This window comes from Dermacentor variabilis, chromosome 9 (genome assembly GCF_050947875.1).
Source record: "Dermacentor variabilis isolate Ectoservices chromosome 9, ASM5094787v1, whole genome shotgun sequence".
NCBI lineage: Eukaryota > Metazoa > Arthropoda > Arachnida > Ixodida > Ixodidae > Dermacentor > Dermacentor variabilis.
Genome location: NC_134576.1, coordinates 112,917,704 through 112,989,448, shown reverse-complemented (window position 1 = coordinate 112,989,448; position 71,745 = coordinate 112,917,704). Strand labels below are relative to the sequence as shown.

The window sequence follows — 71,745 nt, the reverse complement described above, 5'->3', positions numbered from 1 at the left end:
GCGTTGGTTCTGCTAAATATTTCAATTTCGGATCGGTCCCCGTACCTAGCTTCTAAATGAATGGAAAATTGCTCGTGCCGTACTGCAGGCCGCAGTTCTCGATTCCAGCCAGTTCCAGGGTACGGTGACATTGAGGTCTTCGTGCAACTCCTGCTACATGTAGACCGCGTAGGCCGATAGTTTGTGGCGTGATGTAGAATGTGCGCCTGAATTCATGCATGTGGGATGACGGAGAGTGCAATCAAAGTTTAGCCTCCTCGCTCTTTAAGCAGCTTTCTTTTTTGTTTACATTTGGGTGTGAAGAAGGCTTACGATTACACGTTAGCAACTCTGTGTCGACGTGTTCTAAAATTGCGGAGAAATATTAAAGTTCCGGTATGAGGAATGGCTTTTCAGCTTTCCGGGCATGATGCTCAGCGGTTCGCACTCGTTGCTTTTAATTATTGGAATTTCTCCAAGATTTCAAGGGCATTCACTGGTTTTTTTTTTTCAGTGCTTGTGCAATTGGAGTGTAGTAGGAATCAGCCGTAATGCAAGCGCCTCCTATCCGTACATTTAGAACAGCATAATAACCTTGACAATCATTTTAGGATCACGCATGTACGTACAGCTTCGTGTCGTTCCATGGAGTCTTCTATTCCCAATTTGGTGGAGGCGCACTCGGTTCCTTGAAACAGTACGTTCGTTAGCATCTGCAGATAAGTGTGCAGAACGAGACTTTACGAACAAGGTTATGCAGACTCGATGAACATGACTGCAACGCTACGTTACGAGAAGAGCTTTAAGTCGGGGGCTAAATACATCGAAACGGAGAAATCGCTTTACTCGGCTGGCACTGCACCGAACTCGATGAAGATTACCAAATTTCTGAAAGAAGATTAATACGTAATGATTGTAGGAAGCGTATTCATTATTTAAATCTTTAAGTTTTACGAGTTTCGTTGAAAATTCCAGAATTAAAAAAAAAATCTTCTTGATGAAGTTGCAACCGTGCAACGCAGCCATGAAAAAAGCGATATATAAATTCTGTAAACTGTGTCTAGGAATACACCTAGCGCGGAAGAATGTGCTGTATTACGCACCATTCTAAAAGATGGCACTAATTTGTGAGTGAGGCATTTGCAAAACCCATTCAAACTTTCTAATAATTTTACATAAGGTGCCAATTCATAAATAAATTTTTCGGATTGAGATCTTCAAACACCTGTAATTTAAAAGTGCTTCGATATCAGTATGTGGTGCAGAGATACAGTTTAGAAATTCTTCCTAGAGTCTAAGAAATGTGCAATTTTCTCTGAAATACTACAAATTTCATTCCAGTTGTCCGGTGGTTGTCTCGTAAAACAGTCTTGCGTTATACACGCATTTGAATTGGGGAAAAAAATCGTAGTTGGGCCCGGAGCCAAAGTATCCGCTGATACAGCAATTACGTTCATATTTATAAGCATTTAGAATGTGCTTCTGGTCGCCTGTTTGAAGATTGATGTGCTGTGCTTCTGAAAGACCATTCTGAGAGCATCCTGGCGTACATTTATGTGTTCATTTAATTGTTAGGTACCCTATCCCGGTGTTCGTTCGAGCTGCCCTGGCCATTACCGTCACTGATCTAAATTTGCTGTCTCCTACAACTAGCCGCAAAATTTTTCTATTCCAGTTTTGATGCTATGCGGTAACAATTACGCAGGGAACTTGATGGCAAAGTCTACGGACAAATATTTTAAAACGGGTGCTAATTTTGGAATTTGTATTAAGCAAGCATCCCCCTGGTAAAGAAGTGGGCATGCCTTGCGCAATAATTAGCGTCAACGCGGCAATAGAAATGTCTTCCTTAAGGTGTACTGAAATGTTAAATCTCTAATTTATTTTAAGCATTCTTATCATTAACGACTATGGTAAAACTTAGGACGTCCACTTGGGCGAATGTTTCTGCCGAGTGTACGCCCATGTTTTTGCCGAGCCTGTATTTAGTTAGCATATTTTTTTTCAGAACTTGCCTAAAAACTTCCGCAAACTTTTTGGTGAATTGAGACACATGCACAAAATGCATCGAACGAGAAGAATCAGAGTACAAAAAAAATGAACATTTTCACCTTTTTAATCAGTGGCGGTTGGTCTCTTCCTAGGTTCACGAAGCACTGCCAAGCCGTCTTTAGCACATCGAGAGACTTTTGCTCCACTTCGTCACTTTTCGCACGTTCGTGAATACCTCCTTTCAGCCATTCAATCACATCGTCCGCTGCAACCCGTTGAACAATTCAGGGTGAGCCATATACGTAACAGAAGCGAGAACTGCACACATTCTAGCAGGATCTGCTGAAACGAGAATAACGCCGGCATAACCGTAGTACGACGAGCAGGCCTCTATAGCCATTAATAAAGAAAGTCGATCCGACTAGCATGAGTAGTTTTTCATTGTATGCTAACTGATTAGGTCTGACGTAATAATTCTGCGGAAACCCACAAGGTCGAGAGAAGTACTTATTAAAGGGAAAATTAGACATCCACCCAAACGTATTTAAGTGCTACATGGAGTAGCACTCTATGTGATATACAGCGTTTCCGGCTGAGCTGCTGCCTTCAGCGCGAATATTTCACTACTTCTCCGAGTAGTATGTAGAATGAGTTGCCTCGACGAATCTAAGCCACATTAAGTAAAGGACCACGTAGCTATTAAGAGGGCCGAGATAAGAGTAATTTTTTAAATTAAAGCTTGCCCTGCAGCGTAGTTGTTTGTTTAAACATAATTGTGGAGGCACCCACCTTGGCAGAATTTATTTATTTATTAACGAATTTATTTTTCATGGACCGACGTCTGTAGCTGTCTGCTCAATAAATTTATTGACTGCGTATGTCTCCACCCATCCGTCGAGGTGCGCATCATCTGGATTCCTGAGGGCCAAATTCACAAAGGCTATTGATTCGTAAGTGCTTGCTTCTTTTTTTTTTTTGCTATTGGCTGGTCACTCTTGCTAAATAATACGTCCAGCATAACGACAGCCGGATATTTCGTGTTACGAAGAATCAGTGGCGTACACGCGTTTTGCGAATACGGGCTCTAGGATATTCCCTCTGTCCCTGACAATTAGCGTGAAGACACGCTCATTCAGGAAGTCGCCCAACCGGGCACCAGGAGAGGCCGACTTTAACGCCCGTGGCGGCGTCCCCCTAAGCGGACCCTTAGGCGCACCACCGACAAACCCATCTGCCACTGCCCCTCTCCCCACCCCCCTCCCCTTTGAAAGCCACCCTGCAGCTGTCGCGTGGCGTCAACTCCACTACTCATTCATTTCGCCTGCCCTGACACGCTTCAACTGTTTCAGTCCGGTACGGTACACATCTGCCCATTCCTCCTGCGGTGACCTCTCCACTCTTTACTGCGCTTTCGAGACGTGTCCTAAATCCTCCACACCCACCTCCTATCCCCTTGCCTGTCCATTCTGCCTGGAAGGCGACGCTGTCCAACTTTGACTTCGAAGCCCCAACGCCGGGCTCAGGACATCTCACGTCTAACAGAATTTCTGGACTAAGGACTCGATCCTCCCACTGAGCAATTCCATGCTACCGCTCTTCAATTAGTTTTTTCTCTCTTTCTGTATTTAGGTCACCTTGATTACATTCGCACATCCGCGGTCTACTATGAATGCGTAGAAGTGACAGGAGCAGTATTCGAGTATCCTTCAACTTTAATGCTATTCGCCGCGATAAAGCAGGAATAATACTATACGGTTAGTTGACTCATTAATTTTTGATGTGTCAGATAAAGGTTAAGGACATGCCAGGAAAATGCTCTTACCACCTTCAGCTGTCACGATGTAGAAGGCGCAACAGATTAAGAACACAGTCAAAGTCCGTGACGTTGTCTTTTCCATGGGGTGATTGTTGGCCTATGTAAAGGGAATGGAAAGTTAAGCTAAAGATTCATTTCATCTTCTGTCGATGCTTTTCCTTCACTTCAACACATTGATGACAAAGAGAGAGAGAGAAATAGTCTATGATACCAAGAAATTTATCAGGACAACTGTCCCGTTGGCTAATCTGCGCCACGGCGAAGCGGTAAAGGGTAGAAAAGACAAGAGAGCAAACTAAGATGCGAGAAGAGGTAGTCCGCGCTCATCCTAAGAGAATACACTTTTAAATGTAGTAGAAACATAAATTACTTCGACCTTACGTTGTGCGCTTGATATGGGTTTCAGCTCACCGTGGTTCGTTTTTAAATACTCAGTGGCTATGGTGTTGGGCTGCTGAGGACGAGGTCGCGGGATGGAATCCCGGCCGCGGCGGCCGCATTACGATGGGGGCGAAATGCGAAAACACCCGTGTACTTAGATTTAGGGGCACGTTAAAGAACCCCAGGTGGTCAAAATTTCCGGAGTCCTCCACCACGGCGTGCCTCATAATCGGAAAGTGGTTTTGGCACGTAAAACCCCATAATTTCATTTCATTTTTTAATGAAATGACCGACACGCTTGCACTTACATCTCTAAATAACCCAGTTATGTCTGTTCTGCCAGCTTCTGTTGATATCACTGCGGCTAGATTTAGAAAATTTTCTTGTTTAAGATGCTGCTCAAAACAAACGGACCAAATAACATAATTTAACCGTTTGCTTTTCCCTTGGGAACATCAATGGCGGACCACACGTAAATTTGAAATCCCCCTCACAGAATTACGCGGCCGTATTTCACATTAAATATATTTTTACACAATTTCAGTGTGGCACTGTCACCTTTATGCCATATCTGCAAGGAAATTGATACTACTGATCATGTTTATTAATCTGTTATCGATTTAATTTCCAGAGGAAAAGAATGTAGTTTGAAATTCCATTTCGAAAATTAGGCATTGCTGTAAACACTGAAAATAATCTTCGAGGCGTCCGAAAGAACGTATGCAGTTCCTTTGTAACGCAAAGTAAATAAATGTTTTACTTATTGATTTATGAATCAATGCTCCGCGAAATACTAATTCGAAGCTGATAAAAATTCATCACCTTCAAATTTTCCATTGTTTCGTAAAGCACACGTTTTCCTCTACAAAAATGCAGCTAATATTAGTTTGCCTACTTTAATTCCATGTAAAATTTCAACTTTACCCGGGCATATGCTTTTTCTCTAAAGTTTTCTCTCCTGCAAGCCATTTAACCGCCGGCTTCTTGGTCAAATAACCGCAGTGGATACGTTCCACAATATAGCAAGCAAGCAAAGCAAAGCAAAAGCAAAAGCAAAGCAAAAGGAAAAAGAAAGCAAGACAAAATTGGGGCCAAAGCAAGGCAAAAGCAATAGGACAATGAAGGTAGAAGCTAAACAAAACAAAAGGAAAACTAAAAGATAGAACTCAGCGGTACCTGTAAATTTTCACACCCTTGCATGCAGTCCCTACGTTTTCAGAAAACACCAGTTTATTCAAACCAATCCTGGATGAGAGTTAAGGTGACATTGCACTGCAGCAGTGCTTCGCATCATCTCAGTGATTCCGATTTCACGATCATTATTATCATCATCAGCATCATCATCATAATCATCAACAGTTCGCCCGGTCCATTGAAAGACGAACGTCCCTTACAATGATGTTGAATTACCCCTGTGTTGCGCCTGTTGGCTCCATATAATGCTTGCAAATTTCCTAATTTCCTCACACCACCCAACTCTGTCATCCTCGACTGCACATGACTTCTCGGCATCCTTTATGTAATTCTAACAAAAGAACTAGAACATCGGCTACCACAATTTGCTCTATGATCAACTCCGTTTTTTTTCCCGGTCTCTTAATGTTACACCTGTCATTTTCCATTTAATCATTTAGTCATTTCAACCAACCTATCATTTAATCTTATTCTTTAGCCTCCAGACCTCTGCCCTTATGTTAGAATCGCTAGAATTCAATCACTGTACTCTTTCTTTTTTTCAAGTATAGCGTTAAGTTGCCGGTCATGACTTATTTATACCGTCCGTATGCTTTCCGAGACATTTTTTATCCTTCTGTAATTTTTTTCTGTTGAACAGTGCACCCTGTGAGCAATTGGTCACGATAAACATATTAATTTCAATACTGTTAGCCTGTAATAATACGTCTTCACCCTCACCTACTGGTTGCCCACCATGGTCTGGTAGGAATTTGCAAGCGCTGGTATTCATAGCTAGATCAACATATAGTTTACATGTTATGAACAAATGGAGTCTGGTCGCAGCGGAGATAAGGGCAAAGGCAAGGCAGAACGTGAACATGGCGTCTTACCTAACGCCGCTGCGAGCCTTGCAGAAAAGATGCTGGCGAGCTGATCTACCCTAACAGCGTGCCACAAGCGCTGCATTGCGGTGCAGGCCACCCACCGGCATTTATGTCTCTGACAAGATCATACATCATACCTTGCCCGGAAATTTTCTCCTTTATTCACGATTGCCTATGGCTGTCGGCGCAGTTGCCGATTGCATTATGACAGGAGAGCCTTCTTCGTCTTGCCGCTGAAACGACGGCATTGTTATTTTCTTTACGGTGGGAGACTTATAAGTAGCCAGCATAAATCATTTACTCGCGAAACTTATTCCTTCGTAATACATTGTAGGCCTGGACGAGGAAATGACCGGAGCAATTAAACCGCAATTCATTCACTGTGGCAGGACAAGGACTTTGCTTCTTTTTTTTTTTCTTTGACTGCGCAGATTGCCTCATGTGTGAGAAGAGTCCCACAAATTTACGTTATAACGCCGACCAGTAGAATGAGAGGCTGGGAAACTTGGTACAGTCTATACGAATTGGTAATGTGCGGTGCGGCTCAACCATAACCATGGCCGTAGTAACAAGGCTTGGCAGGATATTTTAGTCAACCACATATGAGTAGTGACGCTAGGTCAAGTCTCAGCCATTCGTTACACCACCTAACTCTTTGCCGTCCTCTACTGCCCTTTTCTTCTCTTGGTAACTATTGCGAAACTTGCTTCGTAAAGGCTGGCTGGGCCAGTAGCAATAGACCGCAACGTAACAGAATTGCCCGCCTAAAGAATAGCTACTCTTTATAGCCTGTTTCTACCCTCCGCCGTAGCTTAGCGGCTATTGAGTTTTCCTGCTGAGCTCGACGTCGCGCGTCCAATCCCTGGCCTTTGGTAACAATTTGATGCAATAATGCAACAATGTAAAATGTAACAATGCTCGTGTTATTATAGTTAGTTTCGCGGTAAAGAACCCCGACTGGTCTAAATTATTTGGGCGTTTCCCACTATGGCGTGCCTCGTAATCAGAGTGTGGTTCTGGCACGTAACACCTCGGAATTTATTCGTTATAACGGGTAATAAATTTTGAAATTTTCGCCGATATCTCTCTTTACACAATCAGAACTTTCACATATCATCAATGCGCAATCTGCGCCCAAGGACGCTGTGGCTGGCAGGGTCTGAAAGAGAAAGCAAAGACTTCACTGAGTTGCGGTGGAAGAAGGAACCGCATGATTGAAGGCCGAGTAAGCGGATCATAAATTTAGCCGAGTTATAAGCCGTAAGAACATCGATTCGCACCGATATGCACTACTTTCTTTTTGTAGTTTCCTTTGTTTTTCACGCAACCTTTCTTCAGACTCGCCTGTCAAAGACGTAAATGTTCAGCCTATCCTGGTGGATTTCTGAGTGAGGCTCAAATTAGCGGCTTAAGAACTGTGCTCGAAATTTTATATCGATTGTTCATTGAAGTAGTGTCAATATGCTTATTTACATGAAATGTCGCAATAAAACTTAATTTAAAGATGAAGCACTTCCACGAGAATTGCAGTTTCTTTTCGGGGTATTATATTTAGCGTAGCGAGTTTAATACCTCCGAAAATTCTAAGCATGAGAGAGTTGAAGAATAATTTACATAATAGCATTTTAATACTCTTAAGCAAGGTTTCTTTTGTTGTAGATAGCTATACGAACCAATCACTATTTATTAGGTACAGCACAGCTTCGGTACACAAGTATCCCCCATGGATGAAAATCAAAGGAAACAAATTTAATTTCCTTTCTTGACATGGGACAGTGCCTGGTCATTACAGGGTGAATAAGACACTGCCGAAATTTTCATTTAGTGAAAGTGGTGCTAGTAGCATAGTCTTTCACCATGACAGCTACGTTTGGGCCACTGCTGGGTGGGGCAGGCGCGCAGTCCCGAAATACTATGGCCCTCTCGTCCCAATCCAGAACAAGTTCATCGTTTTTAATATGTTCACGAGCGATCGCCTCCAAGGATTTCAGGAAATCACCTGCTCCACATAAAAAAGACAACAATACTGAACTTACCGCTGTGCACTGTTTAGAGCATACTCCCCGCTCCCAAAATAAATACATCCATATATATATATATATATATACTTCAGGAGCCTGTACATATTACCTGAAGTTTGACGACCCAGAGCCGTTCGCACAGACCTCCCTGCAACCTGTGCACTATCTTCGTAGACCACACCACGCTATATGTGAGTGTAGCAGTGGCGTTCCCTGCACAGGACGCAAGATGGCCACCTTACCAGAATTGTTAGCAGATTAAAGCTTACCAAACCCGAAGGCTACGTTGAAAGACTGAAGGTAAGAGCAGCACTCTTGCCTTGTACGGTGCATAATTGTCACAGGAAAAATGCGAAGACCTCTTCCTGCAACGACGCCAACAGTTTTTTTTTACACCGCTTGACGCAACTTTTGATACGATCTCACTTTGACGTGAGACCAATTTTAAAACGCTGAAATTTGTGCACGATGTCTCTCTCAATACATATTTTAATCCTACGAATTTCATCTTTATGGCACCTTGTATCTCGCTAAGAAAAAACGTTCTCTTCCTTTGGAAAGCAGCGCAAGTTAGATAACTTCTCACTACGTCTACATAGCGCCCAAGGTGTTTTAACACCGGAGCTGCTGAAGCTTTTGGTTCCGCCGTGGAGCATTGTCTGAAAACACAGCCCAGCTGTACGCGGCCTCGCGTTGCCTAGCAACCACCTGCGAGAGCACCGAGCCCCCAAACCTTCTCGCAACCCGCGCGCTGTTACGTTTCGCCTACGACGCGCGGTTTAGCCGGCGCGACTGCAACAAAGCGGCAGACATTTTGGCCCGTTCGGCGTCGCCGCTACGCTCCCCGCCAAGCGCGTCCAGGCATGTTCCGATGCCACGTGTCTTCATGTGCGTGTGTGAGTGTATGTGCCATTGTGCCCGACCGGCGGCGATACGACAGCAGGGGTCACCTTCTCCTCCCAGCCATTGTGCCCGACCGGAGGCGATACGACAGTAGGAGTTACCTTCTCCTCCCAGCCATTGTGCCCGACCGGAGGCGATACGACAGTAGGGGTTACCTTCTCCTCCCAGCCATTGTGCCCGACCGGAGGCGATACGACAGTAGGAGTCACCTTCTCCTCCCAGTCTTTGTGCCCGACCGGCGGCGCTACGACAGTATGCGTCACCTTATCCCATTGTACAATCACGTGCTCGTCTATTGAGGGGTTCCTTCTTGCCCTCAACTGCGAGAGTATAAAAACAGCTGCCCCCGGACGCCAAAAGGAGGGCTCCGATTTCTTCTGTTGAGTAAAGTGCTCTCCCGTCTCTCTACTTCGGTCAACCTGACCGCCAACTCTTTGCGATGTTAAAATAAACAAGTTGTTTTGTTGTTACGAGTCGACTCATGCTTTGCCGGGACCTTCGGATGCTTCCAGTTGTACCCCAGGCCGCCAGGCCAACGCTACCCTTGGGGCTTGCGACCCAGGTGCAACCACGGGCGTCAGCGCCGAGTTCCCAACAGGTCGTACCATCGGTGCGACCACAACAACCGTTGCCATCGGTGGGATTCAAACAGCGCGCAGGGCGGAGTCTTGACGTGACAAGCGAGTAAAAGCTCCGAACAGCAGGCGCGGCGACACACCTGTCGCCTCCTCTAGTTCGTGCATAGTTGCTGCTGCCATGGGAAGACGAAACAAAGTTCGGACACCCGAAGAAGAAGCAGCTTACCAGGAAGAGCGTGGTACTGCCAAGCAAGAAGCGATGCGTAGCCGCCTAGCAGATCCTGAACACCGCGCCGAAGCTGCGGCTGAGAAGAGGCGACGCCGAGTCGAGGATCCCTAGTTTAGTTTAAATCCAGGGAACGCGACAGTCGGCGCATGAACGCTCGACGTCTCCGAGAAAGCCATCCCGGTCTGCGACTGCTCGAAAACTTCCACCGTCAAGCCCGCCGAGGCAACAACTTCACAAAACCTAGCATAACCTCGCAATATCTAGAAACAACTTAGTCAAACCACGTAAAAGCTACGTGATGACCAGCTCCGCTATTGACTCCAGCCTTGCACCACTAGTGCAAGCTGGGTACGCTTTCTTTTTAAATTTCTCTTACAAGTTGTGTTTAAATTAAACACTATTGCCCGATTTTATGATCATGTGCGAGGTTCAGCTCCTCATAGAGCTCCACATCGCAATCCCGAGATTTTCGCAAATATTATTTGCAATTAGCCCTGCGACCACGAACTAGATTTTAAAAGCGTGCAACAGTCACTTAATTAGCGGACCCATTTACTTCGAACCAATGCCAATAAAAGTCCGTTTCATCGGTTAACGTTTTGGCAGATCATAAACTCCTCTTTCTAGTAGCCATAGTTCATGGGCCGATGATCAAAAGCTAGTGGTCACTGTCCGCTTTATAAATTTTGGTGCTGGGCACGTTGCACGCCTAATAGGGTTGCCATGTATTGAATGAACGCGGGCTCAAGTGACCGAAGGTGTGATTGCCGCTCTAGCTAGTAGTCGCCGATTGAGGGGATGGTCTTGTAACCGGCAATTTTAGAAGCACTGAATGTTCTTCTAGTTTTAACTTCCTTTCAGCTTTAGCTTTGGCAGTCGAGACCTTACATTTGCTCTGCCGCTATAGAGTCTCTCGTTAGTTTGTCCCCACCCGTCTCACATTCCGCTGTCGGGTCGGAAGAGGAGCATAATGCTTGGGTTCAACCTCGCCTTACTCGAATTGAAAGCACCCACCCTTGCCGTTCGCTTTCAGTCCTGGTTTCTTTTTCATGTTCTCCACAATACATTCGTTCCCACTTCCCCACCCTGTATTTGTTCGCTGTATCCTTCCTTATCATCTCGTTTTGAATAATTCAATGTCTTCGATTTTTTTTTTTGTGAAAGCAACCTTAAGTTGTCAATGCCCCCACGACTCAGAAAAACTGAAGTCTTAAAGGGGCCCTGAAACACATTTTGAACGTAGTAAGAAAACGCAGTCGATCTATAGAAGAAGCTGCTCTGAACATACGAGCCATAGATTACTGCATTGCGTGCAGCAAGTAATTTACACTATCGTGTCAAAAGCAGCGAAACTTCGCTTGCTCTCGTTTTCGCAATGCCGTCACGCAGCGTCATCGAAAGCAGATGGCCCACCGACGCTATTGGCTGATTTCATGATCATGAGAGCATTTTCTGCGTTACATAATTGCTAATTTCTAGTTAAGGAACTGCAAAATAGATATGTCTGCCATCTAAAAAAAGACAGAGAAAATTTATGTGGTATTTTAACTGCGCCTATATATGGAAGCTGCGAGGGCCATCCGACAGATGGCAGTGGCGCGCTACAGAGTGTAGTCTACTGCGGCCACAACAAAATGGCGCGACAATCGCAGTGACCGCCATGACGCCCAGCTTTTCCTTTGGGCTTTGCCCCCTTAGCTTCTCCGCTGTGTAGCTTACAGTGCTCTAGCTAATACGAAAAGAGGGAGAAAGCTGGGTATCGGTGCGATAACTCCACTTAGAATTGAAGGATTCGAAATATTTCGCGGGCCTGAGATCAGTGAGACGACAACCTGTAAAAATGAGGCAATTATATAATCAGTTTAGAAGAAGTTAAAGCAGTATGCATAAAGAGCTTTAGGTTCTTAGAGTACGATATCCAGCTCCTGTTTTGTCAGAGCGACTATTCTTCAATAATCACTTGTTAGCTTTATACGGGTCATATGTGGCAAAACACTCTTTTCATCCACAGTTTCGTACAAGAGTTCCATATCTGTACATAATATCTCTGGGTCCATCTCCTCTCTTTTTCTCTCTCTCTCCAAAATTTATTGTACCAACACTTTTGAAGTCAAACTGTCCACGTCAGGGCTGTTTTAATGTTGGAGCCGATAGCAGTACCTTCAACCATGTTTGATACGTTCAAGCCGCCCAGTCGATGAGTTCCACTTTCGAAATTGATGGTGTTATACAAGTTCTTTTCTTACAAGACCTCCACTGAGTATTATTTCCTGATATATATATATATATATATATATATATATATATATATAATATGCATAACACCCTCATGATTCCCAATAAATACTCTCTAGAGTAGATTCATATGCCGTGTAAAGGAATGAAACAACTATTATATTTGCACGTAAGCACGTTCTTGCGGTTAGGAACTTTCGATGCTCCTCATTGACTGCCACGATATAAAAGAAAATGTGAATTTTGACGCATACAATACTGATCTTGGTTCCATCCCGTAATAACCAAACTCAAGAACAGGAGAAGTGCGCGTAATATCCTTGGCATCCTGCCTCTTGATGAGCTGCAGCCTGAGTGACTGTGGAGCTGACTTTCTCACTGTCTCGTACAGGCTTCATGGTGCCGTAATACTCACGACAGCCCTAAGACGTCAGGAAATGCGCCTATAGTGCCCTCTGCGAGTTTGCCAGTCTCTAAATAAGGACGTTAATGTCGATATGAGAAAACAGCTCACTCATGAATGTAAAGCCTGTCTTCTTTCAGCGAGAGGGCACATGCGGAAAGAAGCTATAGGACTCCCCATCGGACCAGGACGGTGGTCATAAGATCACAAATTGGCTGGATGACTTCCGTTCCCGAGTGTGGCCGAAGTGCAGATGACAGTGGTGATGCTCGTCTTCAGAAGGACGTCAGCGCTTCGCCAAAGAGGAAGCATACTTATCTAATGGTTTAGAACTATGTAGCCGCTGAAAGGAGCACCCGGGTAATTATGGCCCGAAGATGACAGGATATCGCTTCTATACTTCTTTAGTCTAACGATGTCGTGTAACCAGCTGTGACCAATCGTGTGGGTAATTTGTTCTGCCATGGCTGTGAGCTCTGTCATATTAGGAGGACGGAGGACGAAGACACATGTCTCCTTCGTATAAAATAGAATGCCCTTGGCTTTCACAAACTCTCAAGCCGAATAACTGAGTCGCACTGTGCTCTGCAGTTTCTTGTTAAGCTGTTAGCCTTCACTAATCTACATTAGGCTTACACTATAACATATTGTCTTTTCTAACTCGTGCTGGAAACAAAAGCAACAAACAAACAATCAGCACAGATTGGCAATGTTCGCTTAGCCGCGTTTGAGTTCTTTGATTCATCTCAGACGAAATTTTCCCGAAAAACAGCTTTTTGGATGCCAGACTACCGACCTTGTGTTAGACATGTTAGGGCAAAAGCATAAGTTACTTTTTTTCTGTTGCGAAACGTTCATGTTCCTACCCGCCGAAAGTGGGTGAGTGGCTATTATGTTGAACTGCTAATTATTAGGACACGGCAGGAAATCGAGGCCGCGGCGGCCACGTTTCGATGGGGGCGAAAAGCAAAAACGCCCGTGTCTCGTGCATTGGGGGCACGTTAAAGATTCCCTATTGGTCAAAATTAATCCGGAGTCCCCCGTTACGGCGTGCTTCGTAATCAAATTGAGGTTTTGGCACGTAAAACCCCAGAATCCATCCAGTCTATCCAAAGTTCGTGTTCTTGTACAACTGATCGTATTATCCTTCTATGCAGTCTTTTTTTTTTTTTGCAACGGGATAACAATGTACAGTAGTAGGTTTTAATTGGAAGTTGCATTTACAGAATGCGCAGCTTTGTGAAAAGCATAAAGCACAAGAACTACTAATAACAAGAATTATAATCATTCACAGGCAATAACTTTACTTTTGTGGCGGAGTGGCAGCCAGAAACGCTGCGGCGCAACCCAGGGCTATACTGCATTGACGAATTGTGTCCGAGCCACGGGATGGCGACAGAGCTTTCTGGTGTGCCAAATCTTGTCTTTTACACAAGAAAAGGTACTTAAGAATGTGACGTTGGGAGTCCGAGTATATTACTAATGTCCCGATTATGACGGATAGCTCACGAAAAATACATGTCACTGCCTCGGCATCCCCATTAAAAGGCCATTCATGCTTACATATAATTTCATTCCAGAATTTGCGCCTTGGAGGCCACCTAGATGAAAGAAAATAATATGTATGTGCATTACACTCGTATGTGTGAATCGGTAATGAGCGATGCTGAATTTGACGGTTACTGAAATGTATTCACATAATTTTGCGGCATTTTTAATTGCATGCAGCTAGTCCTCCTCGCGCTATGTCGACTCTGGTCCCACTGTGTTCCCTTCAATCCTCTCCGCATTCGCGTCACCTTTGTTGCCCACTTCACTACTCTGTAGCCAAGTTCTTAAGTTTCCTGCTATCGACTTCATTTCTTGGATGTTATTCAGCTTGTGCATTCGTGCGCCTACCCGCAGTGGCACATGCCCATACTGGTGGATTGGCTGTATACCGCTCCACGTTACCCGTCGTGCAAAGTTATAACTTTGGACACATGCCACATTGTCCTGAAGTGTCTACTCGGGCGCATAGCGAATAGCACACACCCAGCAGCACAAGTTGTCAGCTCGACCCAGCGGCCTCTATCTAATGGCACATATTCAATCGCGTTTGGCAGGCATTCTCAGATCATGAACAGCAGATTGCTATTATCCCTCAAGAGAAAAGTTTATAACAGCTGTGTCTTACCAGTACTCACGTACGGGGCAGAAACCTGGATGCTTACGTAAAGGGTTCTACTTAAATTGAGGACGACGCAACGAGCTACAGAAAGAAGAATTATAGGTGTAACGTTAAGGGATAGGAAAAGGGCACATTGGGTGAGGGAACAAACGCGAGTTAATGATATCTTAGTTGAAATCAAGAAAAAGAAATGGGGGGGGGGGCATGGGCAGGACACGTAATGAGGAGAGAAGATAACTGATTGTCATTAAGAGTTACGGAATGGATTCCAAGAGAAGGGAAGCGTAGCAGAGGGCGGCAGAAAGTTAGGTGGGCAGATGAGATTAAGAAGTTTGCAGGGACAGCATGGCCACAATTAGTACATGACCGGGGTAGTTGGAGAAGTATGGGAGAGGCCTTTGCCCTGCAGTGGGCGTAACCAGGCTGATGATGATGATGATGATGATGATGATGATGATGATGATTCAATCGCCCAAGTTGTTGTATGCTCGGAAAAACAGCAGACAGCGGCAAACAATCAACAGCCAGCAAGCAGTACGCCGAAGGTGGGTGGTAGGGGCTGGAAGACAGAGCTTCGCTTTAAGCTGTCAACAAAGAACTTGGCTATGGATTTTGCTTACTGGAGCGAAGACACCTGAAATCATATTAAATGGCGAGAATGACCTAATGGCGTTAACGCTCTCTAGCAGAAGTTTAAAATTGCTAAGGCTCCTACCATATTGACCTCCAACGTTTCTACTAGAGATAACGTCAGCAACGCTACGAACTTCGACGGTTGCCGTGTTGTCAATTTGCGCACTCAAGTTTCATTGCTTAATGGCGGCACTGAATTCCTTCTCGGGGCCGTAGGGTCACCGTTCACTTGTTCCTCTCCTGAAATGGAATCCATCAACCATCTTTTTATTGAAAGGAATAATATGCATTTTGTGCTTCCTGCTTCGAGAAACAGTCAATGTGCTTTACCTCCTCTGTGGAATGTGCCCTATACTTGAATGCGATTTTCGCTTAATAAAAACCACGATAACAAATTTTGATCAGTATGCTTCGAAATAATATGAAAATATCTTAAAGTAGAGTTTCCTCTCATGTGCACGTCTCCAGTTCTTAAAGAAACAAAAGATCAAAGAAATAGCGATGGGTTTTCTAATTATTTTCCTGCAACTAACCTAAACGCCTAAAATATAAAGGTTGCAGTACTTGCCTTCTCAGAAAGAAAAACAAACTCTCAGTTTAGCCATACTGATTTGCAGCAGCCTCATGATAAGTTTTTCTCTATGTGCCGCTGTCTATTATTTCAACCATTAATGTTTCCTCCAAGGTGTAGCAAAATTATCTTCCTTAAGTCGAGCATCGCAAGGGAAATATCGTTTATTAAGCCGAGTGCGGTCACTGCCACAGCGTAATATTTATAACAAGAGTGCGATCTTGAAGCCGTGTAATAACTACATCTCAACTTTTGTTCAAAATATTTTTAAAAAGCTGAAACCTTTGCTTGAGTGTATACATACCTTACGATGGCATTTGATTGTCGAGCTCCTTTACAAATTTTCGAGGATCTGTGAAAGTTCTGGCCCATTCCAGTCAAAGCGACCTAATCGCTTTAACTTACATATACTTACTTATACTTACCTGTAATCGATTTATTGAAAATCTGCAGTGCTTTTATTTTAGGCGATGCTCCTTGGCTAATAGCAGAAAAGAGTCCAAATTCGTTAATATAAATCAGGAAATTCAGCGATTCTTACGGCTCCTAGCTCATTTACAGCAGCAGAAGTATTCGGAACCAGTGAACAGCACCACCTTGTTTTCGCTTGCCTTCATTATCCTCAAATAGTTTTGTTCACCGCCTACAGACAGATGGGCAAAACGCCAACAGTTCCAGGGTTCGTGGTTGAAGAGGCGGGGGGGGGGGAATGAATAAGTTCGGTAGTAAAAATAACCCATTAATTTAGGTAAGCAGTCGACAAAGAGATGTAATATTAATTGTGTTTAAATGATACTTTCGTCACGAGTGCAATGACGTAGTGCCACCGATCAGATTTGAGCGAAAGTGTTTCGTTGCGAAAAGCTTCTTGTGATCAATGTGAGATAATGCGTTTAACTTTAAAGCACGGCTTTTTGAAACATAACGAGAACGAATAAACTGCTCAACTACTACGGTAAAGCAGCAAGCAGATGCTTTTAACTGCGTTACATATAGCGTCGAATCTTCTGATGCTTACTGTGACTTGTAATTTTCGCAGCTCCTTTTCCCGTTCAGATGTTTATTTAATTCCAGACAAATGGGCTTTACTTATTTACTTATGTTCACTGTTTACTCCGCGGCATAAAATGTGTGATGCATGCAAGTTACCATTTACACGAAAGCACCTATTTTTTTTTCTTTGGTGGCAGATATTCAGATGTTTACTACAACAATACAACGGAAGCACTCTGACATCACCCACTCCTATCTTGTCTTTAAATTTTGCCAGTAAGCATTAAAAATAATGGTATTTTCCAAACAACTTGCGGAATACATGCATGCATAGGAAACACGAATAAGGCGATTCGTTTGGGAATCCCTGAAACTCTGTTACCGCGTACATCTTTGCCTGCTTGCAGTCGTCTGTGACTGATGCTGTTCCCTCCTGTGTTTACGGAGACATTCGATGCGCAACATCGGGCCGTGGAAAAAAGACCCTAACGCTTCTTCTTAGCGCGTGGATACTTTTGGTGGCGTCTGCCGGTCATTAAGAGAAATCGGCGTCTGAGATCACCGCAGTACTGGTCTGCAACATGCGAAAGACGCAGCATGACGTGGTAATGCTCGTATAGGCCTCATTTGTGACGCAAGACCGGGGCCCTACCAATCAACTGGAGAGAGAGAGAGAGAGAGAGAGAGAGAGAGAGAGAGAGAGAGAGAAAGCTCTTTAGTGAGCTAGAAAAACTCCTGTGCCGCAAGTGTAAGCACATATAGATGGTACTCTGCACACAGAAGGGGATCAAAGGCAAATGCCATAAGGAGAGGAGGCGCGCAGAAAAAGAAGAAAAAAATAATGTGAAAGCAATATACGATCACGGTTTGTACAGGGGACACGATGGTTATGGTATTGGTGTAAAAATGTGTAACGCTTGTGAATGGTTCCAGCGTTCGGAACGATATCGGAAGTAGAGCCTCCAAGGGAGAGCTTGTAGTATTTCGTTTCCTTATGACGTCGTGCTGGATCACAGAAACACATCGATGGAGCCACCGTGTCGAAGCACCGCGAGGCCTATAGCCACACTGCGCACTCACTTTGAAAAGTTCATGTAAACGTCATCAAAGGGAAAAAGGTAGGCGGTATGCCGACCACAACAAAATCAATCTTTTCAAAGAAAACAAGGTCATTCGCCAACCGACGGTCGGATCAGACTGAGGGGAATGGAATCTCAACCAGACCGGCTTCCTTTGAGCCTTGCTCTTCCTGTAGCACCTTGCGAGGCTAGTTTTCGACTGTCTGTTTTCAGTCTTTTTCAGTCGGTTCCCAGATGCAAAAGTGGATTTCGATCGTTTCGACAGTGCGATGGCTACTCAAAGGCAAAAAAAAAATGTCTTGAAATTTTCGAAGACAGATGGCGAGGATGCGAGCATGATGGGAGTAAATTCAACACGGCAATAGATCGAAGTTAAGAATAATCATCGATAGTTCATTCACGCAAAAGCAAGGTTCACAAGGTTCAAAGGAAGCCGGCCTGGGTGGGATACCCTTTCGCTTAGTCTGATCCGACTGTCTGGTCGGCGAATGACCTTGTTTCCTTTGAAAACATTGATTTTATTGTGGTCGGCGTAGTGTCTACCTTTTTCGTTTGATGACGCTTATACGAACTTTTCAAAGTGAGTGTGCAATGCGTCTGTATGCTTCGCGTTTCTCCGAAACGGTGGCTTTATTGATGTACATATCATGATCGATGCACATCAAATGAACTTCATAATATAGTGGCTTTAAAAACACTGAACACATCTCAGATACAAATACAGTCTTTTCCTGCTTCCTGCCAGTGCAAATAGATGTATTCGAAAGCGTACCGCGATTTACGCCCAGCGATGGCGCTGTGTTCAAAAATTTTTTTATTGCTTACCTGAAATTCAGACCGTGAGGTTTGCTGATTTCTTCGACAAGTGAGGCGCAGGTATGACACCGTTACAAATACACCTCGGTATCATCGCCGGTGCAACAAACATGAAGTAACAAGGCTCAGGCCTTTCTCTGCAAAATACTGCCAAGTGCACTGATCCAAACGACACTGTGGAACCTTTTCCGTCTGTGTGCCACGATATTTTATGACTCAGCGCTGTCATCTCGACGGTTACTATGGAACGCCAATTCCAACGCGTTTACCCTGCAGGGTAAAGGCAGTCGCGCGAATTACTCCCCTTTATAGTGCCGGCATAGCGTTTTATCAGCAATAGAATTTAGGGTGACCTTCACTCGAAGTCACAATTTCATTATATTGAGTTTCAAAAAAAAAAAAAGAATGGTGTCTGATTGATGAGTTGCTTGTCCTAAGCCTCGTCGGGGTAAATAGTGCCCCCTTTTTTTTCAACCTTTAATGCGAAGTTTTCATTCCTAAGCCTCCTGGACGCTGCCTCTGCAGCCGCCGTCGCCATCTTGGCGAATAGCTCAGACACACGACATGACATAAATAGCTACGCTCTTTTTTAGCGTTATACGTATATCTCCCGCTAATTTGCTTGATGCCGCGTCCGGTCTTTACTAAATTATGCACTCAAACAACAACTGACGGTGCCTAAATAGGCTCACCACCACAAATATACGCCTCCGAGTGCAGAATTCGTCTCCAAGAATACGTTTCCAAGTGCGGGCTTCCGCAGAACTATTACGTCAAACTCTTACCTTTGGTTCGAGTGGTTGACAAGTTCGACTTCGCCCTGCCATTTGCTAGCCGCCTGTTTAGCTGAGATTGTAGAGTGGCTGCCCCGGAAAGGCGGTGGTCTAGGTTTCGTGACCAAAGCGAATTTTTATTCAACTGCGAGGCTGTTCTTACGAGGAACCCGTATGAGTTTCCTTTGGAGCAATTTGCTACGTTTGGGTGGATGTCTCTTTTTCCCAATAATAATGAACAATGGTGTATAGTGAACATCAAGTAAGGCGGCGCTTGAACAAGGCGTTCACTATTAAAGAAAATGTTAGAGTGCGGGTATTGGCCGCTGCAAAATAGGGGAATGAAAACTCCAGCGTGAATTCGTTTATTGCAGTTTGTGAACAATAACAGAAGGAGCTTCTTTCCTTCACGTGGTTTCATAAGGTTTAAATGAGCGATCAAATTCCAGCTAGGTGTTGTTGTCTGAAGCGTTCACTGTTTCCATTTGGCTCGAACGCAGTCCTGGAAAAACGTTGATCACCATGTTGTGAAACGGAATCAGACTCTATCATCTTTGTAAAACTAGTTATTTAAACTCTCTCGTGCAACTGCACTGCCTTTTGTTTGTTTAGTTCCCTAGAATTTCTACTAGGATGCAGGGAAATTGCATGCATCATTTTTGTAGGGGTACGGCAAGGGTCGGTAATAGCTTCCGGATACACTTTCGGATTGCTTGTGCTGTGCGTTTCTCATGTCAAACGTTTTGCTCAATACATTTTGCCTCACTCTTTATGCTATTACCTTCATGTTTCATTTTATTCTATCGACTACGAAATAATGTCATACTTATAATCTTGTATTGTAATATAGTTGTTAAGCACGGTATTACTGTGTTAATTCTAGGCATCTGCCACCTGTTCAAGATTTTCGCTGGCAAGACCTGGGGAATGTCGCCAAGTGCCATGTTACAACGGTACAGGGTGCTTTTTCTAGGATTTCTGCGATACAGCTTGCCAGCAATAAACAACACAGGCGAAACGAATCTACGCACAATACAAAGTCTTCAGGGTCAAGTGCTCTGGATCTGTCTAGGCCTGCCTCAGAGTGCTTCAACAGTGGCTACGATAGCAATCGCTAGAGACCACCTTGTCAAGACCCACATTGAAATTGAAGTACTCAGGACCCATATAAGGCATCTAGCGAGGACTCCTCGTCACCATTTAGCATTCTCTACGAGCGGGCAGACCACACACATCTTTCAGCAAAACGACAACTGCATATGATAAATCATTGCCAGCTTGTTTCACTCCGGCTGCGAGACCGTCGATCCCTCCATGGTGCCTCGCTCAGCCAAAGATCAATCTTGCAATACCTGGTATCTCGAAAAAAGCTGATCTGTCATCACCAGCCCTTAGACAGCTCACGCTACTATATTTGTACGAGAACTACCGTGACTCTACGCATATTTACACTGATGGATCTGTCCTTCCAAGCAGCTCCGCGGCGGCAAACGTCATACCAGCGAAAGCTACAACAATCAAATTTTAGACGACCGACGCGACAACATCGACGGCAGCAGAGCTCGCAGCGCTCTTTACTGCCCTTCATCACATTGGTGATGAACCGCCACACAAGTGGACAATATTCTGCGATTCGAAGGTGGCACTTCAGTCTCTACTGTCACCTTTACGACGCGGACCGCACGAACAACTAATATTCCATATTACAGAGACGTTACACCATATAAGGGATGCAGGCCATGAAATAACCTTCCAGTGGCTTCCAAGTCACTGCGGGATTATCGGCAATGAACGGGCGGATCACGCTGTCCGATCAGCCCATACCTAGGAGCGCCACGTCCCAATTCAACTTTCTAGAACTGACGCGGCACAGAAGCTCCGCCTACTTGCTCGGCAGTGCACCCCGTCGCAATGGAATGAGCCATACAAGCCAAGACATACGCGACTGTACTCACTTGATCCCACACTAAGCTTTCGAGCGCCATCACAGCTTCGCCGTATAGACGTCACGCTTTTATATCGACTTTGGTCGGGCGTTGCCTTTACCAAAGCCTATGCATTCCGCATAGGGATGACCGACACCCCAACCTGTGACCACTGCGGCCATGAAGAATCAATTGGCCATATTTTATGCGCCTGCCCGCAGTACAGTCCACAGAGGGCATGCCTTCGCCACGAACTTGACCAACTGGACGACCAACCGCTATCCGAAAAAAGAATTCTACAACATCGAAAGGACCTACCGTCACAGAAGAAGGCCGTGCAAGCGCTATTGCGCTTCTTGCGATCTACCGGCCTTTGTGAACGACTTTAACTGGAACGCCTTTTGTGTGTGTGTCTCCATGTGTGCGCATTCCTTTTTTCCCCTTATTTCTTTTTTAGTGTTTTGCTCTCTGTCATCTTTCTAACCCCTATCCCCCATCCACAGTATAGGGTAGCAAACCGGAGACTTATATCTGGTTAATCTCCCTGCCTTTGCTCTTCATTCTCTCTCTCTCTAGGAAGAGTCCGTGGGTAGCCTATTTGCAAGTTTACTATCAACACAAAACTAGGAGCACTTAATGGCATCTCTTAAACAACAGATAATTTTAGCTTTAACTCCTCGTGATATGTCCTGTTACCGGAGATACGAAAGGCACTAACAGCCCTAGTAGCGATATCTTTTGATGCTTTATTATTATTATTTGTTTCGGAGACATATATACATTTAAGAGGAAAGGGAGAGCGAGGAGCACCAACCACAACAAATTCAAATTGTCTTACTTTGCATGCGTATTTTCATTAAAATAAACTACACGATGTAAACGGTTATGTCACTGCCCTGGCGCTTTACCTCAGTAGATTAGAAGAGTATGCTTGGTGACTATATAAATGGCTGTATCTTTTTTGATTACACTGTGTCCGAACAGATGGTGACACTGTCCTGCTCCTCGAGTAAACTGCTCAGGTAACCACATGTTCCTTAAATGGTGGGAATTCGTCTACCTAGAAGTTAGAACTTCCTGATAAGTAACTTGGATTCCTATACCATAAAGCACGTGTGTGGAATTTCTGAAGTTATTCAAGGATCAACTTGGGATGAACAGTCTTATGGGCACACGCATGTCTTCTGTTTTCTGAAGTGCGATGTCCAAGCTTTTTCCTGCCTAAGAAGTTACCGCTTCGTCGGAATTACCACCTCGCCGCAAAATTACCGCCTAGGCGGCTAGCAGATGGCAGGGCGCCCTGCCATCTATTAACCGCCTGGTTAGCTCAGATGGTAGAGCGGCTGCTCCGGAAAGGCGGTGGTCCCGGATTCGACTCCCGGACCGGGAAGAATTTTTCTTCAACTACGAGGCTTTTCTTTCGGGGAATTTGTATGGGTTTCCTTTGTAGCATTTGCTACGAACGGGTGGATGTCAGATTTTGCTGTGATTAATTACTTCTCTCCACCTTGCGGGTTTCCGCAGAACTATTACGTCTAACAAGGAAGATGTTCCGACAACTGAGAAGCTGTAGTTTACTCCTAGTAGTCGTGTCCGTGTGGCAACTAGGTATAAGAATCGGCCGGGCTGGTTTTTCTATTGGTTACGTCACGTTGATACAGTTTTAGCATAAAAACACTTCCGTCACTGTATCCTCCTGGCTCTCAACGAGTCGCCTCACAACACTCATCTGAGGTACCAAGCAGTCAACCCACCCTGATCGCATCGTGAGCCGCAGATTCTTTCTCAGTAAGTGGTGTAGATTCCTGCAGTAAAAAAAATGATCAAAGAAACAAATGGGGAAAGATTGTTTTCCTAACACTGGTGTGCCAGTTCGAAATGTAACCTGCCACGTATTACATAGTTTACACTTTCAGAAGCGCCGCACCTGTTCTTTGAACAACTCAACGTTGTCCATTCTTATTCGGTCGTTATTGGAAATTACATTTATCAGTTGGGTGCCTGATACTATGAGTACGAAGGAGTATATAAATGTTGTTCAAAAAGGTTGCGCATCCTTCAGCTGGCATTTAGGCATATGGTAAGTTGTTGTGGCTTCCAAAGTGTAATAATAAAAAAGGAAACTTGTCATATCCCCCACTTCAGATTGCGCCAGAATTACATTATGAATCCGATTGCAGCTAAGTTTCACTAAATAAATCAAACACATTTGCAAGTATGCGCCAGTTGCTAAGGGAAACCTATATGAAACAAGAATAACATGCTGCGCGAAATTAATGGAAATAATTTATGATGAAATTAATTGTTATACAGACCCAATGACAAGAAGCTGGACGGAAGGAATAGCCTAGGCTAAGTGATATCTGTTCCACGTAGGTTCAGCTTACTAGCTTAAACACTTTTCCAAAATGTGTTCCATTTACTGAATGAAACACTTGTAGATAGCGATTTAGAGTGTATACGCACGTATGTGTACCTAACATGAAGAACAAGCACACATTTCGTAAAGTTGCAGATAAAGTGAGTGATGGAAGCTTATTCCGTAAAGAATGCAGTCATACCATAATTCGTTTTGCTACTTGTCTGAAGCATTGTCTCACCTGCAAGAAGAAAAAAAAATGCACCGTGATTATAGTCAAAGACAGGTGTGATAGAAATATACCTGTACTGACTCTTGCCTCAGTAATTTAGACTAATTAATAGTAAGCAATTAAGAATTCAGCGTTTACTCTTCAGAACTGAATTAATATGATGCTGCAAATTATGGTAACTTTTTCACGATAGAGATGAAAGCGTCAAGCCTAATGAACGAAACACTGTAGATCTTGGTTATTGGTAATTATAAATACGCATATGAGTACACGCTGGAAATCTTCTCCTGGGAGCATTTGATAAGCCAACGCATGAACCCAGCAACGGCTTTAGCATAACTTGTTTATCCATTTTCAAATTTTCTATCTTTATGCATTTAGCGAACCGTGTGCTTTATTAGAACAGGAATGAGTGCTACCTCAATTAGTCACTACGCCAGAGGAGAGTAACCAATTGCGTTGTACTCACGGCACGTTCTCTTTCAGTGGTGTCTTCGATATCCGACTTTGTTGCCGCGCATTGCGTACCTTCTTTCGATATGGGCACCGTCAGCTGGGACATGGTAATGAAGAGTGGGTTAAATCATCATCATCATCATCATCATCATCATCAGCCTGACTACGCCCACTGCAGGGCAAAGGCCTCTCCCATACTTCTCCAACTACCCCGGTCATGTACTATTTGTGGCCATGTTGTCGCTGCAAACTCCTTAATCTCATCCGCCCACCTAACTCTCTGCCGCCCCCTGCTACGCTTCTCATCCCTTGGAATCCAGTCCGTAACCCTTAATGACCATCGGTTATCTTCCGTCCTCACTACATGTCCTGCCCATGCCCCCATTTCTTTGTCTTGATTTCAACTAAGACGTCACTAACTCGTGTTTGTTCCCTCACCCAATCTGCTCTTTTCTTATCCCTTAACGTTACACCTATCATTCTTCTTTCCATAGCTCGTTGTGTCGTCCTCAATTTGAGTAGAACCCTTTTCGTAAGCCTCCAGGTTTCTGCCCCGTACGTGAGTACTGGTAAGACACAGCTGTTATACACTTTTCTCTTGAGGGAGAATGGCAACCTGCGATTCATGATCTGAGAATGCCTGCCAAACGCACCCCAGCCCATTCTTATTCTTGGGCTGGGGTGGTTAAATAATCCATTCAACAACGTGCCTTCGCTTTCTTATCGCATATGAGCTATACAATGTGCAATGTGGTAATCGAGGGAATGCTACCGGGGCGAAGCTTCCGCAAGTGCGGTACAGAGCCAATTATTGCTGCAGCATCCGACAGTGTTTTTGCTTTCTTGAAACAGATAGTGGGAGGTGGGGTTCGGATAGGCATAATTTCAACGTTCGACGGTCTCTCATTCATCCAAAGGCGGTAAGGGAAATCTTAGCTTACTAGGACATAATTAAATCTGAATGGTGTAATTTATCTTATTTTGCAGCTGCGAATGGGAGTGTCTTTTTTTTCATACTTTAAGCGTTAGCTTAGATTAAGCATTAGCTGAAATCGAGGAAGCTCTTATTTGTGCTCGCTCTGCCTGCGTATCTTTGCCATTCACTGCCCCAGAAAGCTGACTGCAATCACAGCGGCAACGACAGGCTGTGACCATCCTTAAAATAGTCGCGATCTTTGTGCATAATGAATAGAAGAATTACAGCTTTTATTTGGTATGTACATCTCAACATGTGTTCAATACTAAGAAAGCTATTAAGTTTTTTTTGTAACCAATGTTTCATTACGCGCTCCGCTGAAGCGAAACTGGAAGCAGTAATATTGAAATACAACAGTATTGTAGCACTTGCAGGCATTGGTAACTTTCTATAATTTTGTTATTTTACCGGATTTTTGTGTTCTCTAATGAACAAGAAGTTTACGATAACGTAGACGCAGCAGTGACACGGCCATTAAAATGTGATGGACAAGAAAACAGTTTATCTTCTTTTACACCAACAAAATTTTTTTTTGCAGGCTTTACTTACATCAGATATTTGCATGTTAATGGTGAGTTAGCTAAGACCTTTTGTTTCCTAAAGGCCAGATTAATTTTCCTTCAGGTTCAATACACCATGAAAAATAGCTAAATATCACTGCTAGATTTGTGGGAGTATAGCCCAAAGGAAGGGGAAAGTTGCTCTGAAATTGATTATTTGAAATATTGCTGGATTTATTTGCAGCAAGTAGCTCATTCATTACGATCGCTTTCCTGTGCATATATTTAGAGCACGACCGTACTTACTTCAACTAGTGAGGAAGAACAGTGGAAGGGTATTCCCCATCACTTATTACCCTATAATTTGCAGATAAAGTTCACGCTTTTCCTTCCTGACAAATGTTGAGCAACTAAGTAAACGCATCATTCTAAACAGAATCAAAATTTTGTCCATGCAACAGTACGTGTAAAAATAAATTGAACATCACAGGGAACACGAACGCCTATTTTTGCGAAGGGGCCAGCAGCCATCGGTTATGTTCTTGTTGGTTGCAGAAGGGAGAGAGAGAGAGAGAGAGAGAGAGAGGGTGCACTGGTTGAAGATTATCAGATTAGTTTATTGGAAGAACCTTAAAAAAGGAAATTTAAAAAAATTCAATAATTCTACACTTTGTAGTAATCTTGATAGAAATAATTATTGGGTTAAAAAATGTGTATATTTGCAATGTACGCAGCTTCCGTTCTATATAAGACATGTTCTGAAAATCGAAATACATGAACTGGCTCAAGCAATCTCAAACTTTCCGTGCCTAAGTAGATTATGATTATTGAGTTCACATGTATAGTACCATGGAACCTAATGTGCGCGGCGGCATGCCCAAATGCTTATAATTGAATCCTTTAGGTAATGCGTGCCAATATTTTGTCATTCGAGTTTATTTGATTATGATAGTATTCGCACACCACGTATATTTTAGTTTATCCTCTGTGTTACTATGGTAACGTTACCTCGTCGTCAGTGTAAAGGCTCGGAAAAGTGCAAAAGTGGTATTTTCCCCCATCATTTGTTAGGAGAACACCCAAGTCCTGCATGCCTGCATGCATACCTGCATGCCTTATCGGTAGCATGACATGTTAGATGGCCATTAAATAGATGTTTTCCTTGCATCACTTTCCAGATTTCAGTGTTTGTGTAAATAAGTGTTTAAGCCACTGCTCATGTGACATGCGGCATGTTAAAATACCCTATCGCCTGTATTGCCAAACCTTGCGTGTGACATTGTGACGTGTTCTGTCCTCCCTCTTCTTTCTTCCTTTCACTTTCTTCTCTTTCTCGTCTTACTCTTTTGTCTCCTCTACTAAATGGGGGACACGATGTCTCCTTTACGATAAAGCTAGCCCGCTCTTCTTTGTCTATGTGGTGCCTGTATTAGTCTACATGAATAATAATAGCAATTTCAGGCTCGAAGAGTCGCTTTGGAGGTCTCGGCCCAAGAGGGAGACTAGAACTTCTCTTAGAACTTATGTCACGAGCGAAATGACGTAATGCCACCTACAAAACATGAACAATTTTTTTCCTTTTTTTTTCTTTTTGCATTCGCCGTGCTGTACTGCTTGTCCTGGCCATCGAAATACATGCATAGGCACCACCGCTCTACGAGCTTATGTGGCTGGCCAAACATTGCTTGCTCGTTTCGGTGTTAGAGCACCCTATTCCCAAATGAGCATTGCTGCAGCGACACGAATTTGAATCAATGTAGTGACGGTTGTAGTAGGCGTCTTTTGTTGTTGTTTTTGGCCCCAAAGCGATGACCATCAAGTTGAGTACAACGAGATGGTCTGGTGACGACAAAATAGCGCCGACGATGACAACGGTTGTCGTCAGCGTAACGTAATGAGCGAACTGACAAGACTAGCCTAGCTTCGATCTGTTAATTGCAGCCGCAGCGATATATATATATATATATATATATATATATATATATATATATATATATATATATATATATATATATATATATATATATATATATATATATATATATACATATATATATATATATATATATATATATATATATATATATATATATACACAGTGGCTCGATATTGCTGTCTTTTGCATGTATTAGGTGCGAGCAAGAGAGTCTATAAGCTATCCTGTGAGAAAATTGTCAGTGTTCATTATGTTATCTTCACTACATCTGAACCTTCAACATCAATGTCATGGCCATACATATATGATAAAGAATGGTTTTACAGCGAACCTTTTTCTTTGCCTCTTCTCGGATTTTTTCTGGTGTTAGTTGCCGTCTGCTTTATTGCCAAGTACATAGCATGGGTCGTTGGGTACTCGGAATTGGGAGCGTGTCACTGGGTTTATACCAGAGTTGACAACTTGTAGCCACTAGTTATGTCTAACTGGCCATGTTGCACTGTGTACGTGAACTTTCTTGCTCAACCCCCAACACCCCCCCCCTCCAGAATGGGTACATGCCAATGGGTAGGTGCCCTCGTGAACGCGCGGAAAAATAGGTATGAAGAAGGGAAGTAGGCGCCAACCAAGAACCAGCCGAGTGTGGAGAAACAAGTTAGATGAACAAACGAGGCCATAGCGTACATTGAGATAGCAGCGTCAATCTATTCGTCCAGTAAACGCGAAGAATTGAAGTGAAGCTACTTGACTAAATGTCAAAGAACGCCTGACATATGGTCACGTGGTGGTGACGTTGAAGAACACAGTAGCAAATACTGTGAAAGACAAAACTAACATTTATTGGGCGAACCTGTGCCCACAAAAACAGGCTACACTTATAGCACAACGATAGCGGCGAACACGGTCGGCGATCGGCGAAAATCTGATCAGCGGGTCAAGCGCGTCGGCTTTTATAGAGCAGTCGTCGAATGTTCCAGACTAATCGTTCGAACCCGCGTGCCTTCCACAAAGTTCTACACCATTCGCGTCAGGTGATGAAATCAGATAACATAAGGTTCGGCGACAACAGACAATGGGTAGAAGCATCGATAACTTTCCAGAAACTTCGGAGACATGCAGGCATGTCCCACGCTGTGCGATTACATTTGTTAGGCGGCGAAACGTGGTTGCCCGATAAAGATAAGTACACGTGTCAATATATAAGGCATTCACACACATATGTGGTACTGGACAACATTTCGTCATGCTGAGTCACCTTCTTAAGTAGCTCTAGGCCTTCCTCCGGATGTTCCGCAGCGCACTCTTGAATGGCTTTCACCCTCGTGAGTATCTTCTCCGCCAGCTGATCACTACCAGCATGCTCACGAACATTTTCCTGGATGAGCCCCGCCACATCTTCTACTGCAAAGCCGGAAAGGGGCATAAGAACTAACGTTGAGTCGCTTGTTCAAAGCAGTAGGGAAACAATGAATATGAATGCTTGTGTTCCATGAGAGTCTTTTTTTTTTCACATTGTCAACGCATGTACCAGTTTACAGTCAAAGGGGCGGGGGGGAGACGAACGAACGAATCCAGGCCCAACCGTTCGATAGTGTCTAAAGGAATACTGATTTTTACTGGTGAATATTTTTGATTAAATGAAGTTCAGAAACCTCTAAACTCTGAAAAAATTGTTGGCAAGCACAAGAACGCCATAAATCATTGAATATACTTTAATGCTTCTACAAACATGTTTCGTTATCTGGGAGTTGGCTGCAACTTGACGTCGTTTTCAGATTGTTTCTCTTGAGGTAGGTAACCCATTAAGAACAATAGTGTGCAACTGTAAACGTGTGTTTTTTTAAGGGTGCCTTGACAAAGCTTTCAGCACTGGGATATTTTTAAATGGGAGAATTACTAATATTTGGTCACCTGACACTATTGTGTAGACACTTCAGGCTATCATCTGCATACTCCTTCGCCCCGTGCAGGCTAGCAAACTGAAACTACCTATGGTTGATCTCCCTGCCTTTCTATGCAACCTCTCTCTCTCTCTTTCTTTCTCTCTATCTCTTTCAGGCTTTCATTACGCTATAGTGACGACGATAGTATCATTCATGACAAGTGGCAAAGGTACGCTTGGTAATTTTTCTGATCTGGTACTAGAAAGTCATAGTGAACAAAAAAATAAGAAAAGCGAGTGTGCGAAGACATTCTGACTTTACATAACACATCATGAGCTCTTCGTCTTTCTTACCATTCTATAAAGTGCTAGTACATCTTGCCCACTTTTGTGTACGACTTTGATTGCGCCAGACATGAAGGCATTAGTTCAAGACGTAAAAAATGCTGACGATCAATTGATCGTCTGCAAAAGAGCCCGGTATTTTTGTAAGTTCGAAGTATTGTCTGAGCGGATGTTAACGACCATTTAGAACGGCAATAAGTAACCTTATGCAGTCGAACAGTCCACTGATCGTGGTTTATTCAAGGCTAGGTGATGAACAACATATTCGACTAGAAGCAGTAGAACTAGCTTATACTTGTTAGCAAGAACAGATGCCTCAAGCTTAACTGGGGTGCTTCATTGCCTCAGATTTACAATTTTCCCTAAGTAATCGTTATGAAAGCTGGCATTACAAGCCATTACAACTTACCTTCGTCACCTGATGCCAGGAAAGCAGTACTAAGGAAGAGGTATACGAGAAATATATTTTGCATCTTACTTCCAGTGATTTCAAGCCAGAAAGCAGTCGATCCGGCGTTCTGAATTTATTTGCATTGCCAAGTGCTTTTATAGTTTCACGTAGAGCTCAGGCATTCAGCTTGATGATGTTATGCTCTCGCAACTCCGTAACGCAACACCTCCCCCATTGGGTACAAATCGGCCTCAAAGAAATACTTGGCGCGTGACGATTTTATAATAGGAAAGATGTACAACAAGAACGCGCACAACAACTGTATGAAAGCAGCGTCAAATGTACAAGAGCAGTAGAGCTTTGCCACCGAACGAACCTGGAAGGTGATTTAGAGAGATGACGTTCGTATTGGTGCAGCAAGTGTTTTACTTGGAAAACCCGTTTTCGATAACGACTTTCTGAATCGGCACACCTACTATTTCATGCCCGCTATGGGCGTGCGCATCTTAAGAGGAGGGCATTTCTCTGGTTTTTCCGCGCGATGATAAGGACTAGTGAGCCGCGACGGAAAAAGAACAGAAGGCATTTTGAACGTTGTGCATGCGTTACCTCCTCCTTGTTCAGCTTATAAGGATAAGAATAGCACACATGTTTCTGATCCTATGTAATTGCTACGTAACTAACAGCTCCCAGCGGGGTGGAAAGAGCAAGCTGTAATTTACATTATTAATTGCAGAGTACCAGACTAGGATGCACTAGCTCCAGGTCAAACTCGCTGTCTTTCCTACCACAAAATTCTATTCTCTCTTCATTATCAATGGTTTTCCCAGGCCAATGTACCTGCTTAGGTTAACATTGGGCAATACTCAAAATGGCTTATTGTAATGAAAAGGTCTCAGTTGACAAAGCTTGTATTTTGACACGAAAACGTTAGGGGCCCGCATCGCAAAACACTCGATGCCGGCGTCAGACGTGACTTGGCAAAAGATCATTCCCAACCACAACGACGCAGGCCCTCTGTATTGCGCAGAGGCGTTACTGAATTAATTCAATCCCTCAAAGTGAAATACTTTAGAAAAATCGTAATGTACGACCTAAACACAACATGCAGACCTGATAGCGATCGATTGTAATTTGAATACACGAGAAAACACAATTATGTCACCCGGAAACTCAAACACAATCCCCTCTTCCAGCGTTTCTACCATTGAAAGAGCGGCGAGGCCAGCGAGGCCCCTCGCAACAAAACTATCGCGCTCGCCTCCGCGCAGCCGCAAGAAAGCCGTGGTTGCCGGGAAGCGTGGCAAGCAGTGATGAATCTTTGAAATCTACCGCGTCCCTCTTTAAAGGTCAAGCATAAGCGACCTCCAAATTATTTTTTATTGCGATAGCAGTTAAGGGAACACTCCAGGAGCACTTCTGCCGTCGCCGTCGCCGTGAGGTTCTCTATGGGTCGAAGCGTGTGAGGGTGAGCCAGGGAACGTGGTTCAATCCCGCGTGCGGGAGCGAGGAACGCAGCCCGGATGCGTGCCCTCTCCTGTGGCGCGCGAGGAGGGGCGTTCTTCTACGGCGACAGCTAGGGTGCCTCTATGCCCTCCTCGTCCGCCGCTCCGTACAGAGTGGAGAGAACCACGTCGTCTATTACGGCGTTGGCCACGGGAATCGTGGACACCTTAGCAGACGCCTTTGGCGGACGCTGTAGGCACGCGTTGCTGGTGCTCGTCTGTCTTGAAAGCGAACTGCGACGTAGCCAAAGTGCGCGCCCGCGTGGTCGTCATCTTCAAACCGGTACGCCATGTTTGCAGAGTACGTGCAGTGCCGGTAGCTTCGTATGCGCTTCGCTTTCGACGTTTCGTTCGCGCTGAAGCGACAGATGCGCGAAGGTCAATTGGCTCGCGGCTGCTGCCGCGATTCCTAACTCCAGCGTTTTCACAGACAGTTACCGCTGTCATCGAGGAAGATGTGTTCATGTTTACCTGTGCGTGCGTGACACCGTGCTGCTTAACTTAGTTAAAACACGTTGACGGATTAGTTTGTTTGAATCCATGATAGATTGTTTAAGTGCGACTGAACAAGGATGTAGAAAGAACCCGACATGCAATGACAGCGCTGTCTCTGTGTGTCTGTTTCTTTCTGCGTCCTCGTTGAGTCATGCTTACATATTCTAACATTGTTAATTTAGTTGGTAATCGAATCTTTACAAGTTTATACGGCCGATAAAACTGCTATCCTTATTTCGTACAGCTATCTACTAATGTACTGTCGCAATCGGTGCTTCTCCTTTTGGATGGAACTGCGAATTTTTGTAGAAGTTGCTTGCCATTTGGATGTCCACCTCTATTAATACTATATCCAACGAAAACATAATTTTGTATGTCTTTTTACGTAGAATTCTAGCGTAAAAAGGTTATGTAAATCCGGTTGGCGATCTTTTATTTATGACGCTACTTACACATTTGAGCCTGTGCATTATATTAGAAAGGATCATTCTTTGTTGACTAGTTTGAAAACTGTTCAGAGGATAAACATCGGACTGCTTGATTTTTCACTAGCAGTTATATCTTGCGAAGTAGCGTGACTACGATAAAACGCAGCCTCAATGCGGCCTGACAGATTAATGTGGCGCCTATTTTCGCGTCTTGTTTCTAAGCGATATCTATTTTAGTCTACAGTAGACACAGGCAGCGACGCCTATCTCACACCACCCTCGCATATCTCATGCCTGCGTGATAACATGTGAAACTAAATCCTTGCGCGTACGGTCACTTTCAATATTTTCTTTTGGTTCCTGCGCAATAACAATTTATACAGGGTGTTCAAAATTATGATTTATGATTTTCATAAAGTTAGGCACTGTGAGGCACGCGAAGGGCACCTGTGCAAATAAGTCATGTGGCCAGGGGAACACAAAGTGAGATGATAATTATCGCTCTCAGCGCTCCAGTTAAGTAAAATTGAATAATTAACTTTTTGTTGACTGCATTAAGTGGGTATGTTTGTACTGAAATGTTAGAGGCAGTCATGTTTGTACATTGTGTCAGTTGGAAGAATTCTTCGAGCGCGTCTGTGCTCCGAGATATCCGACTCCAAATTCTAATCGTCGTTCGCATGATTACGCATGCAAGAGAGCTAGGATCGGTGCAAAGCTCCTCCTTTATGTGACGCAACTGCTGCGCACGGCATTTAGTCTGACAACGGGGCGGAAGCACTGCCAGAAATGACAACTCACCTCCTTCCTTTGCGTCCTTTACGTTTATTAAAAAAAGGACGTTTAAGGCGTTCTGCTTTCACCGGCACAGCCCTGTTAGAATATCAAGATTTTTTTCTTTTGGAAGCGCCTAGAGAGGCTGTAGCATGTGCCCATCTGGTGATTAAGGCTGAAGCACGTGCAATATCGATCTGATGATTCTGGCACAAGCGCAATGTTGAGGCGCGAAAATTTTGACAGGTCAATGAGGGGCTGTTCGCCTGTGGCTTGGAACCATTCAACCAGTTAAAGAGGTCAGCCTGCATAAACACTTGCACGTACAAGGAAACCCTCCAAAAGCCGATATAATAATTGCACACAAGCTGCACATAAGTACCTTCGAACCGAGCTATAAACCCGGGGAGCGTGTTAGTATGGTTGATTGCGATGCGACTGTGTCCGCCAGTCACGTGGCACTTGGAAACGAGTATGTAACTACTTTTCTTTTTCTGCGGCACTCGCCTGCATGGAGGTTTCTGTGGTCCACTTGTGGGCTTCAAGAAATCAGAAAGCCTTATGTTTTTTCTGCTCTTAACTCCCTTCCCCTGCGTAGCGTAGCAAACCGCACGCACCCCTGTCTGTCTTTCAAGGCTTTCCTCTTTAATGCCATTAGCATTCTTTGAGAACTTCACGCGCTTTTATTGGACAGGATTTGGGGCAATATTCCGTCCAATTTGAGTGGCTAGGTAATCCAGTGTCAAGCGGGTGCAGCACCGCGCTGATGTGCCGAGGAAACAGGGTTCGAATGCAACCTTTAGGCAAAATTTGGTAACTCGGTATGTTGCCCTGGGTATGTGCCGCTTTTAAATAAACCTCTTTGGCACCAACTTGAATCGTTTGGAATGTTCCGCCTGTTCAATGACACACCACACGAAGATCCTTCTAATTTCTACGTTGCTAGGCTGAACTGAAACCGCGACGTAAATATCAAAAATAGCCTTCGCTGAATATATATTCACAAGAGGAGATATTTGGGCTCGTTGGCGTAATATTTTGAAGTTTTTTCTTGTAGCGCTAGAAACACGACGACGAAGAAGTGAAAAACAGGCACACACAGGCGCTAACTTCCAACAACCGTGTGTCTGTTTCTTTTCTTGTGCGCCCTCGTGTTTATTGAGCTACAAGAAAAACTTCAAAACATATATTCGCACAGGCGACACGCGCAAGTTTCATGGCAACGCCACTAGATTGCGCAGCGCGTTCTGAGGCAAACGCGCCAGAGGAGCCAGGTTTCATGCGCGCCTCAAGCACGACGCGTTTCGGTAGTAGCCATACGGTGTGCCGCTATACCTTGCCTCGATGCTAATCGCATTAACTTCGACAGTCATCGAGAGATGATTTCCGCCAGAATTTTGTTTCCTTACCCCTCCCCCACAAAGTGGTACGTATCAGCGGCACGTGAATCGAGGCTATGCAAATTGTGCGAAGGGTGGATAAAACCGAAGTGCTGCGCTGACCGATGTATAGATTTAATAGAGAAGGACGCTGATTCTGCCGCGTGGGGGCCTTGTTCGCAGGCGAGAACCACGCCAGCGTATTACACCAGTTTTTTTTTCGCGTCTACGCAATGTTTCATCCCAACCAGTTTTTCTCAAACCTTTAACTTCTTTCCGAACAGTGTTCAATTGTGCGCTGTAGTGCACAGGCGCTCAATACTTTTGTCATGTTACCGGCTCAATTTGTAGAAAGGCCGGCTGCTAATTCTTCAACGATACCGTCTTTTACCCTGCGAAGATGATGCCCCACCATAATATCCGAAAAAAAAAATGCTTGTCTCTCTAGCTGCAAACTTGGTGCTTGCTTTACTACTCGCAAGCTAGGATCAGGGGAGCCAATTGGCCCTCGTGGACCAAGCTCAGCGAGCCGCAAGAGCCAGTGAAGCCCTGGACTGAGGGCCACACCCAGAACTGCCATAACTCCGATTAACTGAGCAATAAAGTTTTCTCTCTCTCTCTCTTCCACCATACCACAATAGGAATCAAACAGCTTAATGAATACGGGACAGTAAATGCGAGTGACGAGGACAGAATTAGAACTGCACTGAAATTTCTGGTTCATGGTGTTTATTGAACATTCAAAAGCGATAAACACCGCAAGGATCCCCTTTATTCACCTCGGTCAAGCAGTACAAGTAGTTAAACTTGGTGAACGCGCGTGGGCTGTTGCTGCTCTTCAAGGGCTGCTAGCATCCAGCGCAGCCAGTTTTGGAAGAAAACAAACCTGAAATAATGGAATATGAAGGTTAATTGGAGTAGTTTGAAGCTTTTTTTTACCGGCGCGCGTCCATTGGTTCTTAGGGAATAATTTGTGGACACATGTAGGACCGTTCCATTTGTGTAACAAGAAGCATGCGCAGGACACATAAGGTTTTTGTGAGAGTTCTTACAGCAAGATGAATGCCCATTTCGAACCAGCAGATGACACATTTCCAATAATGTTTTTCTACTCATGGCAATAGGTCAGGTTAAATGATGACCCTCCGCGATAGCCCCTTCACTATGGCATTGCGGTGCCCAGCTCGAAGTCGTATTCTAGTTAAGGCTAAATACTAAAATTTTCGTACACTGAGGTTTTAGTGCATGTTAAAAAAACACCACGTGATCAGAATCAAAACTATGGCGTACCTCATCAGAATATCGTCGTTTTATTAACCCCGACACCAACATTTATTTTAATTTAGCGTTAGGTGAGGAAAACGATGCTTCTTTCTTCAGGATATTTTGATGGCTGCGAGATCCACGAAGTTAGCTTCAAAATCATCCCTATTGCTCGTTTTTTTAGGGTAGAAAACTGAGTAAACAGAACGTCACCATTAAACAGATTCGTTTCCACTGTGTTTCCCTAGCCCTCAAGATTTTTGTAGGAACGAGCCATCCGCCTCCAATTTCGGGCGATGTGGTTCTTTGCCACCGGTGATTAGGCGTAGCTCATCTCGGCTCAAGCATATAAAGAACTATCTCAGTAGAGTAACGCTTCGGCCACGGCAATTTAAAATAAGCGTTTTTTTTTTTGCACGCTCAAGACAAATAAAATGGCAGCGCCTGCACTGTAAGTCCTGCAATGCGTGGCGCATTTTCATGCCGTGAACCTGCTGTCGTCGCGTAGGCGGCCAGTCTTTCTCTCCCGCCGTAGGACGAGACTCGCCCGAGTAAAATGAGACACGCTTACGAGTAAAATTGTACGTATTGTTATAAGGTTACACTGACACGTCAGCCAATTTCCAAGAAATGTATCATATCATAATGTATCATAAGAATGTATCATATCATATCATGTATCATAAGAATGACACCATATTATCTTGCCCAGCGGGCAAGATAATATGGTGTCATTCAATAAAGCTGCGTGAAAATTTGTCTTGCTCGGGTGTCGGTATTTTGGTATGTTGGCTACCGCGAGAAATAGGTAAGCTCTTTAAATGAGCACTCATCCGCGAATATTCATGAAGCCATATTGCAGAGAAAACACAAATTGTATGCCTGCTTATAAGTATAAAGAGCGCGAGACAACCGTCAAAAATGGCAGTAGATGACTCCACTAGAGCTCTCCCGGCCACTGTTAAGTCTTCCTTCCTTAATTTCTTAAGTAGATATTGCAAAGCAAAATCTAAGCACCCGTACTTCACATACTGTTGTTTCTAGAATACGAGCATTTTAACTGTTTAGCCAGTTCGCGATGAAGAGCGAAAGTGCCCCATCACTACCGACGTTCTTAATGTAACCAGCGTAGACACAGCTTCACACTAAAGGTCGCGGACAAAATGAACGAGTAAAGGCACATTCGGTTGGACACAGTGATATTATGCCGAATTTCGATGGGTATAGATTTACGTTCGAAACTCCGGTTCCAAAAGCTCCTATTTTTTTGCTTTCTGCTTTCTTCGCACTAAAAGTGCCGCAGTTACGTCCAGCAGGCGAAACACTGATTGCGATAGCAAACTATTAGACGGCTGTACGCAGTAAAATTTCTAATTTTATCAGCTGTATAGCCTGCTGTAAAAATTCGCTTACTAACTCAATTGACACGCCCGCTGTCAGACTCGCACACGCAAACATGAACGCACCTCACACGATGACGGCGGACACTCGCGGTCAATAAGCTGGCGTGATGAAGAGCGGCAGCGGCGGCGAGCGAATTTCCCTTCGTGCTACCTGTGGCCTCCACGCAACCTAGGCGCGCGAGGACACAACGCGCACGAAGCTATCAGCTATGGCGCGCGTGGCCACGCTCAGCGGCGCCCCGCACAACCTCGACCTGACTAGAAGCGCGGAGGCGCGCTACCCTTTCCTAGCTAGTGCGCGCACATCTCCCTGCTTCCCCGCGCCCCCGGCCTTGAGCCCGCGTGATAAGTCGGCGCGCAAACTCCCCGCTTTCCTCCGCTGCGCGCGCGAGAAGATGCCACCCGTGCCAAGCCCCTATGCTTCTCGGCTCACCCTCGCATGCTCTCCCTCGCACCTACAGCGTACGGAGCGCGGCCGCGATGTTATCGCACTTGGACTTGATGTGGAACCTCACGGCGACGCCGACGGTGAGAAATATCCTTCATGCAGTGTTCATATAATTGCTATCGCAATCGAAATTTCTCTAACCTAATGGAGATCTGTGTCTTTTATAGAAAAAAGAGAAGGAAGGAAGGATAGGCAGGGTGGTTAAACAGACTGAATCCAGTTTGCTACAGTACACGTTGGGAAGGAGATGGGGGAGTGAAAGAGAGAGAGAGAGAGAAAACAGGAGTCTATATCGCACTTGCACATGCACTAAGTTGGGCGCAGGATGTCTACAGTCGGGCACTCAAGTCTGTTGCCTTCAGGTAGTGGAGAAGTGGTCGAATTACTTTCTGGGCCAGTGAATTGTGAGGGCAGGCTCTCGAGATCTTTACTTCTGTGAGTGGTCTATCGTCAAATCTAGTGAAGGCACTTTTATAATGAAAAATAATTATGCACTGCAGTGAGCACGTGCTGGTGGGCGAGCTGGTTACACATGATTACAACGAAGGCGCCAAATAAAACAACGGAGGAAGGAAGCGCCTATGTTGTTGTCCCATGTCGCCTTCCTTCGTCCGATGTTTAATTTGGCGCCTTCGATGTAATCATGCACTACAGTATGTAAGAAGAGATACGTCAGACAACAGGACATAAGACGACGGGACCAAAATACGAAATATGAAATTTTTATAGTGTTTTTCGAATGCAGATATTTATTCATTTATTCACATATTTACTCATTTTTATTTATTTATGCCACAAGGGTCCCAAAGGGACATTACAGGACGTATGCGCATAAGAAGGGCCAAATTAATGATGACAACATTGCAAAGATGGATGAAAACACTGGATGACACATCTAAAATGTACTGTAAGGCATTGTTTTCTGGTGCACCTACCTTGATGGCGTCGTAGATGGCAGTTTCTTTCTCCGTTAGTGGAGTTGCTTCCTGCAGGGCAAGTATATGAAAGACAAATATTAATGCTGATCATTAAAAAAAGAACTCAACCATGTGCAAGGGAATTTATCAAGGTATTACATATTATTGCCACAGAATACAATGCAGAAGCTCCCGCATCGAAAATAGTACCTGAAAGCTATTCCTTTTTGCAACAGAAATGACAACGAAGAATTTGAGCTAATCTTGAACGGGTGCTAAGACATATTAGAAGCCATTTCTCAGTGGCATGACGGTGTGTACACTTTATGCTTCTTGACAGGTTATATATCAGGTCACAAATGCATAGGTGAATTGCCTGCATTCGAGCTATTTGTCAGGATACTCTGGTGTATGCTTCAAACCGAGATATTTTTATACATGGCTAGTCTTTCGTTATCAAGTCGCTGTGCCCGATTTTTTTTTTTCTTGTATTAGGCTTCTCTTAGTATATTTCATACGAAGACGTCTCTTTGAGTAATGCCCTATCGCGCCTGCTACAATATTGGTTGATCGCAGTCACTTTATATTCTAGGTGACGTACGGTATCGATGGTCCCGCAGAGGTGTCATAGCACGTGCAGAAGTCGAATGAAAGAGTTGTGTTGTTCTTTATGCACGCTGAGGGTAGTACCTCCTGGTATATTTTGCTGATTTTCTAGCAAGTGCCATCGCATACCTATTTTCCTAACTTCAGTTTCTCATAACTGAACTGTGTTCTAGGAATCGAACATAAGTATAGTCTAAAAAGAATTCAGTCAGTCGCACGGCATACGTTTCTTTCATTTAAGGCAACAATAAAACTGTCGGCTTCAGCAAGTCCTGCAGTGCTGAAGCCGACATACTGCGGGTTTGCCCAGCTTCTGTGGGTTTGCCGTGTGTTGAAACCGACGAGGCTCCGGCACCTCGCTGCACCGGGACCTTCGCCACATAATCGTAGCCACTAAAGCGGTTGGACGCATGGACCGCATTATTAATCCCTCCTGGACTTCATTAGCTAAAGCGGTTGGACGCATGGACCGTATTATTAATCCCTCCTGGACTTCATTAGATTCAGAAATCTTTTTTCATTCATTTAATCATCAATGTTTGCCCGCAGCCCGTACCCATGTATGCCCTGGGGCATTTACCCTCGCTATATAAAGAAAGCAAGCAAATCAGAACGAAACAACAATAACGAGCTGATTGTGACTGTCGTACAATGTAAACGAGTGGAGGAGCTAAACGATTAGTTCCATCTTGTGAGACGCTCCTGTGATAAATTTAAGGATTAAGGAGACGGTCGCGGCAGATGAAGTAGGCTGACTTCGATCAGATAGTTTCTGTAGAGATAATACGATTGTGCTTTTTTTTTACTTTTCGTGAATCAGGAGATTCGTATTATCGATTCCTTTGTGGTTAATAAACTCCTGAGTTACCGCATATATTATGGTTTGCAACACTTGCTGGTTGCAGAGCTAGAGCTGACGCTCGAGTAAAACAAGACATTTCGTGTTATCGCATGGGGCGCTTTTTATCTTGTATGTGCCAGCTAAGTGTAGTTATGCAGAATTTATCGGTGCCGGCAAGCAACATACCTTCTGACGCTTTGAAGCTTCCCGCCAGCATTCTTTCTCCTGAAAAAAAAAATAGGTAAACGAACAAAATACTATCGTGAGAAGCGTAAATTACTACCACCGACCGAACGTCGAATTGCTAATCATGGCCTCGGAAAAAAATTCCAATGCTGCTCCTATGCCAACTTTTGACTTTATTTCAAGCCTTACTTTGTCAAGCAGTCGAGCAAGCGCCTACGATATAAGTTTACTTCTCTTTATGGAGAGCGCCATAAATGTAATTTTAAGTGCAGACTGCGCAGTTGTGAACAATAATGCCGCTGCAACGCAGAATGTCAAAACCCTGGTATTAGGTTCTAACTGAACCTTGGAAAGCACTTGCGACAACTACATCGAATCTCCGAGTTCTTGTTGTATAATGACGAATCTAGATCTGGCGAGGTTCTTAATGATTAGGATAAATGCTCCCGCAAGCTCGTTACCGCACATTAAAAAAATACAAAGTGGTAATTGCGTTTCCATGAACCAACGTTGGTGACTACAGTGCATCGTGATGATGACGTCACATCCGACCTATTGATGGTAGCCCACAACATATGTTCGAAGTCAGAACGGTTGTTCATAAAACGGGTGTCACCATCAAAGTTCTTATAATTTTTCACCTAGCGGCTGTAGAATCATCAATGCTCGCTCTTCGCTTGTAACTTCACTGCAAGTGACATCGACCTTTGCGCAAAAGAACCCGGCCATTGCGTCGAAATGACCCACAAAAGAATTGCTCCATTGAGTCTTTGACTTGAACTACCACGAACAGCGAATATGAGTAGCCTAAATTCTGGATACGGTCAGGGAATCTCCCGCGATCTGGAAAAAAAAATTAACTGCCCTCCTCCCCTCCTCAATCTTTAAGAAGCAAAAAGGAACTCTTTTGCCACCGAAGTAAGTCCTATGAACTCTTTCTCTAAGACGCTGTCCTCGGCCATCAGAAGCGTGATGTAGCAACGCACTAATGGTGTCCGCACATTAGCGAGCAAGAGACGCGAGGCAGGCGTTCGTAGCGACCCCTGCGCGAAGTTGCCGTTACTGAGTACCATCCGACTCTGGGCCAGCATACCCTTGTGTGTACACTATACTCTCGTAGAAGGAAATCAAATGAAATCGGTGGCCCCACGGTTCAACTAACAGCGCCAGGTTTTGCAAGGGTGTGACCCTATTTAGGTAAGGATGCCCTGGGGTATGGCACTGAGCGGCATGAGACCGACGTAAAGCCCTGGCGTGTTTATCTGTAATTACCTGCTCACATGCGCAGAGTTGGCTTGGCGTAGTGCGTACGACACTCGGCATGAAAAATCTAGATAATCACTTGATTTCCACTTGGATATCTTTTCGTACGTCATGTTGTCGGAATTTCCGGACCCGCCAAAAAAAAAAGAAAGGTGAGCGTGCTTCTTAGCTTACACATTTGCTCGCAGTAAAGCTTTTGTTTTTCTCCAGAAGTTGATGATACCTTACATAGGTCAGCGTCAACTTTGCCGTTCCGTCCGTCCGTCGTTTAACTCAGACGGTCAATCGGTGACTCATCAAATTTATACTTACAGCAGCGTCTCTTTCTGCGGCGTCTGTAATTCCAGATTTAGTTGCGACGCATCGCGTTCCCTCTTTAGATACGGGCACGGTGAACTGAAAGAAAAAGTTGGAATAATTATCACTCGCCCTTGCCAATAGGTGACCTCATAATGATCACTTCCGCGCTCCTCGTGATAGATTCGGATAAGAAATCCATAAATCCAAAATGCTTTATTTCACAGGCTCAAATATGTAAACGTTTCATAATGTTTCGGTTAAAAGTACTTCTTTTTTGTGGCAAGGGAGGCTGAGTCGGAACGGCACCTGACGTACTAGAGCGAAGCCCGTGGATGCGCTCGATGGAGTGTGACTAATTACAGCAGAGAGCTCTATGATGCCAAGAAAGTCATTTTGACAGATTTCTTGCCTTGTTAACTTCGCTTTTCTTTGGAAGCCTAACACGTATCCATTATCTTCAAACGGAGAATTCAGACGTTGGGACAGAAATTTGAGTGGCAGAGCTGCCTGAATTATACCTTTAAGCTGTTTTAACTTCGCAGCTAAATGTCTGTGTTTTGCTTCACCAATTAACTGCGTGAATTCTTGACCCTACCTATTTTATCAGGTAGGTGGTGCTAATGGTCGTTTTTTGCTTGTTTTTAGATCTATTTCGTTGACTTGGCCTGCTTGCCCAAATCGCTATCTTATTGCTCTGTGGAAAATCATTGTGTAAATTAGTTTTGCCTTTTGTATACCTGGTGAAATGTACTTTGTCTGTCTAGTATTGTCAATGGCAATTTGCCAAGGCTGCGGTCTAGGCGGTTGTCTCAGTTGTGCTATTTCAGTGCTGTCACATTGGATGCGGTAAGATTCACCTTACCACCTACGCATACCTGTGATTGTCCTCAATTCTGTGATAAGCTATGCAGCGCAGTTTAGAATAAGAAAAACGTGCGAGTACTTTTTTACTCGTTGACTTACCTTTTTAAGCAGTTCGATGCCATCTTCCTTGTGTTCTGCGGCGCATTCCTGAATAAGCTTCACTCTTGCCAGTATTCTCTCCGCAAGTTCATCACTTCCAGCGTTTTCGCGAATGTTCTGCTCAATGAGCTTTGCCACATCTTCGGCTGCAAGAATATCACGCACGGGAATGTAGTTGTTAACCGTAGCTGACGACAACAGCTGTGAAACAAGTTCACAAAACGGGAGACTGAGGACGTCGATTTCACTGTGTTGGCAAGGGTGAGTGCGGTCAAGGTGAAATTGTTCTGCGCAGCAACCAGTCAACGTAATGAAGTATTGCGGCCCTGTCAACTACGAACATTCTATATAGTCAATGGCGACGTTGAAATGAGCGACAAGGAATTGCGCTAAAGCCTGGGAAGAGACAGATTACTATTTCCAGCATGATGAACTTTTTCAACGTCACAAGCAGTCATTAGAGAATCAGGCTTTGATAATGAAAGAAAGGCATCATGATAAAGGCTTTTTCCAAGAAATTAACGTTGCTTTTGTAACTGATTTGCAACGCAGTTCCGAAGCATGGAACCTTAGCACACCTTAAGGCCGTCTTATTATATTGCTTAAGCACACAAGCACACAAAATCAGGTAGTCAAATATTCTGTTTAAATATTTTTCTAAGGAAGTTTGTAGTTACATCCATCTTGGCATTTCCGCAAAGGTATCTGCTATACGAGTAGAGGAATTCATGAAGAAAGTGCTCACGGCGTGTTTGTTGACTGTATATGCTATCAACGTAAAATATTGTACCTCACTAAAAATTTTTGAGCTATGAGCGTGCTTCACCTCCTAATACAGTAACGGGGCTTTGGTGTTCCTGCGAGAAGCACCATGCAGTTTATCACTGTTAGCAGAACCTAAGTTCAGCAACAATTACTTCACCGGGCGGAAGTATTCGGAATATGTTTCAATTGTTACTCTTGCTTTATTAGAACCACATGTTAATTTCTAAATTTTCTTTTTGGCATAGAGACTTCGTCGGCCACGATTTCTCACACACTAATTACATTGTGTAAAACGTTGTGTTTAGTGCTATAAGATTTCCCTCTCCCTAATTTAACCAGCCGTAAGTCATTTGATTTAGAAGAAGTGGACAAAATATATACGAAACCAAAACAGCAAGCATTTGATCACGCCGTCAAACTGCTTCTATTCATGTATCAGAGAACCGTGCTAATATGAACATTTCATGAAAGTGGTGCATTCCTTCCAGGCTACATTTAATATTTTCAGCCATCGTGCATCATATTAGATTGTCTTCGCATAGGTTCAATTTAGGCACATCGCGTTTCAAGAAAGATTTCAACTAGCTGGTAATATCCACACAAAAAATTTGAATGTTATGTTGGTGAATGTAAACTGAATAAGCAACTTCATATAATAAACTTTTCCAAAGCAACATTTGGTATTGTTCCCCCCTCCCCCCCTTTTTTTTTGTAGGAACCGATAATATTGAAAATTGAAAAGCTCATCAAAGAACAAAAGTTTCCGTCACGCAGGTACTTAAGGGCAGAAAGCTAACTAAATCTTGTTTGCTTGCACCTCGTTATTCAAATGACTTGCACCTCGTTATTCAAAAGAGTATTCAAATAATAATAAAATTATAAAAGAGTAATTTGCTTGAGTAATTGAGTCGGTGAGTGACGATAATGTTGTACGCAAGATTGTGAAGTTCTAGTTCAGAACACACACGCCAATGCAACGACGTTTTGAGACTCTATATTCCTGGGTTTTTGAATTCTCTATTGTTGTTCGTGTCTTCACTTAAATATGTTATCATCTCCGCCAGAAACTATGTCATGTTCCGGTGCGTAACCTCAAGTCATCAAACTCACCCTCGTCGGCGGCTACCAGGCAGACGATGCCAAGGCAGAAACACAGCACAAAACCGGTCTTCATTCTAGCTCCGCTTAAGTGCGTTCAATTGAAATGTCAAGAAGTGCGCGTATCCGACGAAGGATCAGATGCGTCTAACCGTACTGTCGCGACCACGTTCTTATATACTCTCACCAACATCGCCAGGCCATCAGCTCGATGACGCTGGTGTCCTTGCGACGTGGCTAAAGCCACTTCTCCAGAGTGTTTATAAACTTCGCGGCGCAAACGACTCTTTGAGTGAGGGAGCAGTTTGAAGACAAGAATAAAGGAAAGATTGAAACGCCGCCAAGGTCTACAATAACGCGCCGTCGACTTCCCGCCATCGCCCCTTTTGTTTGGCTTCAATCGCACGAGGAAGGTGGTCGCGCAAGGTAACGCTCGCTCGCTCGCTTTCTCGAACGTGAGGCTTTGCATGCAAAACCAGTTTGCTAATGCCTTCCTGATAGGAAGCGTCTGCTCGTTCGGGTCAGCCGTTGGTGTCGCATCTCTCAGATGGGTGCCGGAAAGGGGCGTCTCCTCCTTCTTTCGTGGGATGTGAGCCGTGACCGATATTATGCGGAGAGAGGGACTCGGAGCTTGCGCAAACATCGATATTTTTCACACGTCCATCATTGGAACACAGAAAATAAGGAGGAAGCAGACCTAACTTGTGTATATGTCGTGCAATGCGTGCTTGAGTGACAGATTTGAGGAAAACGTCCTGAGCATCGGGCTAGCATGCAATCAATTGACGAGTCAAAAAGATTGCACCTGCATGGAACCGGTGGTAAACACTTCTGGTGAAAAAAGTGATGCAAGCGGTTCGCGGAATTCAGCTAATGAAAGCCTACTCGACAGATTTCAAGTTGCAAGACACGTAGTTAAGTGGACTTGGTTTTGTTGCTTTTATTGGCATTATCGCATGCACCTTTCTTTATGATGGTAGATCAAAGAGGGCCGTGAGCTATTGAATATGACCTTTGCAGTAAAAAAAAAAGTTCTTTTTTTTAAAACTCTACGCTAAGAAGTTTGATGTCTTTCTCTGGCTTGCGGCACTTAGCACTCCTCTTACTGATTTGTTTGTAAATATTTCACGCACGGCTCTAACTCGTAAACAAATGGCCGAGGGCTGCAGGCTTCCTACGTCTTTCCCAGTCCTTTACGTGTGGTTTCTAAGCATGTCGAATATTCGAAATATTTTAAGGCGTCAAAGAAAAAAAATAAACCTCAAAAACAGGCACACCCAAATCTAATCGGGAAACACAACAAGCCTCGGAACCAATGTCAAGCATATTTTAATTGGACTATTTTAGCATGGAGACGTGAAATGAATTGGTGACATATATCGATGCTAGCAGCTGCTCCCACCTATTGTGGCTAGATTTGACATTTTATAGCAGCCGTATCCGTTTTTTATGCATTAACAAATGTTTACTGATATTTCCAATGTTTACCCTTTGATTATCATAGCTCTTCCTCGGCAATCTTGGGGAGGCGAGTCTTTATTTGAACAGTTTAAGTAGGTGTATTACTTAAAGGGGCCCTCAATGACTTTTCTAACTAATCTTCGAATGGCGTCACTATTAAAGTGCGTGGTCCGACGAATATCATGCCGCAAACAATTTTCGAAACCTTAAAGTATAAGTTGAGTTATCGCACTGATACCCGGCTTTCTCTCTTTTCGCTTCCGCTACCACGTGCTGGAAGCTACACAGTGGAGAAGCCAACAGAGCAAAGCGCGGGCCAAAAAAAGTTTCGTGGCGGCGAAAGGGCTTGTCGTGGTACCCCGTGGAGGCCTTCGTAGGCTACGTTGAAATCACGGAAGCCACCAGCAGCAGACAGAGCTACGCATAGTTCAATGATGAAATAATTCTATCTTGCGAGATCACGCATATATATATATATATATATATATATATATATATATATATATATATATATATATATATATATATATATATATATATATATATATATATAGTTTATTTAGCTTAAATTGAGCAAATATGTGCTACTGAGTATGTCAACGCAATCACGAAATCATCCCGTACCATTGGTCCGCCAACTGCTCTAGATGACGACATTGCGGATGCTAGAGCAAGCGACTGTTTTCTGCTTTCGACACGGTATTGCTAATTGCCTGCTGCCGGCCGCGCAATAATATTTGGCCCACATGTTTATAGAAGCCTCGTTGACATGTCGGCAACGTTTTTTTTTTTTACTATGTTCAAGAAAGGTTTTGAGGCCTCTTTAGGTTTTTGTCGTTTTTCCCATGTCATGAGATTTCTATGATGTAAGCGAAGCCAGACATGTGGTGCAATTAAGCGTACGTAATCATGCCAAAGCGCCAGCCATAAGCAATTCTCTGCCATTTTCATGAACCACTTGTACTTCAAAAATTAGGATGACCCGCAGTGATGGGTTAGTGGTTTCGGCGTCGCGCTGCTATGTCCAGGGCGCGGGGTCGAATCCCTGCGGCGGCGGCCGCATTTCAATGGACGCGAAATTCAAACATATTCGAGAACTTTGCATTGGGTGCACGTTAAAGAACCCCAGGTGGTCTAAATCAATACCGAGTTCCCCACTGCGGCTTGCCTCATAGTCATATCATGGCTTTGGCACGTAAAGCCCCAGAATTTATTTGAATAGAAAAATTAAGGTATCACCGTGGTCAGTGTGAGAGTGGGTCTTCTCAGTCGAACGACTTCCGTGTAGTACGGTAGCTAGCTGTGCGAGCCGGTACAATTGCATCTTCCAGTGCGAACGAACCAACAGGGACAAAGAAGAAACACCTAACACATGTGGTGTGGTACTTCCCTGTAGCATTAATATTGAAGCTTCGTTATAGGCATCCCTCAAGATGAGATGTAGCTGGAGAGCTCGCCAGCGAAAAATGCCAGCGAAGAGTTTCTATAACATTTATGAGCAAAGAGAAAGGAGCGAATATCTATGCACAATTCTTTTTGAAAATTTACACAGGAAAACTAAGACAATGTACTGTGTACCCCAAAACTATTCACTGTGATTTTATCACAATCTCCTGATGTAACATTGGCGTCACCGTCTGTAGCGTTATTTGAACAGTATATTCATATGTTCTCTTCATTTATACGAGGTCACTTTTGTTTGCTTTGAAAGCAAATAGCACTGCCTACCTTGACAGCTTTCTCTTATCTAATCGGCTGACAAGAGGTGAGGAACGCGCATAAGTGGAGAAGGGTTCTGATAGTCCGATTTGATCACCCGATGAGGAAGGCGGCGGTGGTGTATGCAATTCGTCTGCTTCTACTTGCTTAGTTTGAGGTGAGTGGCCGAGAATCACGGCAGTGTGCAACGTAAAATTCAAAACCGCACTAAGACGAACCCTGAGCGAAGGGAGGGCCAAGCGATGATGCATACGTGCCGAAAGAGCGCGACAACGTTATAAGCGCTAACTTTTTTTATTATATGCAAGTAAGGTATTTTATTCAGGCAGCTCCGAGTTTTCAGTGTCAGAGGGATCAGCGGTGTCGGCCATCTTCTGTGCTACTCGAAACGGGGCAGTTGCCGGCTATTGCGAAAAAAAATATTTGTTTTATTCGGCATAATAATGCATCTTTATCGCATACACATCACTTTGAGTTGGCAAGAATACGCGGTTTTTTTGACGTCGCTTGACAGACAGCTGACACGACACACACAGGCAAGGCTTAGCACTTGATTTAGTGGCATTAGATTGCAAGCCCTTCAGCCTCAGGAAGATCTTAGGTCCTTGGACAACATACTCGTTGTAAAGATGAGGGTTACTGGCCCTTCAAACATTTCTAGAAGCAGGCAATATTCTCGGAAAGTATTAAGTAGAACGTTTACATGTGATTGAGCGCTCTATGGTTTTCTTTTACCTGACTTTGGTCAGTCCAATGCCTGGTTTTCTGTACCTTTATAATAATTTATTGCGTGATTTCTTATGTGCCCTGATTTTAGTCTAGCTAAGTGACAGGACTTCGTGCTTACTTTAGTGCGCATATGTGGCTGGACTTTGTGTTGCTGTGTACCTTAGCTGACTTTCAGTTTTAGTGTAGCATTAGCTTGCTTACGTGACTGGACTTTGTGCTGTTATGATTTGGAGTTGTCTTTCAGTTATAGTGTGACATTAGTGTACTGATCCTACCAGAATTTGCGTTATGATTTCACTATTTTTATTAGGATTTATTCCTTAAATCCCAATGTGAAAAGGAGTAGCCAGCGTCAATTAAAGACGACATCTCCTAAAGATCATATAATTAAAAAAAATACCAGGACGCTAATGGGGATAGTGCTTTAGAACCGAAAAAAAAAATTTCTTCTTCGGCCTAATCATCAGCATAATGACTGTCTATACGTCATATATTCGATGGAGAATTTTCGTGACGTCACGTGACCGACAGGCTGAGTGGGCGTGGCGCAAAATGTTTTCAAACAAACGTGGAACGTAATGGCATAAATGGAATAGAAACAGACTAAAATAATATTGCTTTACCACGCCCAAATATTCGCACTTTTCTGTTGTATCTTTTTTAAAATAAGCGTGCAGTGCTAGCGCAAATATCACACTTGAACTTTCTGAACCGGCCCTGCACTCGTGCTGCACTCGCACGGCACCTCAACTGAACTAGTGCAGAAAGTGCAGTCCAATCGAAGACACCTTCTGTCTACCAGCAAAAAAAAACTAATTCATTAATAAATAAAAGGAGCTTAACCACCTTGAAATCATGCGCGCCGCTCAGCAAAGCTCTGGGCAAGCATGGTCAAGAAAGCTTCTGCACTAAGGTCCGTTTTGGCGCATCGATGACGTTGGTGAGGGCAGCGCCCTCGACGAGCCGGAACCAACACGTCGAAACGAGAAACAGGGTTCATTTCGGGCGGCGATGACTGGCTGACTTCAGAAGACGTCTATGGCCGACGTTTCTGGTGCAGGTGGTTTGTGTTCTTTCGCTTCTCGAATGTTCAGTTTCATTCCCTGCAGGAAAGTGGGAAATCTTATCCTACTGCAGGGCCTTCGTGGAAGGACATTCTGCGCCAATTGAAAACTGATGGGAGATCGCGTTGTCAGCAGCTACGAATTTTACACTGTCAGTAACCGCGTAAGAGCGCTAATCACTATGCATTTATCCAAATAAGGGGTGTAAAGCAACTAGCTTCAATATTAATTTGCGAGATGTGTTAAGTGAAATACTAACTTAAATTGTTTTGCCCCAATGATGTCTGTCTGTGAGAGTAATTTCAAAAAGTTGGATTTTATGTGTCACGGGTGATTTTAAAAAATTAATTAACAATAATATAAGACACCCCATGCATATATATTACTCTTAGTTTATCTCATTTGCTTACTTAGTTATTTAGAGATACTGCGACCCTATAAAAATTTGTGCAGGTAGTAAATAAGCAAAATGCACAAGCAGTAAGCATTACAAAGCACCAATTGCTGCTGCTCAAATAAAACGCATAGGTGCAACAACAAAAATGCAAATTCATGTATATACAGCGTCATGAATGAAACAATACTTTAAAATGTAAGAATAAATTCTTTGTTAATCTTTGTTCAGAATTATTCTTACAGTGAAATTGTATAAACGGGAATGCTAAGGAAGTTTTCATGCAGTGCTAACGGGGTAAACTGCTTGGTAGTGTCTTTTCTACAATGCACCTTTGATTCATTGAGATGCTTAACAGTGAGCTCATGCGCAAAATTTGCGCTAAGCAAATAATGCCGTTTTTTTTTGTGCGTCACGCAGATTATGAAAGTAGAGGCTTCTGTGCGTGTATTTAGGAAGTGGCGGCAATCAGTCCTTTAGCGGATGTAAACAACGTTGTGTTGCATTGCAAAGGAGTTGTTATGCAAGAAGATGCAGCCTTTCTTTGAAGCGCAAGCAAGCAATTGTGACAGTATCCACTCTGAGGAGTCTGCTGCTGTCACAGTGAATGAGTTCTGAGCAGTAGTTGTCCCAGAGCTGCTGATTTTTTTTCGCTTTATTTCTAGGACAACTAATGCAGAAATACTACTTTCGAATGAACTTTATAATTTTTTTCAGGACCATCGTTTTTTTGTATGTCTTGGCGGGGTTCGCCTTCATTTGCAATATTGGTGAATGACAGGTCAAATTTGAGGACCCATTTATCTGCATCCCCAATAGCTTTGGAGTATTCTAGTATTCTGCACAACCCATCTCGTGGCAATCGATGTATGTGTGTACGTGATATTCAGAGACACAATTACCAAATCAAACTTCATTCTTTAGTACCTATGTGTTGAAGTCAGCGTACTCGCACTGAAGCCGAGAATTGTTAGCTGAATATGTTCCATGACGGAGCGACATCAAAAAACAACTAGCACTTAAAAGAAAAAAAATCGTTTGCATGCTTGTGACACAATGTGGACAAGCTGTAGAAAAATAGTTTTAATGCGCAGAAACTCCTGGACAAGCTGTCTACTAGCTGCTCTCGTAGCTCCTCCTCCTTCCCTTGCGCTCATTGCTTGAGTGCTTCCAAACCTTTGACAACGCAGGCCTGAAACGAAGAACAGGAATCGTTTACAGCAACACTTCACATCACTCGGTACATAATGATGCTGTATGGCTGATTTAAGTGAGTTTGCTCGCCACTAGCGATTCCGGGTATGCACCTGCATTTCCTGTCTAGTTCTGCATTGTTGCCTTTACGTTTGGGCACGCTTTTCCCAAATGGAGTGGGGAATGAAGCCGCTCGACACTTTTTACGGGCTTTTTGCGCGCTTTCTCTCAGCCTTAGAAAGGACTTTTATGTAGCACATATTGAGCAACGTAAAGCTGCATCGGGAATTGGTCAGGATGGTCTGAAATGTTCTCATTGACACTATTGCTCTGCACATAATATTTAATGAACTTGAATAATAAGCAATAACTAAATATATAATCAGGCGAAATACAAAAAAAACATCCGACTTGCTCCTAGCGACGACAAACAATATTACCACGGTTCTGTCTAACTACCTGGCACAGCACGCTTTTTAAAATTTTGACACAATTTACGTGCAGAACCCTGCATATTGAGTAAGGACAGTAAGGACAGTAAGGACAGGATCTGCTCGTACGCCAGCATGGTTGATTAGGACGGGGCGCATCGAATGGCCGAAATGTACTGTATGCAACGAGGCAGGGGACAATGAACACTTTCTGTGGTCGCTCCCAAATTACTGTAATGAAACGTACGCTCTTCTGGAGAACCTGCAAAAGAGGGACCTTCATCCATATGCCTGCCTGCCAGACCTTTTGCTCCCACAACGACCAGTTATAACCCGCACATAAGCATCACGTCCTCTCATTGCATTCCTAAGAGAGACTGGTTTGACCGAGATGTGGTGAAATGCCGAAGTATTATTGTAAGAGGCGCTCAGGCGGAGCCAATAGCGGCCTTGATCGCCAAGTTGAACCCGCCTGCTGCTGTAACCCAACAGTACCACAACTTTTTCGGTAACCTAAGAACAATGACCCTTAAATTTTGAAAACTCTTTGTATCTGAATATACTAGAAGCCAGCTTCGTGCCCTAAGTGTTCGAACGATATCACGTATTATATGCTAGATATTCTAATACACAGTTCCAGCAAAATACCATGACGCTGCAACAAAGACAGAGAATTTATTTGAAAGAAAGGCAGAGTGGTCGGCCTGAGCTAACGTGCTCTAGCCTGCTACTCTGCACAGAGAGAGGCGGAACGGGGACATAAAGGTCTGCTGAGGGATGAAGATGACAGAGAAAAAGGCATGCACAACGGTGAAAGCAAGTTCAACGGGATAAACATTCAGAGATCGCATCCATGAAGCCACTTTGTGCTTACCCTTATGGCGTCGAAAACCACTGCTTCGTCCTCTATAAGCGGTATCGAAGCCTGCAGCGAGAAATAAATCGGAATCCACATGTCATACAGTGATTGCAACGTTGAGCTAAACCAGGTAACGTGAAAAGGTCCTATAAAATGTTAACATTCTCCAACATAAAGGTTGACCTCGAATATTATAGCCTAAGGTTCTTTACGGTAATTTTAAAGACGATTAGAGTCGAATAGAGAGCAGAGAGATAGCACACAAACGCTGTTGTTGGTGTGCACCTGAGCCTATGCCATGTTTCTTTATATATAGGGAAGAGCCGTTCCCTGAAACTCAACCGCAATCTAAGCCTCAAGGCAGGTATCCTTTATCCGCAGTTAATTATATCCAAAGGGTTTAGATTGCTTAGTTTCCAGAGGACCCCTCATGGTTCAAGTTTACTGGACAAGTTGAATAACTCTTTTCTTTCGTAGCACGAATACTACAGCTGTGATTTGGCGCTTTTGTTTCAGGTTTCAAGAGCGAAAATCCACATATCAACAAAAGATAGTTATCGCATAGACGTGTTGTTTGTAACACCAGAAATAGGCGGTTTCATATTGATCATTCTAAGCAGAAGGTTAACCTGAGAGCAAGACAATATTTTCACATGAGCGCCAACACAGCGTCTCATAAATTAGCACTCTATTTAGAACTAGGTGATTTCCACTAGAACATCGCAAACTGTTAGCAAATGCAAAATATGTGCTCTGTGTCTATTGAACATTTTCGAGACAAGTAGAATGTGTGAGATTAGTGGAGGTTGAATAGAAGAAAAGTGTACCTTCGCATGGTCCGCTGCATCTCTGAAACATCGTTTGATCTGTAAAAAAGGGGGGTGCAAATATTGTCCACAACATCACACTGCGATCAGTATATGCTGACACGGGCAATGTGAAGATAATGAAAAAAAAATTCGGGGCATGCTACCATCGATTTGTCTCGAGACAATGGCACTTGTACTCGACAATTATATTTTAAGTCTGCTTGGATGGCACTGAGCTCAACTAGGTGTTCCATGTACTAAGGGACCGTGCAAAAACAGTGTGCAATCATTGCATTCGGAACAGTACTTACACACGAGGCAGAAACTTGGATATTAAACGGAAGCTTGAAGTAACAGTAAGAATCTCGCAACTCGCAATGGAACAGTAAATGATAGTCGTAACGGTAAATGGCATAAGAACAGCGATGTGAATTTTAGAGCAAACGGAGGTAGTTTACATTTTACTTAAGATTAGGGGAAAGAATAGTCGGGCAGGCAGTGTAGCCACATACCGCAGATGACCGGTTGTTTCCTCGAGGTACTGAATGGGTGCCGAGTAAAGAGAAAACCATCGAGGACGGTAGAGAACTAGGTTGTGTGGCGAAAGTAGGTGAGTGTGTGGTCTAGGATTTACCTTAGGCTGCAATTAAATTATTTCTCTTTAGCTGACGCAAGGGAGGGATGCATTGTAGATCTGTGAGAGTGGTTTACTCCAGCAGTTGACATAAAAGATCATGGTGACGACGATGACATTAACGATTCATCTGTGGCTGATAATGATGCAAAGGGAATCAAGGAAAACCGAAATTTCTTACTAATGAACAATTCAGTTTGTTTTGCTCCGGTTTCTTCCACAGACCTGTTACATAATTAACGTTAAACTAACTGTACACGTGATTGCATCAAACGTAAAACATTCTTCTCCATTCCGATATTATGAAGGTCGTAAATGCTACATTAAAGACGAAATTATTGCACGTGGTGCTACATTAATAAAGTACACGGCATAAACAGGCATACAAGACAACAAGTGACCATTTCGGGTATGAACAGTTATCGATGACTGACTGCATTGATCTCTTAACGAGTTATTCAGTTACTGATGAATACAGAGCTGCTGCTGCGGAAACTGTTTTAACTTACAGCAATGTCTCTTTCCGCAGTGTCTGTGATTCCAGACTTTGTCGTGGCGCATTCAGTTCCTTCAGCGGCGATTTTCACAAACATCTGAAACAAACAGCGTCAAATGTGAGTTTGTGTTGTTTTGCTCTCTCTTTTTATTCTATAGCTTTCAATAATTAAGCGACACGGGGTTAGGTGTGCCTACTGTGCAACAACATATAATAACGAACAGAATGTATTGATCATAGGAAGCTAACTATTTTAGTAGTCAGCTGGGCGCACAACAATAATCAATAAGAGCATGCCGGCGGCCGTCATATCCATGCTTGCCCCGGGTTATTAGAAATTGTTAGCATATCTCTAGAAATAAAAGTTGCAATCTTCAAGCTAATATTTGTTCATACGTTCTGCGGCATTTGCTCTATATAAGCATATAGATTGCGCTTACAGAAAACGCTCGTGAATATAAAAATAACTCTGTTTATGAAATGTATACGTTGACGCTACAAGCACAATAATTTTGCCACGCAATCCAGATGCATCTGAGGCACACATACGGTACAAAAACAGAGAGAGTAGTGAAGAGCTTCGCGAACGTCAAATACTTTTCGCACTGAAGGAATTGTATACATGCAACAAATAAAGATCTGATAAAGCAGTCAATGTTCAGCGAAGTCGCGTGCAAAATTTGCGCTTCGTCACCTTTCTAAGAACGGCTAGGCCACGCTCAGGATGCTCGAGACCGCAGTTTTGAACAATCCTGGCCTCCACAAGTATCCTCTCCGCAAGAGCCTCGGTTCCAGCCCGTTCACGAATACTCTGTTCCATGAGCTTCCACACATCTTCCGCTGCAGAAAGAATTAGGGGAACGAGCATTTACTTGAGCAACGGCAGCATTGCGGTGAAATCTGGCACGATGTTCTCCAACTGATGCAACGTTGTGGTGTTTTCTGAAACTTGGATTAGCTCACACCGAATAAGCTGCGGATACAACAGCGTCGCCAGAATATGTGGCATTACAGTTAATGCAACATGCATGTGGAAAGACTCTCTTGCTACTAGGAGCAGCATTTGAAATCTGTACACTGTCACCCGGCCTATAGTACGAACCTGCAAGAATCGTGTAAGCGCAAAGCTGGAGTGAAAGCTTTTTAGGTCCTTTCCCAGATTTAATAATAATTGATTTACCCGAACCATTGTTCACCTACTGCCCCCTGCCATATATTTGTAACGACATATTTGCGAATGTTCTTCTAAGAAGAAAAGAAGAAACAGTAATAAAACTAACCTTCATCGGCTGCAGTGAAGCAGATAAATCCAAGAATAAGGCACGTGCTGAGAAGGCTTCGCATTGTATTTTTTTTTTCAAACGTGCACCGCAGCTTTATGGATTTGCCTCACGGTGGGCTTCGAGCAGACACCGGTCCTGTGTATATGCGAACTGGCGTTAAGCTGATATTCTGCAAGCTTATATAGCCCTGCCGAGCACAGCCGGACCTTCGGAGTGATGACGCCGCCGCCCTTGCATTGTACCCAAGCAAATTATCCAAACTTGTTTCGCCAGTTCAAACTGTCAAGGAAGCACTGCTTTACGCAGTTAGAAGGCACGAAACCAAAAAGGAAATGATGGTCAAACCCAGTGTGTGCTATGCTAAAAACGGCAAGTGGCAGAGGCGGTTCGAGGCGATTGCTTGCTATATGGCAACTGAAGGTGTGCGGTGGTAATGCCTGGTTTCCTCAAAGGCGCGGCTTTTGAAGGAAGCGGACCTGCAAAACAAGGTCCTGAACGGAAGTCAATGCCATTGATAGCGCCATACAAGTGCCAAGTACGATGAAACTGCACTGAACTACCAGGCCTCGGCTGATGTCGGTAATAGTTTCCTGAACAGCTCTATTGCAGTAGGCCGCAATGGCACGTTACAAGAGAAAGTAGTAGATATAATTGATAAGCTCAACAAACAATATTTCAGCAGAGGTTGTGTGTGTCACGCGCGCGACTATTGAAGGTGCATCCCTATTAGATGTATTCATTTCAAACATTATTATTGCTTCATTAGAGGCCGAAGTTGTGTACACTGATATCAGTGATCATCTGGGTATTATATTAGTAGTAAATAGAATTCTCTGCATTGCTAGTAAAACTAAAAAAAAACAGTCTTTATTCAATACATTACTTCATCAAATCTTGAGGCATTTCGCCAAGCTATAACTCAGGTAGCTTGGAACCGCGTTTATCGAGCAGAAGAGGGTGACACCGCGTATACTGCTTTTATGAGCCCTTTCAAAACTGTTTACCATGAAAAAAATGACACGGCCATCCAAAGCAAGAAAACCTTGGCTAACACCTCAGCTTCGTGGTATGGTTAAAGAAAAACACGCCATGTATGCTCGATTTGTGAAATCTAGAGATTCTGTCCTGCTCAGAGAGCTTAAGGAAAGCAGAAATAATCTCACAAATCAGCTTAGGGCTGCTAGGGATGCTTATTACGTGGGGAGTTTTCGGTGACCCAGCCAATAAAAAAAGTGACGTTCTCTAGCGCAAATTGAATTCGTTGCTAAAGCCAAATTCAATTTCAGCTATTCCAGATGTTTTGTGTCATAACGGGCAGAAACTTTCCGGAAATTCTATACCAAACGCGTTTAACGAAATCTTCACATTAAAACCACAGTTAAATGACGTTGATGGCCTCAACAACTATACTCAGTTCCTGCCTGTAAACGCGTTCAGTAACACTCTATTTCTTGCCCCAGCTTGCCCCTCCGAAGTCTTTTCTTGCATCAGGGATATGCATAACAGCCGGTCCCTGGACGCCGATGGCATCGAGATTCGCCTCATAAAGCATGTGCTTGATATTATATGCCCTGTTCTTACCCATATTTATAACTTAATATTAACTACAGGCATATTTCCAAAACAAATGCAGACTTCACGCGTTGTTCCAGTCTTCAAGCATGGTGATAAGGGGGAACTAAACAACTATCGACCCATTTCGATAATTTCAGTGCTTTCGAAAGGTATTGAGAAATTAATGCATATCAGATTGCTATCATTTTTTAATAATAATAATAACATTTGGGGTTTTACGTGCCAAAACCACTTTCTGATTATGAGGCACGCCGTAGTGGAGGACTCCGGAATTTTGACCACCTGGGGTTCTTTAACGAGCTCCTAAATCTAAGCACACGGGTGTTTTCGCATTTCGCCCCCATCGAAATGCGGCCGCCGTGGCCGGGATTCGATCCCGCGACCTCGTGCTCAGCAGCCCAACACCATAGCCACTGAGCAACGGCTGCGGGTATCATTTTTTTTTTAATCACAACAATTTGTTGAAAGACTTTCAACATGGGTTTCGGAAGCATCGCTCTACCGAAACAGCCCTCTTGACTCAAAAAGAAATAATTATAGATGCATTCAGTCGCAATAGAATGGCATTAGGCATATACGTCGATTTTTCCAAGGCATTTGACTTAATTGATCATACCATACTTCTTAGTAAATTAGAAAACTATGGTGTGCGAGGAACGGCGCATGCGCTTTTAGAATTATATCTTTCAAACAGGACACAATTCGTAGATACAAACAATGAAACATCTGCAAGGAGGCCGGTCGTTGTTGGTGTGCCACAGGGAAGCATTCTAGGGCCACTCTTATTTTTGATTTACATAAATGATATTGTACACTGCACAGACAACACAACATTCGTCTCATATGCTGATGACTTGACAGTTCTTATTACAGGGAACTTCGAAACAGAGATAGAAGCGATGGCTAACAAAATGCTGCCTAACCTAGATGCCTGGGCCACGGTGAATTCTTTAAAAATAAACCCTTAAAAAACACATTATTTTGTACACGCGTAAAGGAAAAACGCTGACAAAGAAGTTGAATTTATTTTTGGGCTCTCAGTAGTTACAGTTGGTGGATTCTGTTAAAACCCTTGGAGTACATTTTTCGAAGCACCTTGCATGGAATGTACATGTCGCAAACCTCCATTCAAAGATGTCGTCTGCCATTGGTATCCTTGCACGTACGGGATGAATTCTTCCTACAAAGGAGAAGATTATGATCTACACTGCGTTAGTGTCCTCTATGTTGTAGTACTGCAGCATAGTGTCGCGAACTACTGGCGTAACAAATTTGCGCAAGCTGTATTTGCGGCAGAAAAGAGCCATACGACATATTGCTGCTGTACATTATGCTCCTTCTACAAAACTTCTTTTTGCAAAATATGAAATTCTTCCAGTGTTCTGTTTATATAATTATAGGCTAATGCTGTGTTATAACGCTTTTGTTAAGTATGGTACCAATACGATAATTAACCTTGCTAAGTTAAAAGCAAACACAAGTATTCATTCTACCAGACACAAAGAAATGTGGACTCTACCCACCCCTAGAGCTTCTTATGATGAACAATCCTTGCCCTATAAGCTACCTTCCCTTCTGGACCTATTAAATCATGGAAATGTTGATCCTTCGTGTAATCGAAATTCTCTCATTAAACGTTTCGCCCAGTCCATTTATTTTCAGGAATAGCACATCCTTTCGAATTCTTTTCCCTCTACTTGGCGATCGCTGTTTTTCATGTTCATGCCATTTCAAGTCTATGCAATTGGGTTGTATTGTTCTTGCGCTTTGTTACAAAACATTTTTGTTGCTCAATATTATGTAATATTCTTTGATTCATTTGAACTATTTGTGCATGACTGACCGTCATCCTGCTGTTCTGCCAACTGTAAAGGGGTCGGGACCTAGTCAAGCTGTTCAAGCTTTTAGTCCCGTACTCCTCTTATTCCAAGGAAATAAAGCTGATTGATTGATTCATTGATTGGTTGACTGATTGTGACTGATTGACTGATTGATTGATTGATTGATTGCGTGGAGACATTTCTTTCTTGACGATGAGCCGCACCTTCTATTTTTTTTCTGTACATACCCTTTTTTTTCCCTTGACGTACGTCTTATACTGCATGCCTGCGTGCTCGTTTCGTTGCTTCATTGCGGCTTCCTCGATTCACTGATTCCACGAAATGGAGAAAGTTCACAACTTTCGTCACTGTCGTTTCACTAGATTTATTTGTTATGGAAATAATGAAAGATGACACACAAAGGATAACTGTAGTAATAAACGACAGCTTCATATGTAGTTTTGGCTCGTATTCGTGAATAGGTTTAGCACTCGTAAAATTGTAAATGGTATACGTAAAACACTCGGGTTGGAAAGCTCGAACCAGCGTACATTTCTTGCGTGAGAAATATAAATGCTTAGTGAGCTAAGAAAATTTCCGCAATTTATAACTATTCATCATCATCATCATCATCATCAGCCTGGTTACGCCCACTGCAGGGCAAAGGCCTCTCCCATACTTCTCCAACTACCCCGGTCATGTACTAATTGTGGCCATGTTGTCCCTGCAAACGTCTTAATGTCATCCGCCCACCTAACTTTCTGCCGCCCCCTGCTACGCATCCCTTCCCTTGGAATCCAGTCCGTAACCCTTAGTGACCATCGGTTATCTTCCCTCCTCATTACATGTCCGGCCCATGCCCATTTCTTTTTCTTGATTTCAACTAAGATGTCGTTTACCCGCGTTTGTTGCCTCACCCAATCTGCTCTTTTCTTATCCCTTAATGTCACACCCATCATTCTTCTTTCCATAGCTCGTTGCGTCGTCCTCAATTTCAGCAGAACCCTTTTTGTAAGTCTCCAGGTTTCTGCCCCATATGTGAGTACTGGTAACACACAGCTGTTATACACTTTCCTTTTGAGGGATAGTGGCATCCTGCTGTTCATGATTTGAGAATGCCTGCCAAACGCACCCCAGCCCATTCTTATTCTTCTGGTTATTTCAGTCTCATGATCCGGATCCGTGGTCACTACCTGCCCTAAGTAGATGTAGTCCCTTACCCCTTCCAGTGCTTCGCTACCTATCGTAAACTGCTGTTCTCTTCCGAGCCTGTTAAACATTACTTTAGTTTTCTGCAGATTAATTTTCAGACCCACCCTTCTGCTTTGCCTCTCCAGGTCAGTGAGCATGCATTGCAATTGGTCTCCTGAGTTACTAAGCAAGGCAATATCATCAGCGAATCGCAAGTTGCTAAGGTATTCTCCATCAACTTTTATCCCCAATTCTTCCCACTCCAGGCCTCTGAATACCTCCTGTAAACATGCTGTGAATAGCATTGGAGATATCGTATCTCCCTGTCTGACGCCTTTCTTTATAGGGATTTTGTTGCTTTCTTTGTGGAGGACTACGGTGGCTGTGGAGCCGCTATAGATATCTTCCAGTATCTTTACATATGGCTCATCTACACCCTGATTCCGTAATGCCTCCATGACTGCTGAGGTTTCGACTGAATCAAACGCTTTCTCGTAATCAATGAAAGCTATATATAACGGTTGGTTATATTCTGCACATTTCTCTATCACTTGATTGATAGTGTGAATATGGTCTATTGTTGAGTAGCCTTTACGGAATCCTGCCTGGTCCTTTGGTTGACAGAAGTCTAAGGTGTTCCTGATTCTATTTGCGATTACCTTAGTAAATACTTTGTAGGCAACGGACAGTAAGCTGATCGGTCTATAATTTTTCAAGTCTTTGGCGTCGCCTTTCTTATGGATTAGGATTATGTTAGCGTTCTTCCAAGATTCCGGTACGCTCGAGGTTATGAGGCATTGCTTATACAGGGTGGCCAGTTTCTCTAGAACAATCTGACCACCATCCTTCAACAAATCTGCTGTTACCTGATCCTCCCCAGCTGCCTTCCCCCTTTGCATAGCTCCTAAGGCTTTCTTTACTTCTTCTGGCGTTACCTGTGGGATTTCGAATTCCTCTAGGCTATTCTCTCTTCCACTATCGTCGTGGGTGCCACTGGTACTATATAAATCTCTATAGAACTCCTCAGCCACTTGAACTATCTCATCCATATTAGTAACGATATTGCCGGCTTTGTCTCTTAACGCACACATCTGATTCTTGCCTATTCCTTGTTTCTTCTTCACTGTTTTTAGGCTTCCTCCGTTCCTGAGAGCCTGTTCAATTCTATCCATATTATAGTTCCTGATGTCCGCTGTCTTACGCTTGTTGATTAACTTAGAAAGTTCTGCCAGTTCTATTCTAGCTGTAGGGTTAGAGGCTTTCATACATTGGCTTCTTTAAAGCAGATATTGTAATTGCTTGTGATCGGTGAGTTGAGGAGCCATATTTAATAAGAAAGAATTATAAATATGATATGAACATCGAGAACCAAAGCGGGCGATGAAATGTTTCGAGTTATGGTTATCTTTGTCCTGTACGCAAAAAAAAAAAAAATTGTGACCCACCGCGGTGGCTTAGCGGCTATGGCATTCCGTATCTAAGCACGAGGTCGCGGAATCGAATCCCAACCGCGGCGGCCGCAGTCCTATGGGGGGAAAACGCACACGCGCCCGTGTCCCGCACATTAGGGGCACGTCAAAGGTCTCCTGGTTGTCAAAATGGATACGGAGTCCCCCACTACAGCGTGCCTCATGATCAAATCGTGGGTTTGGCATCCAAAACGCCCAGAATTCAATTCAAAATTTGTGCTGCTGAAACCTATGCGCAACACCGTCGAATTTTTCCGCATGTTTTATGGGTTATACAGCAATCGCCACTAAAGGTTGTATGAACCATCACACGGCGTGATACATTTTACCATATGACTAGCATATCGCGCATGTGGTTCCGACACACATCAAGATAGCTCAAGAATGACGTTGGGAACTACAGATACATATCCCTGACATCGATCTCACGCAAAATACTGGAATATATTAAAAAAATATCAAAGTGAAGCACTTCACTGAGCATACAGTTCTAATCAAGAAGCAATGTCGATTGCGTAGCCGACTCTCCTTTACAGCACGGCTCATTGAGTTCAATCGCGACTTGGCGTGAAACGATAATCCAGGTGGACAGGTACAAACAGCATTTTCCTAGATTTCAGAAAAACTGTTTGGCACGACATCGCACTAAATCCTATTATATAAACTTACTGAAGTAAATAATGATGCAGGTCTCTATAGATGGATATATAATTGCTTCTCTAAAAGGAGTCAGTGCGTTGTATTGAATGGAAAATGCTCCGAGTACGTCGATGTTAGATCAACAGTCCCACAGTGCTGTCTTTTGAGTCCAATTATGCGTTTAATCGCTGAAATAATATTTGTTGAGGGATTTAGTCTTCTTTATGTTCGTTTGCTGGTGATCGTGTTGTTTAAAAAAACGAAAACTGATAAACAAACTGGCACCGCTAGCCTTCAGAGTGATTTACCATGTATTCAGAATTGATGTACTAGATGGAAAATGAATATAAGTATAGAAAAATGTGTGCGGGTTTCCTTTAGCAAAACGAAGCGAATTCAGTCCCAGAAGTTTAAATAATGTAGCGTGAACACAAGAGTATGCAGATAAAAATATAAAAAAACATATAGAAGTAAATATGAAGGCTAGTAAAGCCTTGAATTTCATTCAGCGGAACTGGCGATACCTACATATAAAAAAAAACTCTGCTGGCACTTAAGTAATTGTTATGACGATCTGTATATGCGAGAGCATCACTTGTCGCTGAGCGTGTCGCTGAGTTATGTCACCGAGTTGAGTGTTGCGGGAAATGTTGCTGTGTTGAGTGCTGCTGCGTTACGTTTACGAGTCTAAAGTTGCTGCTTATGAGGTCGCAACAAACGCAAGACGACAAGCCGCCCATATCGCGATTTGTCAGCTGAGTTTTATTTGCCGAGTTCTTGTTGAAGTAGAGCTTCGCGCACAATGCGTTCAGTGTTCTTCCTTGATGACACCCCTTTTCAGCGCGATGACGGCACTTTGCCGAGCGATGACAGCCCTCTTCTGAGCGACCCCATGGTGTGGACACTGTATACATTTCTTCATCGGGTTAGTAGGCAAATTGCGCCTGATACTCGGGAGGGATGTTGTCGTTGTCGTCATCTGTCGGGTACCTGAAGGGCATTGAATCTTATTCGTCGTCGACTATGGGCTCCGGCGACGGCGTCTGCGGGTGCAAGCTGATCGACAGTAGCATGGCCTCGTGATCCGCGCCGTATGTCTACGTGTACGTCACCTCGTGCACTGTGCGTGGCATGTTCTCGAATGCCAAGTCGATTCCGGTGCCTCGCGGAGTGGGATCCACTCCTATCGCTCTTCCGGCTCCACGCAGTGGCGCCACTCGTATCATGCGCCATCTATTGAATCGCCCGGAAGGCAATTCCCAACCACGTGCACAGCCTCGGAGATGCTCAACACTGTCGCCTGTTTCAGCGGTGGCGGGGTTTTGAAACCATTTGAATGAAATGCGACTCCAACCATACAGTTGGTTCTGCATTCCGATCTAACGTGTGATTTTTCCATGAACTGTGCAACGCCATAAGTACACAACCTGTCAAATAGCACACTGTCACATTTATGTGACATAACATATCGCATCGTGTGAGGATTAACATCAAGATCGTTTTATGACCAAAAAGATTTCCAACCAGGCTGGTAGCCATTATTCATGCACTATCCTTTTTCCTCTCTTATAAATAACGGTTTACTCTAATAATTGTACTGTGAAGTGTTTGTTTTATGTCTGGAGTATAGGCACAAAAGAAACATGACTTTTCTGGCGGCCTTGTAAATACCTTACGCTAGTACGTATTATATTCGTAATAAATACCATGAATGAAAATAAAAAGCATTGGTGGTGCTGTAATTATCGCGCTCGGCTATAGAGCGGTAGCTGTGGTACTGCAGCAGAGAATCGAATCCTTACTGTAGCCACCTTTTAATTGTTTTAGTTAGATGAAGTTGACGTAATTTGTTTGACTTTTTTATTTTTGCACGGCTTTCTGATGACGGTGGAGTGGTACACTGAGCCAAGTAATGAGCCAAATGCATGGCTTGTATTGTATAATACAAGCCATGCATTTGTATTGTATAAATGCATAACTTGTAATCGGCCAATTTTGGAGTATAGCTGTTTCGTGTGGGACCCCGGGGAAGTTAGTCATCAGCGCTTTAGGGAAAATATAAAACCGAGCTGCCGGGTTCGTAATCATAGGGCTAGAACCGAAAGACATAGAGCAGCGCGGAACTGGAAAAGATTAGCGTTGTTGGGAATCACTGGCTACCAGGCGCAGAAAACTGAGACTGAAGCTGTTATAGTTATTATACCAGAGTATGACTGGAATAAACAAAGAAACTTACTTAGTTGGGCCTGACCATACTTCAAGGCATAACTATCATAAGAATAAGATCCTTGAGTAGCAAACCAAGCTGAACACGCATTTGAACTTTTTTTTCGGTTGAACAGTACACGAGGGGAACACGCTGACTGAAGAGGAAGTGTGGGGTATAAATGAAGATATATTTTCTTCGTAGCTATAAACCCCTTACTACCCCCATGCTGGAACTCCCTTGGGCACTGCAAGGTATTGTTTGAATAAAAAATGAAGAGCGAAGACAATGATGACTAAAGGCAATAAAAAAAATTACTACAACTAAATCAGTTGTAGTTACCCTGGTTGTTCACTTCACTTGCTCTTGCGTTATTTTGGAACCTAAGACCACCATGCCAGTGCGCAATAACGGCAACAAACCTACTTTATCGACGCTGTCATTTGTGCACCAACGGAGCTCGCAACTGCCGGGGCGTGTCACTTATTTTTGCTCCTAATTACGCCGAGAGCGCGAAGTGAACGATACACTAGGCACTCGCAGCAACGTCGGGGCCATTATCATTTAGACGAAGCGCTTTATTGCGTTTTTAATATGCCGGGCGTGAGGGACTATGTCGCCGACACGTTAACGCAAAGTCATCAAGAGCGCTTAGCGTCACGACGTTAGGTTAGGTAGAAGGACGCTCCCATCGCGGTTATATGCCTTTACAAAGAATATATACTTTTAAATTTTTTTACACTAAGTGCGTGGTAAAATGCAAAGAAGAAACACTGGTAGGCGTAATTCGTGCGATTGCTTGTGACTGCCGTGAAGGTCCTCTGCACCCCTCGATCCTTTCTCAAGCTTTTTATTCGCGATCCTCTTTACCGCCGACTACGCTGGAGAGAGCTCTGCATTCAAAATTTGCGCGGCTTGTTGGCATGAAGTGGACACGGAACGCGGGAAGGTTTAGAAGAAAATCTAAACAACACGAACTTTCCACATCCATATTGCTCCAGCTCCTTGAGAAGTTGGAGGAGGCGCGAGCATGCCTCCTTAACTTAAGAAATTTCGAATTTCGCGCTCCCTTTAATGGCAAGGTGACGCACCCAACGCCAGTTTTAGAGTCATTTCACACTGACATGGTATTGCGGGGGACCACTTTCTATAATTTCTTCTGCTAGAAATGAACTAGGTCCCTCACTAATGTAAAAAAAAAAACGACGTTTTGAAATTTTCGATGTGCGAACAAAGGATATGTAGAATCCCCAAACGTCAAATGTAATTTTTTACATTGCTCACTGATCCGTTGTATTATATTTTTTTACGTTACCAGACGTTGTTCGATCTAACCCTTGATTACTGGCTCAGCTCAGTCTAGGTAACTTATTTCAAAACTAATGACAATGAGGAGCGCTAGTTAAGAACAGAACGCAGTACTTACATTAGACTTAGAGTGGTGGCGCATAAGTAACTTGTGTAACTGTACACATTTTATTCTGGCTAATTAAAGAAAAGACATTGAAAGTTCTAAGGGAAGTAAACTGTAGTGAGTGCACTGTCACGGACGTGGACATAGCTTACAGCTAATCAAGCAAGCTGTATGAGAAGTCAAACGCACTTTCTGAAGTTAAGGTTTATTTTTTTCAAGCAATACTGTTGTTCTGCACGCAAGTCATGAAGCAGCACTAAAGAAGACGCTAGTCGCCATACCCTCTCCTTATTGAAGCGTTAACCTTACTTAATATATTGTGGTCGGTGTACCTACTAGGACTTCTAGGTGGCCACATCAGCACTCACTCGCGATAGTCGTATATTGGTTAACATAGGTATATTAGGCATACACCTACACAAGATATCAAACTGAAAACCTTCGCAAGGGTGAAGAATTATTCCAGCAAAAGAAGGAAAAAATAGCGGATATGGGACAATACACAGCAAATTGAGAGCGCTATATGTAGTAGAACACGAGTAATAAACTAACATCTGCAAAAGCATAAGCTGCGACAAAGTTAAAAGAGAGATATATTAGCGTTCATGTAATTAGGGAAATATTTGGATCTATGCAGCATCATTCATTCAGTGGCTCTGTCGGTAATAAAATGTGCATAGGATGCATGAAGGTACAAATTGTTTAGGACAATTTAGCTTTAGTTTAAATAAGACATCGATATGTATCTCACAATATCGTCATCTGATGCGAAGTTATTTTGCTTGCTATAATTTGTGCGTTGCCATCCTGCAACTATTGGTGTTCTCAATATTGAATTGAATTCAATATAAGTAAACGTAATATACCGGTATGCGCATATGTAACTTTGGGCTAATTCTGCATCATCAATTTTAAAGCGCTGGCTAATGTTGGGTGAAAAGATTAGGTCCGGCCAAAAAAGTTCAATATTCCCGGCGCAGCTGGGAACGGGAGGAGACCGCATTGTCAGCTACAAAGTAATTACCGATTACTATCGGCCAGGAAAACCTGGTGCCCACCAGCCTATCCCGAGCTAACCAATAAACAGGCGATGGCCTCGCGCCTTCTGGAAACAGACATGTATCCTAACCTGGTGGCCCGCAGCAGGTTCAATCCAGGGCAATAAAATGATCAATGTAAATTGTGTAAGGGTAGGGCGGATATGCCCCACGTTCTACAGGCATGCTCGAAGGGGACTCATTAGGAAGGCCGCAAAATTCAGCACCGGAAGCAATGGTACTGCTGCTCAGGTAAGATGAGCGAGACTACGTCTGAGCCGCCCAGCAAGCCGAGGCCGCCACTGAGATGCAGGGGAACTCGGCAGACTGCTACGTTGAGGGAGGCTGCATCCAACCTCGTGAATTCTGGCATCACTAAAGATTGTTTCCGTATGTATATGTCCGTAGTGTTACACGTACGTCAGGTTTATAAATAGCTATAAGTGGACTGAATAAGGGACGAATAAACTTGCCTGTTGACTAACAGAGGAAGACCATTTGAAAAGCGGAAAACGATTCAAATTTTAATTGAAACTTTATGATTCTGTTCGCTAAGACTACTACAGCTAGTTTTTTTTGTTTAATTTATCTCCAAATAAAAATGATTCCCCACATATTCTATCTCTACGACGAGATAGCATAGTTCTGTCATAACTCACTAATGTGGTTGTTTTGGGCTTCTTGGTAAAACATGACAATAACTGACGTTAACTTGCAACAATCGTCATGTTAGTGCAAAATTGTACAGCATGCCCAATTGTTGCACTTTAGCGTTCGTGTGTCTTCCGTCTCCTTTCACCATCCTCGTCTGTAGTGCGCTTTAAGTTACTACCAGTGATAACGTATCGATTTGTTTCGAGGCTAGAAAAGCATAAGCAGTAGTCTCGGTGGTGACTCGTAGTGAAACTAAGTGTGTGGCTGTAGCCAAAGGGTTCGTCAAGGGGGCTTGCCAAAGTCTTGGCTACAGCGGCATTCCTCTATGAACAAAGAACACTAATGTGCGGTCATATGAGAGAGTCAAGGCAACAAAGTTCTTTTGGAAAATTTGCCTCAACAGGCTACATAAAAAAGCAAGACAAATATGACTTCTAATGCTTATAGTAGGCTTTCCGTTCATCCGTGGCTTTAGTGTAAAGACAGAGAAATGTCGTACATGTTTCAGACGAATATAAGTTTTGTTAGAAATTACTGTTCGAATAATGTGAGTGACTTAGGAAAGAAAGCGATCATCTGTGGTAACCATGCCAACTGACACAGGTACTTGTCCTTCGACACGAGTACAACAACGGAACACGTGCCTTGTAGCAGCAATCACGAAGAGGAAAGAGACCAGCTCTGGCCACGGAAGGTCGCAGGAGCGTGACCAGCTGTCATGCATCTTGTCTTTATGAAGCCTTTCGAATAATTCGCAGTGTTGTACACGTGCTTACAAGCAAATGTGATGTCACTTCTGTCGGGCCAAGTCCGAAGGTCGCTCTACCAAGCGTTTCGGCATCTGCCCGCCTCTTATCGTCCCAATCCAATCTGCATCATAAATGACGCGTGATCGTCAACTGCTCTTTCTCTCGCCCTCGTGTACCTCTCCTGCACGCTCGATTCTGGTCAAGCGGAACATGTCGATTCCTTTAAAAACGGCGGGCCTTGCAACGTCCTAACGGTTTACCCTTCAGTTGCGGGCACTCCTTCATTTGCTTAAGTGCCGACCATGGATTTTAGGTTTTTCGTTGCAGCGCTACTGGTGTCAGTGGTCACCATTGGATACGTGCAAGGTAAGAAAACTCCGTAATATTTACTTGCCGTACGTGCTAGTTTACTACGTCTATCTGAAACGACGTGTAATACTAGCTAACGGTGCCACCATAAATCATTGGGCCACGATTTATAACGGGCAGCCGATAACTGTGTGAAATCTAAACCATTTTATTCGAAGGCTCTGCAGACTCCACTAAAGTAAAGCCAAGGCAGTAAAGTGATCTGTGCATTTTTAAGCAGCACTCATAATAACAGCGTAAAGAAATATTGATTTAGACCTTTTCTTTATTTTAAAAAGTACTGAATGACCGGCTCATAGAAAATAAAAAAAAGTGTTGTCAATTGTTGCAAGCATTACGAGAGAGGAAATATATTTCTGTGAACCTTAACAAAAAGAACACAGATACTTACCCATTGCTGATAAAACAGGCCATATCGGACATCCGATATATCTGAGAGTGCCTTCACAAAATGGTTGCGTTTAGTAGTACCACCCATGCTGTCCTGAAATCGAAGCGTATTGGGTATCCAAGTGTTCAATTTATCCGCAATCCAATGCCAGAGCAGTACAGATTTCAGTGCGTAAGAAAAATGACTAGAGTTTCAGAGGCAAGAAGCACGACAGAAAAGGTAGATCGCTGTCATCCTTTTTGTCTCTGCCCCTCTTTCGTTTTGCTTACGCATTGGAACATGGCCTAGTCTAAATTCCAACTGCCCGACTCCCTGCCTTACACGCAGCAATGCCAGAGGTTTTGATTCTTTGCCAACATTGTACAGAACTGAAAACAAAATCACGTACACACATGTGCACACCGTTATTGAAGAGGATAGACAAGAGATGAAAGTCGAGTATATCGCACTACATATACTTTCTATGCCTTAATATAGCTACGATCGCAAACTTTCTACGAAGCGCTCTTTTGTGAAGCGGAACTTGTGTCGCTCTCAGTGGCCTTCTTCAATGGAGTGGGTGGGCCATGCTCACGTAAGCTTCACACATTAACGGGCTTGGACACTTTACTACTTCATTTAGCATCCCGAGATAAACAGTAGAGAATACAACAGTATTATTAGGCATTTGGTAACCACGGTCCCAGGAACAGATGCAAAGCTTCGAAGGAAGCAGCGAATGTGGTACCTAATTATCTCTATGTAAAAGGTTCGCAATTCACCCAACTAAAATTTTGTGCTAGTTTTCATCAGCAGGTTGCTGTAGAAGCAGCGTGAACGCTTTTGAGAAAGTACAAGCAACGACACTAATTTGTCTCGTAGCATACAGACTCATGATCAAGTTGACGCAGGTGACTTCCACGAGTAAACGGTGAAGAAGGTTGGTTAAGTTACGTTGATAAAGTCCATAGCAATTCTCACGCCATTTGGCTTTGCTACGCTGACCATACGAGACGAAAGAACCCGTGTTTTGCTGGTACTGCGCTAGCAGGTACGATGCGTCTTGCGCCACATGACGTTGCTTCAACGTCTACGTCCGTACCACGCTCACCTTGAAAGATCCTCTTCGTCTTGAGCCGCCCCTTCAAGAGGATTTTTCAAGGTGGGCGTGGTAGGGACGTAGACGTTGAAGCAACGGAACGTCGCGCAAGACACATCGTACCTGCTAACGCAGTACCAGCATACCACGGGTCCTTTCGTCTTGTCGATCAGTACCAGCTCGCCCAAGTGTAGTTCCTTCTACTTGAAAGATCCACAGCTTGCTCGACGATCTAACGCGGTTGCAAGAGACGGAGCCCCGGGGCAAGCCTGCTCACGCAGCACATGTACGATGTACAGTCGTGAGCGATAGGTGAGAGAAAATCGAAGTTATTTTTTTAACCAGCCACACGTTTTTCATGTTCCAATGAGACCTGCTAACAATTAACGAGCACGTCACCTCGTTAGTATTTATCTTCGCTCTTAACAATCGCAAGAGGCGCAAAGCTTTTAGCCCATACAACCTCTTGAGGGAAATCTATGCGTTGCCTGAGGCGCTTACCGAAGGGGTGCACAGTGTGGAAAGACGAGAAGTGGTCACGGAAACGAGTTCGGGTAATTAGAACAATTTTAAATAAATAGTGAAATTAGCAAAATCGTCCAGCGAGGATCGCTGTGTAGTACTAATGCGCGTGTTTGCGACATGTAAACAATCTGTGCCAACAATGTCTCGTAAAGAACATGTGTGCTCCAAAGGTTTATGCGAATTTGCCCGTATTTCCTGGAACCACTGTATATATATATATATATATATATATATACATATATATATACGCGTGTGTTTGTGTTTGTGTAGGTATTTGCCTCAATTTC

At 43.6% G+C, this 71,745-nt stretch overlaps 4 protein-coding genes across 4 annotated transcripts in view; 1 reads left to right on the top strand and 3 right to left on the bottom strand.

The window, feature by feature from the left end:
• Window positions 1-19,981: 19,981 nt before the first annotated feature.
• LOC142558141 (uncharacterized) lies at window positions 19,982-30,745 on the bottom strand. The gene is made up of 6 exons (XM_075670300.1): window positions 30,653-30,745; window positions 29,272-29,417; window positions 24,618-24,701; window positions 24,119-24,157; window positions 23,312-23,362; window positions 19,982-20,134 (listed from the first exon to the last, which is right to left on the bottom strand). Exons 1-6 carry the CDS (start codon window positions 30,714-30,716, stop codon window positions 20,105-20,107), a joined length of 414 nt encoding a protein of 137 aa, XP_075526415.1. The 5' UTR covers window positions 30,717-30,745; the 3' UTR covers window positions 19,982-20,104.
• A 5,182-nt stretch (window positions 30,746-35,927) lies between these two features.
• LOC142557305 (uncharacterized) lies at window positions 35,928-45,426 on the bottom strand. Its single transcript, XM_075669035.1, has 6 exons — window positions 45,281-45,426; window positions 43,406-43,551; window positions 42,455-42,538; window positions 40,880-40,918; window positions 39,265-39,315; window positions 35,928-36,101 (listed from the first exon to the last, which is right to left on the bottom strand). The coding sequence occupies exons 1-6, from the start codon at window positions 45,342-45,344 to the stop codon at window positions 36,054-36,056; spliced, it is 432 nt and encodes a 143-aa protein (XP_075525150.1). The 5' UTR covers window positions 45,345-45,426; the 3' UTR covers window positions 35,928-36,053.
• A 6,277-nt stretch (window positions 45,427-51,703) lies between these two features.
• Window positions 51,704-56,480, bottom strand: LOC142558142 (uncharacterized). Its single transcript, XM_075670301.1, has 6 exons — window positions 56,339-56,480; window positions 55,753-55,898; window positions 55,072-55,155; window positions 53,947-53,985; window positions 53,135-53,185; window positions 51,704-51,827 (listed from the first exon to the last, which is right to left on the bottom strand). Exons 1-6 carry the CDS (start codon window positions 56,400-56,402, stop codon window positions 51,789-51,791), a joined length of 423 nt encoding a protein of 140 aa, XP_075526416.1. The 5' UTR covers window positions 56,403-56,480; the 3' UTR covers window positions 51,704-51,788.
• Window positions 56,481-69,330: 12,850 nt separating this feature from the next.
• LOC142558140 (uncharacterized) overlaps window positions 69,331-71,745 on the top strand; it is an 8,740-nt gene continuing 6,325 nt past the window's right edge. Inside the window, exon 1 of the mRNA XM_075670299.1 lies at window positions 69,331-69,461. Coding sequence (XP_075526414.1) covers window positions 69,398-69,461 — 64 coding nt within the window. The 5' untranslated portion in view covers window positions 69,331-69,397. The remainder of the gene's footprint in view (window positions 69,462-71,745) is intronic.

Bases quoted from the DNA above. Each gene is read 5' to 3' on its own strand.
- LOC142558141 (XM_075670300.1), bottom strand. From the start codon at position 30,716: ATGCAAAATATATTTCTCGTATACCTCTTCCTTAGTACTGCTTTCCTG. The intron at 29,418-30,652 runs GTAAGTTGTAAT...CCGGCTTTGCAG, and splicing joins CCTGGCATCAGGTGACGAAG to TAGAAGATGTGGCGGGGCTC. The intron at 24,702-29,271 runs GTGACTCAGCAT...ACCATGTCCCAG, and splicing joins GCCTAGAGCTACTTAAGAAG to CTGACGGTGCCCATATCGAA.
- LOC142557305 (XM_075669035.1), bottom strand. From the start codon at position 45,344: ATGAAGACCGGTTTTGTGCTGTGTTTCTGCCTTGGCATCGTCTGCCTG. The intron at 40,919-42,454 runs GTAAGTATAAAT...TTTTTTTTTCAG, and splicing joins CCGCAGAAAGAGACGCTGCT to GAGAAAGAATGCTGGCGGGA. The intron at 36,102-39,264 runs GTAGGTGCACCA...CCATTATTTCAG, and splicing joins CCATCTACGACGCCATCAAG to GTTTGTTTTCTTCCAAAACT.
- LOC142558142 (XM_075670301.1), bottom strand. From the start codon at position 56,402: ATGCGAAGCCTTCTCAGCACGTGCCTTATTCTTGGATTTATCTGCTTC. The intron at 53,186-53,946 runs GTACACTTTTCT...TTCTCGCTGCAG, and splicing joins ATGCAGCGGACCATGCGAAG to GCTTCGATACCGCTTATAGA. The intron at 51,828-53,134 runs GTAAGCACAAAG...TCTTCGTTTCAG, and splicing joins TGGTTTTCGACGCCATAAGG to GCCTGCGTTGTCAAAGGTTT.